Source organism: Coffea arabica, chromosome 6c (assembly GCF_036785885.1).
Source record: "Coffea arabica cultivar ET-39 chromosome 6c, Coffea Arabica ET-39 HiFi, whole genome shotgun sequence".
Taxonomy (NCBI): Eukaryota; Viridiplantae; Streptophyta; class Magnoliopsida; order Gentianales; family Rubiaceae; genus Coffea; species Coffea arabica.
Window position 1 is genome coordinate 52,972,430 of NC_092320.1, and position 65,736 is coordinate 53,038,165.

At 35.4% G+C, this 65,736-nt stretch overlaps 3 protein-coding genes and 1 long non-coding RNA gene across 8 annotated transcripts in view; 1 reads left to right on the forward strand and 3 right to left on the reverse strand.

Moving 5' to 3' along the window:
- Positions 1-26,519: 26,519 nt before the first annotated feature.
- On the reverse strand, positions 26,520-44,297 carry LOC113693812 (cationic amino acid transporter 4, vacuolar-like). 2 transcript variants are annotated; one of them, XR_011816197.1, is made up of 14 exons: positions 43,910-44,297; positions 42,655-42,856; positions 41,897-41,981; positions 40,267-40,401; positions 40,065-40,183; positions 39,891-39,987; positions 38,957-39,129; positions 38,789-38,855; positions 35,382-35,540; positions 34,111-34,378; positions 30,815-30,923; positions 28,438-28,550; positions 26,907-27,016; positions 26,520-26,824 (listed from the first exon to the last, which is right to left on the reverse strand). XR_011816197.1 is itself a non-coding variant. In XM_027212517.2 (14 exons), the coding sequence occupies exons 1-14, from the start codon at positions 44,109-44,111 to the stop codon at positions 26,692-26,694; spliced, it is 1,938 nt and encodes a 645-aa protein (XP_027068318.1). In that variant the 5' UTR covers positions 44,112-44,296; the 3' UTR covers positions 26,520-26,691. The 2 variants fall into 2 exon arrangements, 1 of the variants encoding a protein (XP_027068318.1); XM_027212517.2 differs by having other exon boundaries at positions 26,907-26,982; positions 43,910-44,296.
- A 7,684-nt stretch (positions 44,298-51,981) lies between these two features.
- On the reverse strand, positions 51,982-56,616 carry LOC113693279 (protein RETICULATA-RELATED 3, chloroplastic-like). Its single transcript, XM_072053672.1, has 2 exons — positions 56,590-56,616; positions 51,982-52,740 (listed from the first exon to the last, which is right to left on the reverse strand). The coding sequence occupies exons 1-2, from the start codon at positions 56,614-56,616 to the stop codon at positions 51,982-51,984; spliced, it is 786 nt and encodes a 261-aa protein (XP_071909773.1).
- A 1,385-nt stretch (positions 56,617-58,001) lies between these two features.
- On the forward strand, positions 58,002-60,609 carry LOC140008107 (uncharacterized). Its single transcript, XR_011815513.1, has 3 exons — positions 58,002-58,327; positions 59,325-59,544; positions 60,219-60,609. It is a non-coding gene; the product is annotated as an uncharacterized lncRNA (long non-coding RNA).
- A 1,443-nt stretch (positions 60,610-62,052) lies between these two features.
- The window catches only part of LOC113693963 (probable zinc metalloprotease EGY1, chloroplastic), a 9,967-nt gene continuing 6,283 nt past the window's right edge, over positions 62,053-65,736 (reverse strand). Inside the window, exons 6-11 of one of the 4 annotated variants that reach the window (XR_011816199.1) lie at positions 65,397-65,447; positions 65,252-65,321; positions 63,507-63,575; positions 63,187-63,292; positions 62,519-62,569; positions 62,226-62,399 (exon numbers count right to left, since the gene is read on the reverse strand). Coding sequence is in view for 2 of the 4 variants with exons in the window: in XM_027212771.2 (XP_027068572.2) it covers positions 62,241-62,399; positions 62,519-62,569; positions 63,507-63,575; positions 65,252-65,321; positions 65,397-65,447 (400 nt within the window). In the remaining 2 variants the exon portion in view is untranslated. The other 3 variants (XM_027212771.2, XR_011816198.1, XM_072053874.1) reach the window with 3 other exon arrangements.

The following is a 65,736-nucleotide window of genomic DNA, read 5'->3' on the forward strand; positions in this document are numbered from 1 at the left end:
TTCACAAATCGAACAAATTGGAATACACAGTTTATTGACAGAGTAGAGGAACCCATCAGAAATGAAGAACTTACTCTTGCGAGATACCTTACAAGACTTAAAAATCTCTCCAAAATTAGTGTCAATTTTGTGATACCCCGAAAATTAGGAGGTTGTTTGTAAAGAAAATACTAAAGTGTATTTCTTTGGGTTTGATTTAAAACCTTGTTTTGTTTTAAAAGACTAGAAACCCTAAAAGTCTAATCAAAACCCTAGTTTCACTTGGGACTGCCCGTTTTCTTAAATTTCTCATACTTCAACCGAAACCCTAAATTCAATTTATGGAATTGTAAAACCCTCACATTTTTCTTTAAAATGCCTTTTTATTTGGAAATTATTCATTTATAATAGCTCTACTACTCAATCATCCCACAATAAGTGCAAATGAACCTAAGAAGTAGGGTTTCACTTTTCGTTTTCAAGTTGGAGCAAGTTAGGGTTTTCACGTGTATCCGTAGTGTAATTATCCGATACGGAGCGAGGATCAAATTTGGTAGGTAAGAGTGACTTTTGGATGATGAAATATTATATGATTAGAAGTAGAAATAATAATAAGTTAGTGATTAGGAGCTAAAAACCCTAGTACGTGTGATTTAAGGAAAAACGTTGTTAACCGACGGGTACTGTGCACTACCGATTGAATGCACCACTTGACCACACCTTTCTTACCACATGAGCTCATTAATATTTGAGCAAAATATCTCCTTATTTTCAGCTGGCTTTGACCGAAATTTAGGGCTAAAAATGCAAGGGAAAGAGAGAAAAAATTGTATGGCTTTGGTGGTGACAAGTGTCACCACCCTATGGCTCTTTGATTGATTTTTTTTCTTGCCTTCTTATCACCATGGAGCAGCCTTTCTTCTTCATTTTTCTGCTGGTTGGCCGAGACAAGAGAGGAGAAAGAGAGAGCAAGAAACAACCTTCCTTCATCTTGAGTTTGAGTCATCCAAGTGAGGAAACAAAATTCTAAACCGATTAATTTGTGAGTTGTGACCTTGGGAAGCTAGAGGAACCAAAAATTTCAAGAGGAGGTGAAGTATTACTCTTGCAAGCTTCTTTTGTTCAGGTATAAGGTCTAACCATGGCTTTGGTCCTTTTATTTTTGCTTAAGTTGTTATATAACTCATATTTTGGTTAGATTAGTAGTTATCCAAATTGTTGGGATGAATTTGAGGTGATGAATGTAAGTTAGGGTTTGATGATTTTCTGCCTAAACTTGTTGTATGGATAATATATGTTGTATCTAAGCTTATATAAGAGGGTGTGGTGATGATTGGAACAAGAAATGAAGAAAGTTTCCATTGAAAACCGAAAATTCCAGATTTCTGGAAAATTTTTGCCCTGTTCTGTCCGGTTCCAGTTCGTGGTGTTCGAGGCCAAATTAGGCTTATCATAAAACATGAAAGTTGTAGTAAATGATGTTTTATTGTTGCCTACAAAATTTCAACTCAATCGGAGCAACGTATCCTGTGAAAAGACCAAAATACCCTCACTGCCTTGGGATGCATCCAGTGATCCGTTTTAGACAGATTCATCCAGTTAACCGTGTTTATTCACTATGATCCATTCTGATTTAGCCATTTACCGAAACATGAAAGTTTTAGTAATCTGTCTTAGCTTTTCAACGCCACTAAGAACACTTTAAACGGACTTTGGTAGCCTGAGATATGACCATTTTAAAGCAGTACGGTTTAATAGCCGGTTAGTTGGAAGTTGGTTCTGTGAATTGGGAATTTGACTAGGTTACACTGTATTTTTGACTAAGTGGTCTTCATCAAAATTGCAGCCCTGTGTCTTAGTTTCGAAACGGCATAAATTGTACCCCAATTCGAAACGGATGTGTTCATTCCGCATGAACCCGTCAAATTTGTTTTTGTTAAATTTCATTTCCGCACTTGTTATTAGCTTGATTTTTGTCCTTGTATGGTCTTGAGCCTATTGAATGGCTATTGAAATGAATTTGTGTTGTGGGTAACCTTGGGTTTGATTGAGGAAAAGATTGAAACCCTAAATGGCTGGAAATAGGAAAATACAAAGGGCGTGCTGCCCAAATTTACGCTCGAAAAGTAGAAAACTATACTTATACTTTGTACTAGTAGTTATTCGGATTTTCTTTGGTTCACTTAAACTTTCGAGGGGTTTAACTGTAATATTTTCTCTTGACTATTATTAGGGTTTCTTGGCGATTGAGAGTGTTATCCGGGAGGATGCTTTGGACATTATTTTGCTTAAATAGGTGAGTGTCCTATATACGTTTTGTTTCTATGACTATGTGGATTGTTGTGACTATGTGATTATTTGTGAATATTTGATTAAATGTTAATTGTTTTCTATGATTTCTAAAATGAACTTTTGCTAGGTGAGTGTGTACTTTATCGCACTCGACCTAAATAAATATGAAATTTTTGGTGATTAAATGTTGAAATACTAGTTGTGCATGAATGTAAGTCTTTTGGCTGAACTGGGCCCTTGCCCTTGTTACCGATCGACTCGAGTCAGAAACGGATTCGGTCGGGCGATTTGGTGACCTGGGTGAACATTTGGTATACTCGATTATTACCTTGTTATCGGGTGGAGTCCGGCCAACGTCCGGATGGGGGTGAAAGCATAGCCAACGTCCAGGAGGAGGTGAATGAGAATGAACAAACGAACGTCAAAAACGAGGGATTTTACTTACAAAGATGCATTTTTTTTTTATAATTGGAGGAATAAGGGAATGAATAGGGAACGAACGAACGAATTGCTCCTTGTGAGCCTGTATCCTTTTAATGAATGTATTATCATTGCTTTATATTGGACATTTTTTCTGGATTATTTGTTATTATATGATTAATGTCCTTGTTTAATTATTTGTTTTTATGTATAGAATCTCACTGAACTTTTAACTCACCCCTTTAGTTTTGTTTTCCTTAACAGGGGAAGGCGAGCAAGGACGAGAGCTCTGTATAGTCTAGCTTAGTCTAGTTCTTTGGTTTTGTAATGGTTCTCGCCCTAGTGCTTGGCACGGGCTGGTTGTTTGGTGAATTGAGAACCTTTGTATATTCGACGTTTGTACTTCCTTTTGAGATAGCAATGTATATAAGTTTCGCTTTAAGTTTTCTTAGTTTGCTATATGAATTCTTATGGTTTTATTTCGGATTTGTTTGAGTGAACAATTGAGTCCCGGCGAGAGTTGGGCAGGCGGCCCGCCGAACCCTTTGATTTGCCTTAGGGGGAGGTGGGGCTGTCACAGGTGGTATCAGAGCCTGCTTCGCGTGATCTCTGTGCGGAATGAGTCTGGACTAAGTGATGAATAAGTATGAAGGATTAAGTGCTCGTTCGAGCATAAGGTATGGATTATGAAGTGTTATAGGCCATAAATCTTTTTCATGGTGTCTAAGGACCGTAGATAGGTATGTCGGGTAGAAATTTCGATTGTAGATGATTTACTCTTGGGACTGGCCAACTCAAGATGTGAATTGTTTTATTTCGGATTCTCGTGCCTGAGTGCTCTGGAGTTGAGGCGATGCTAGCTACTAGGTACTTGAGACTTGTATTTTAAAACATGAACATGCTTTCTTTGGCTAGAATGAGTATAAGAGGCTAACGGACATCTAGTGAATAGGAAGTGACATGAGCGATCGGATGGGGGCTATGTTAACCAAGTGTGAAACGGCTTGTCTGTTATCTTCTTGTTTTGTCTTTGTACTGCTACCGTGTGTATTTGGCTTGTGGCATGGTAATATCCATATGTATACTACTTGTTGCATTTGATCTTGTCTACTTGATATGTTTCTTTGTGAACTTGGTGTGGTAAATTTTACCGTTTTAGTCAATTTATTTTGTTACATACTAAATCACTTTTTGAAAAAAAAAAGAATGGAGGGGAGACGTAGTCGTGGACGTGGAACTAGTCGTGGCCGTGGGGCTAGGCAAGATCAAGAACCAAGAAAAGAAAGAGAAACAGTGGCCGGGCAAGAACATGGACCGAGGATTGAGGCCGGAGATCAAATGGCGACGGCAATGCAACAAATGACAAATATCCTAGCACGACTGGTAGATCAACAAGGTCAAATGCTAGTGAATCAACCCCGGAATCTTGAGATAGGAGAGGATAGAGCTCTTGAGAGGTTTCAAAAGTTTCTACCTCCTAAATTTCAAGGGGGGCCTGATCCGGATATAGCTGAACAGTGGTTGGAGGCAATGATTAATATATTCGCGGCTTTGAATTACACGGACCAAAGACAAGTAAATTTTGCTGTATTTCAATTCGAAGGACCAGCTCGCGCGTGGTGGAATGTAATTAAGGCCAAGTGGGAAAGAGAACAGACGGTATGGACATGGGCGAACTTTGTAAGGGAATTTAACAAAAAGTATTTCCCACCTTTGGTCCAAGAAAGGAGAGATGACGAATTTATTGGGTTGCGTCAGGGAACCCTGAGTGTGGCTGAATATGAGACCAAATTTACTAGACTGTCTAAATTCGCTTCCGAATTGGCGGTTACGGAGCGAAGGAGAATAAAACGATTTATACAAGGACTAAATTTGAAAATTCATGAGGCATTAGCAGCGGTTCAAGTTAATACGTTTACAGAGACTCTTAAGAAGGCTCAAAGAATTGAGGATATGAAAACCCAAGTAAAAGCCCTTCAAACGCGAAAAAGAGATACATCCAACAGCATACCTGAGGAATCCGGAGAAAAGATAATGCTCTCTAAAGTACAAAAAGTGAACCATTCACCTCGCCCACCTTGGACATTAAGAGCATTAGATGAAAGGTCTATGAAAGGAAGTCAGATCGGATCAAAGGATATTTCTCGAGAAGGTCAAACCGTAGCTCCTCGATTGGCTTGTGGATACTGTGGAAAGGCAAATCACACTGAGAATAATTGCTGGCGGAAAGGGGGAAAATGTTTGATTTGTGGGGATAGCAATCGTCAATTTAGCAATTGCCCGAAGAAACAGCCACGAGAGGGTAGTACTCAACAAATGGAAGGAACCAAACCGAAACAAACTAATGAAAGAGGAGACCGAACAAAAGTATCAGCACAGGTTTGTGCCGTAGATCAGCAACAAGTTCCGGGGTCCTCTGAGGCAACGGAAGGTAAAAATTTCGAGGATTGTTTAATTTGATTAATGCCAGTTGGAATTTCGAGGTCGAAATTTTTTGAAGAAGGGGAGATTGTGATACCCCGAAAATTAGGAGGTTGTTTGTAAAGAAAATACTAAAGTGTATTTCTTTGGGTTTGATTTAAAACTTTATTTTGTTTTAAAAGACTAGAAACCCTAAAAGTCTAATCAAAACTCTAGTTTCACTTGGGACTGCCCGTTTTCTTAAATTTCTCATATTTCAACCGAAACCCTAAATTCAATTTATGAAATTGTAAAACTCTCACGTTTTTCTTAAAAATATCCTTTTATTTGGAAATTATTCATTTATAATAGCCCTACTACTCAATCATCCCACAATAAGTGCAAATGAACCTAGGAAGTAGGGTTTCACTTTTCGTTTTCAAGTTGGAGCAAGTTAGGGTTTTCACGTGTATCCGTAGTGTAATTATCCGATACGGAGCGAGGATCAAATTTGGTAGGTAAGAGTGACTTTTGGATGATGAAATATTATATGATTAGACGTAGTAATAATAATAAGTTAGTGATTAGGAGGTAAAAACCCTAGTACGTGTGATTTAAGGAAAAACGTTGCGAACCGACGGGTACCGTGCACTACAGATTGAACGCACCACTTGACCACCCCTTTCTTACCACATGAGCTCATTAATATTTGAGCAAAATATCTCCTTATTTCCAGCTGGTTTTGACCGAAATTTAGGGCTAAAAATGCAAGGGAAAGAGAGAGAAAATTGTATGGCTTTGGTGGTGACAAGTGTCACCACCCTATGGCTCTTTGGTTGATTTTTTTTCTTGCCTTCTTATCACCATGGAGCATCCTTTCTTCTTCATTTTTCTGCTGATTGGCCGAGACTAGAGAGGAGAAAGAGAGAGCAAGAAACAACCTTCCTTCATCTTGAGTTTGAGTCATCCAAGTGAGGAAACAAAATTCTAAACCGATTAATTTGTGAGTTGTGACCTTGGGAAGCTAGGGGAACCAAAAATTTCAAGAGGAGGTGAAGTATTACTCTTGCAAGCTTCTTTTGTTCAGGTATAAGGTCTAACCATGGCTTTGGTCCTTTTATTTTTGCTTAAGTTGTTATATAACTCATATTTTGGTTAGATTAGTAGTTATCCAAGTTGTTGGGATGAATTTGAGGTGATGAATGTAAGTTAGGGTTTGATGATTTTCTGCCTAAACTTGTTGTATGGATAATATATGTTGTATCTAAGCTTATATAAGAGGGTGTGGTGATGATTGGAACAAGAAATGAAGAAAGTTTCCATTGAAAACCGAAAATTCCAGATTTCTGGAAAATTTTTGCCCTGTTCTGTCTGGTTCCAGTTCGTGGTGTTCGAGGCCAAATTAGGCTTATCATAAAACATGAAAGTTGTAGCGAATGGTGTTTTATTGTTGCCTACAAAATTTCAGCTCAATCGAAGCAACGTATCCTGTGAAAAGACCAAAATACCCTCACTGCCCTGGGATGCATCCAGTGATCCATTTTAGACAGATTCATCCAGTTAACCGTGTTTATTCACTATGATACATTCTGATTTAGCCATTTACCAAAACATAAAAGTTTTAGTAATCTGTCTTATCTTTTCAACGCCACCAAGAACATTTTAAACGGACTTTGGTAGCCTGAGATATGACCATTTGAAGGTAGTACGGTTTAATAGCCGGTTAGTTGGAAGTTGGTTCTGTGAATTGGGAATTTGACTAGGTTACACTGTATTTTTGACTAAGTGGTCTTCATCAAAATTTCAGCCCTGTGTCTTAGATTTGAAATGGCACAAATTATACCCCAATCCGATAAGCGTAGCCTCGGATGTGTTCATTCCGCATGAACCCGTCAAATCTGCTTTTGTTAAATTTCATTTCCACACTTGTTATTAGCTTGATTTTTGTCCTTGTATGGTCTTGAGCCTATTGAATGGCTATTGAAATGAATTTGTGTTGTGGGTAACCTTGGGTTTGATTGAGGAAAAGATTGAAGCCCTAAATGGCTGGAAATAGGAATATACAAAGGGCATGCTGCCCAAATTTACGCTCGAGGACTAGAAAACTATACTTATACTTTGTACTAGTAGTTATTCGGATTTTCTTTGGTTCACTTAAACTTTCGAGGGGTTTAACTGTAATATTTTCTCTTGACTGTTATTAGGGTTTCTTGGCGATTGAGAGTGTTATCCGGGAGGATACTTTGGACATTATTTTGCTTAAATAGGTGAGTGTTCTATATACGTTTTGGTTCTATGACTATGTGGATTGTTGTGACTATGTGATTATTTGTGAATATTTGATTAAATGTTAATTGTTTTCTATGATTTCTAAAATGAACTTTTGCTAGGTGAGTGTGTACTTTATCACACTCGACCTAAATAAATATGAAATTTTTGGTGATTAAATGTTGAAATACTAGTTGCGCATGAATGTAAGCCTTTTGACTGAACTGGGCCCTTGCCCTTGTTACCGATCGACTCGAGCCAGAAGCGGACTCGGTCGAGCGATTTGGTGACTTGGGTGAACATTTGATATACTCGAGTATTACCTTGTTATCGGGTGGAGTCCGACCAACGTCCGGATGGGGGTGAAAGCCTGGCCAATGTCCAGGAGGAAGTGAGAATGAACAAACGAACGTCAAAAACGAGGGGTTTTACTTACAAAGATGCATTTTTTTTTATAATTGGAGGAATAAGGGAATGAATAGGGAACGAACGAACGAATTGCTCCTTGTGAGCCTGTATCCTTTTAATGAATGTATTATCATTGCTTTATATTGGACATGTTTTCTGGATTATTTGTTATTACATGATTAATGTCCTTGTTTAATTACTTGTTTTTGTGTATAGAATCTCATTGAGCTTTTAGCTCACCCCTTTAATTTTGTTTTCCTTAACAGGGGAAGGCGAGCAAGGACGAGAGCTCTGTATAGTCTAACTTAGTCTAGTTCTTTGGTTTTGTAATGGTTCTCGCCCTAGTGCTTGGCACGGGTTGGTTGTTTGGTGAATTGAGAACCTTTGTATATTCGACGTTTGTACTTCCTTTTGAGATAGCAATGTATATAAGTTTCGCTTTAAGTTTTCGAATTTTGCTATATGAATTCTTGTGATTTTATTTCGGATTTGTTTGAGTGAACGACTGAATCCCGGCGAGAGTTGGGCAGGCGGCCCGCCGAACCCTTTGGTTCGCCTTAGGGGGAGGTGGGGCTGTCACAATTTTGATACAAGTCCTTAATAAATTCAAATCCTAAGATCTTAACATCTAAAGTGGTGATTAGGGTTTACCTGCGCGATAGTGCATCAGCAACAACATTGGTCTTTCCAGACTTGTATTTGGTGACGTATTGGAAGGACTCAACGAAGGCGATCCAACGAACATGCTTCTTGCTCAGTTTGTGTTGCACCTTCAAATATTTCAATAATTCGTGGTTCATATGAATCACAAATTTCTTGGGTCGTAAGTAATACTGTCATGTCTCTATTGCTCGAATCAGGGCATATAATTCCTTATCATATGTCGAATAGTTCAGTGCTGCCCCGCCAAATTTCTTACTAAAGTAGGCAATCGACTTCCCTACTTGCATCAATATAGTACGGACTCTAATACTTGAGGCATCACACTCAATTTCAAAAGTCTTATGAAAATTAGGTAAATCTAAAATAGATGCGTGTCTGAGTTTATACTTAAGGGTACAGAACACATGTTCTTGAGTTTCTCCCCAGACAAATCTCTTGTTCTTCTTGACAATTACAGTCAATGGGGTTACTATAGTGCTAAAATCTTTCACAAATTGTTTGTAGAAACTCACAAGTCCATGGAAGCTTCGAACCTCACCCATAGATGCCGGCGTTGGCTAGTCTTGTATGGCATGAATTTTGCTTTCGTTCACCTATATACCCTGTGCACTAACTACAAAACCTAGAAATACAAGTCTATCAGTGCAGAAGGTGCACTTTTTAAGCTTAGCATACGGCTGCTCTTGGCAAAGTATGTTAAGAATATGTCTCAAATGCACTAAGTGCTCATTTAGGCTATGACTGTATACAAGTATATCATCAAAATAGACGACGACAAATTTTCTTAAGAATGGCCTAAATACATGATTCATCAAACGTACGAATGTACAAGATGCATTAGTTAATCAAAAGGGCATAACTAACCACTCATATAGTCCACACTTAGTCTTAAATGCGATTTTCCATTCATCTCTTTCCTTTATTGTAATTTGATGGTAGCCGCTTTTCAAGCCTATTTTTGTGAAAATAATTGCACCATCTAACATATCATCTAACTTAGGGATAGGGTGAAGATACTTTACCATTATGGAGTTAACTGCTTGACAGTCGGTGCATATTCTCCATAATTTGTCTTTCTTCAGCGCTAGAATCACTGGTATTGCACACGGGTTTAAACCCCTCCTCGCCAAACCTTTGGTTAGCAACTCATTGACTTTGTGTTGTAGCTCTTTGGTCTTTTCAGGATTGCTCTTGTAGGTTGGTGTGCTGGGAATGGTTGCTCCAGGGATGAAGTTGATATGGAGCTCGATCTCTCGGATAGGTGGCAATCCACTTAGTATCTCATCAGAAAATACGTTTCGAACTCCTGCAAAAGAGATACTACCTCTCCCAGCAAAGGTGGGTCTAACTTATTAGCAATCAATAATACCTCTTTACTATAAAGTATGAGTAAACACTACTTTATATTTAAGGCTCTTTTTACTACCTCTGGTTTTACAAGAAAACTCGATTTCTTTCCTAATTTTCCTGTTTTGGCCAATTCTTCCTTGGAAAGTCTAGACTCGTTAACTTCAGCCTTAGCTACTGATTTCTTCCTCTCAGTTTTCTTTTCAAATTTTCTCTATAAGCTAAGTTGGTTTTCATGTACTTGTTGAGGTGTAAGAGGAAACAATGTAACTTTCCTATGCTTGTGTGTGAAGGTATACTTGTTACTAACCTCATCAAAAGAAAATTTTCTATCATACTATCAGGGTCTACCAAGTATAACATGATGCATAGGTACTACATCACATAAGATCTTGTCCTCATATCTATCAATTTTAAAAGAAACAAGTACCTGTTTGAAGACACAAACCTCACTGCTATTGTTGAGGCACTATAGCTTGTAGGGTCGGGGGTGATCCATGATAACTAGTTTCAACTTTTCGACCATCAATGCGCTCGCCACATTGGTACGGCTCCCTCCATCGATTATCAAGCTACACACTTTATCTTTGATTAGACATCGTGTATAGAAGATATTCTCACACTGTGCCTCTTTCTCCTTGAACTGGGTGGTCAATGCTCTTCGAGCAACAAGTCCTAGTCCGACTTGTTTATTGATGGCATACTCTTCCCCCGAATCTTCTTCTACCATTGGTAGCATACCCTCGTACTTAGCTTCGTCATCTGACATAATCTCGCCGCTTGGGAGCATAATCATTGTCCGTTGGTTAGGGCATTGATTAGCTATGTGTCCTCGTCCCTGACACTTGAAGCACCTAGTGTCCCGACTCCTTCCCCGTTGAGATTCCGATGATACTCTAGGGGATGCTTTGGTATCTCCCTTAGGTGCTTCAAGCATTGACCTTGGAGTAAAAGGTTTAGCTGCTTGCTTGGAGTCCAAAAAATCTCTTTATGGTTGGCTAGATCTAGGAGGTAGGGTCGAGTATGTGTAACTCGATCTTTGAGGCTGACCCTTCCTCTTGAGTTTCTACTCGATCTTATAGCCTTGTTTACCATGTCGCCAATCTCTACGTAGGTTTGCAACTCAAGCCTCAGCTATATCTGATTGTAGTCCATTGAGAAACCGAGCCATGGTAGCCTCACGGTCCTCTTGGGCATCTACTCTCAGCATGGTTACCTCCATCTCCTTGTAGTAGTTCTCAACACCACGACTTCCTTGGGATAAGATCTGGAACTTCTAGTACAAGTCTCTGTAGTAATGGCTTGGGACAAATCTTTTCCTCATGATTCCCCTTAACTTGGTCCAAGTATTAATGGCAGGTTCTTCACTTCGCCTTCTACTAGTGCACAACTAGTCCCACCAAACGATCGCGTAATTGGCAAATTCGATTACTGCAAGCTTGGTCTTCTGCTTCTTGGTCACCTCCATGTCCTTGTAGTAGTTCTCAACACCATGACTTTCTTGGAATAAGATCTGGAACTTCTGGTACAAGTCTCTGTACTAATAGCATGGGACAAATCTTTTCCTCATGATTCCCCTTAACTTGGTCAAAGTATTGATGGCAGGTTCTCCACTTCGCCTTCTACTAGTGCACAACTAGTCCCACCAAACGATCGCGTAATTGGTAGATTCGATTACTGCAAGCTTGGTCTTCTGCTTCTCGGTGCAGTTGTGGCACTCAAAAATCATTTCCACCTTGCATTCCCACTCATGGTATGCCTCGGGGTCGGATCTCCTTTGGAATGTTAGAATCTTCATTTTGATCCCTTTAATAAGATCACCTTCTTAGTTCCTCTCTCGTCGTCTTAGCCTCGATCTTTGCTCGGACCTTTGTCATGAGAGCTCTCAGATTCTCCATTCTTGCTGTTGTCTCGATGTCTTTTAGAGTGCGTTTGAGACAACTCCAGCCGGTCCATCCTCTCATGCATAGCCTCCATATCATTGGAGATTTTTCAGTGAAATCTCCAAATAATGCCTCTAACTTAAGAACAACGTCAGTTCTAGGCTCATGTCCCTCCATCGCTTAGGGACCCTGCAAGAAAAAATTAGTATAAAAGAAAGTATTCCCTTTCTTGCTCTCTTACTTGTATGCACTCAACACTCGTATTTACACTCAAATTTCCCTCGAATATTCTCATCAAAGTTCTCTAATAACCCTCGGCTGCTTCCTTGAACTTCGTAGATTCACCTTCAAATGTTCGAATTCAAGCTCTACCTTCAAATCCCTTGGTGTAGCCAACTAACGAGTGTATTTAGTGACACAAAGAAAAGACACGAAACTGAAATTTGGATGAAGAAACTCGACTTTTGGGATGCTAATAAGGCTGGAATTCTACTGGAGTGAGGCTGGAATTATCGACTTATCAACTAGTGAGCACAACCGAACAAACGAATTCAAAAGATGACTCAAAAATCTGGAATTTATAGCACTAAGGAAACAGACTTTGAAGATGTATTTGAGTCTGGAAATTACTGGAATTTAAGAGTAAAACTACTGGAAAAGAATTAAAATTAACATCACACAATCTGGTGTGAATTTGACTCAACAATGATGGAAAATACGGTTATCCGACACTAGTTCTTGACTTGTTCGTGACTAATGTGATCTGGATTTAATTTGGACTTAATAGCTTGGACCAAATCTAGAACTAGCTCCCTTGCCCAACGAAACAAGGATTTCAATGCTGGTTTCAATGAGTTTTCCCAAAAGGAATTGGTTCAAGAGTTTCGGTTATGACTTGGATGAATCCGAATGGGAATTGGATTGGAAAGCTGCAGCTGTTTTTTTTTTCTTGTTGTTTCAGCCAAGTCAAATCCTCCACAAGCACGAACAAGATTCAATTCCTGGGCATATTATGAATAAAAAATCCTGGTTGGACTCACGAAATTTTCCAACAACTAACCCCAAGGCTGTCAGATTTTGAAACTCACAATCCGAATTGGAATTTGAGTTGAACTATGCGGCTGTTTTGTTGTGTTTCTGTTCAGCCATATTAATCACCTTTGGAAACACAACTCAGGTATAATTCTGGGTGTTTTATAGGATGAATTTCGTGGCTGTACAGCAAATTTTATTGATCAAAATATGACCAAACATCAAACAGCCAAGAACTCAATGAACAAGAAGCTTAGCTGCTGGAATTTTTTTTGTAGGTTTGGTGTGTATAGGTTTCGGCCCCAAAACAACCAGAAAATTTCTGAAACTTCACACAAGATTATATAAAGATGTTCCAGCAATCAAGAAATGAGGAAGGCTAGAAGATTAAACCCCAAAAACAGTCCACAGTTTCTTAGTTTATGTAAGATAGATTTGAGAGTTTCAACAAGGCTTCAAGAACTTCGGGAAAAACCACGTTCAAAATTGTTACTTGAACAATCAAGAGCTTCAAGAATTCTGTATTGTCGACTCAAGTTCCAAGAATCAAGCACAGCCAGTCCAATTTTTTTTCCAAATTCCAAGATCACAAACAATAACTAACAGGAACCCTAGAACAAGAACTCAGGCTCTTCGAGGAAGTCACGACCAGAATTTTGTTTTCCAAGAGCTAACGACTGATTTTTTTTATTAACTCAAAAAACCCTGACTTCAATCAAGAAACAATAATAACAAAATATTCTGGAACGAGAAACACAAGAAATCAACAATAACCAATGCGGCCAGCAACCAGAAATTATGAAACTCTAATTCGCGACAAGAAGAAAGAACCTAGCGGCTGGAAATTTTTTGAATTTCGCTGAACTTCTTCCACGACCAATTTGACAAGAATTAGCAGCATGAAGTAACTCTATAATCCAAACAAAACAACAGGAGATAATGACTGGAATTTGCTAGACGGATTACAATCAAACGTCTCGAAGCAAGAGTAGAAGCCAGGGTGAATATGCGATGACTAAGAAAACCCTAGAAGCCGTATTATTCTTTTCTTTTTGACGAAATTTTCTAGACAAATACCAATGAAAACAACACAATCTCACATGAAATTTCTGGACTAAAAACGAGGGAACAAGACAAAACAAATACGGACAGATTATAACAAGAACCAAACTAACGACAAGCAAAAAACCAAGACGCGATACATGAACCCTAGTGGTTCTTGAGAAACACCAACGGATTGACTCTAACCACTATAACGACTAACGAATTGAAGGAAAACAAAGGATATAACTTGGAAAATTCACTAAGTAGCTCTGATGCTAGCTGATACGAATCTCGTTGATGACGAGAATCGTGACGATGAACCCGGATCGATGGTGATGTTTCCAAGCTTGAATTAGACAGATGTTTTCTACTCTAGACCCCTCTAATTCCCATGACCGCGAACCTAATCGATCTACAATCAAATGAACTAGCAAACCCTAGGAATTGTAGAAGGCGCCACAATCAAGGGTGATATTCTTGATTGATAAGCCAAAATTGAATACTAGATAATTCTAGAAGTTCAATAGAAGCTCGTAGACCTAAAGAGAGAATTCTCGTGAAACAAGGTTTTTGAAAATATCGTCGTTTTCATTCATCATGAAAAAAACATGTTTTTATCGTTTGTTTCTTGGCACAAAGCCCTAACAAAACTAATTTTGACCATTTTACCGCTAATTAAAACCGGTTCCAAGTTTAAGGCTAGATTGTTTAATTATTCAGTAAATCTAAACCAAAACAATTAAATTAATGACTAACTAATGGCTAATTTAACGACTCTATAAGTTGGAATTTTTCCCTTCATGGTCCTTCTTCCACCTTGACTCAAAATAGATTAATGAAATTTGAATCTTCGTCTTGAACTTGACCCGATGCTTCAATTGAGTCTTGAATAGCTTGAACCATTGCTTGCAAATGCTCATTGATTTTCTTGGCTCGAGTGCGCGTTAATGGTCCTACTGGCACTACCACGGGATCGACTTGAGTGGCTTGAACAGGAGGGTGCGTAGCTCCATCACATCTAGTTAGTTTCCTATTTTTTGTGAAATTCCTAATTTGAAGGAATTCTTCCTAGATTGAAATGCCAGTCTCTCTGCTATATGTACCTCTCTATTATTCATCTAAAAAATAAGAAATTAAATGATTTCTTTTCTATCTCAAAATTTCACAGTAAGGAATCACATTCAATATGAAAACCATCGCAGCCCTGATCAATGCACAATTTAATCCCAAACAACAATGCCGTTACCTCGCCATGACACTCGTTATGTGACCCAAATAACAAGAAAATGCAAGGACCAAATGACCATTTTTATCACAAAGGACACCACCACCTGCACTATCACCGAGGTTAGCCATAGAAGATCCATCTATATTGAGCTTCAAAATGCCAAAGAAGGCTTCAACCACTGAAGCTTGCTTCAAGAATGCTGCCTATGCAAATTAGATACGTGACTATAAAAGCCATGCCAATGAGAAGGAATGTTATGAAACCGAAACTACAACTGAAATGCATTCTGCAGGCCATCAAAGATCAAAGAACAAAGAACAAAAAAAAAAAAAACCAGGTTGAACACTATAAAAAAAGGCCAAATTTTTGCCTTTCCATAGGTTCTAACAGATAAAGATAGGCAGCAAGTGAAGTACAAAATGAACTTACTCACTCTTCCTAGGAGAGAATCATTAACTTGCAAGAACAACCCGTATTGATTCTCCTGAAGTCAATACTAGCTTGCCTTAGGGAAATACCAAATACATTTGGCTTTACCCCTTCACAAAATATATGGTCAATTGTCTTAAGTAACAATGGCATTGAGAAAGTTCAGCCACATCAAACTTAGCCAATATAGGAGCAATAGAAAGTCTAGATCTTAATAGCCATGACATAAAAAAAGAAAATTTCAAGGGGACAAATTGATGCCAAATACCACTATATCTATATATATATATAAGAACCATAGGGCTATCTTACAATATGAAAAGCAAAAGCAACCGTGAACTTACTTGATTCCTTCTGTATTTGGTTTGAATCTAGTTGTGTATGATTGAGATAAGGTTTATAACCCCTTTCTTTTTTAAAATATTAATAAAGTTTGGGGTGGTGTCTCTCCTCTATATATGAGTTTTCACAAAAAGAAAAAAAACACTAGTTACATTATTTTATTTGGCCGAAATAGAGTTTGATATCAATAGTTAGCATCAGCAATCCTAATCTTAATCCAACAACCCATTATCCTATCTCATTAGTAAGTTGGACCTCATAACTAATCTAAATCCAAATCCAATCTAACCTAATCAATAATGAGATATTTTTTCATAAAATTTGCTTCACTTTTTGTTTTTCCTTGCACATGATAATGTAATAAAGTTCTTATTTTTTCAATAGTAATTGTCATATTTTTTTAAAATCAATTTTACAATAACAAGTGTTTAAACATAACTAAAAGAACTGGAACTGCAACAAAAAGTAATCAAAACTGTAATTGGAATAAAATTAAAACTGAAATCGAACTAGAATCAGAGGTTCAAGAACCATAAATGTAATCTTAATCGTCCTTATAAGGGCAGGTTTATGTTTCATCTTTTAGGAAAGTCAAAACTGTTGGTTTTTAAATTGGATCCGACAATTTTAGAATTGTGGCGATATCTACATTAGGTGGTATATAACGTATATAATATATTATAAATGTGTTATCAACATATAAAATTCTGTTATTTGGGTGATAATCGAAAATTCGGAAATTAAATGTCAAAAATCTGTTCCTAATTGTCTTGCTAAAATTTTAAAATTAGACATAATTCAATTTTACTTATGTCCATTTTACCAATGTTTGATGTCCTATTCTATCTAGATTGGATATGCCAATTTTATTTTTTTTTTGAAAATTTCCGAACTTTGAACATCTCTAACTTACACTTCTAACTATCAAGACACATTATATTACTATGGAAAAAATGTACTTTTCATCCCAATGTTTAGGCTATCGATTAATTTTGTCTCCAAAATTTCATCCAAAACACATTTTAACCTCAAAATTTCCCAATTTTCTATCAAGTAAGAATAATTGGCAGAATCACAGGCAATTTAGAAGAAAATGCATCACGTGAGAAACATGCCCCGTTAGTGGGGAGTTTAGACACCAAAATGGAAAAATCCCTTCTTTCTTCACTTTTCTCTCTTTACTAGCCTTAACAAAATTTGCAGCCACCATTAGCCTCATCAATCCGACAATTAGCTGGAAAGAAGATTGATAACAAAGGACGCCGTGGACAATCCAACTAAAGAAAAATGTCATTGCAAAAGAAAGAATTCAATAATTGGCTAGCCCCAAATTATGATATTTATTATACCTGGCAATTGGGCGAGTTGGGCGGGTTTTGGGCGGGTTAATATTTGGTTTTCACTTAAATGGGTTATACCCAACCCGCCCAACTTTAGATTGAATTGATTTTGGGTTGGGTCATATTGGGTTATCTCAAACCTATGACCCAAATATGACCCAACAAATTAATTAATATATTTTAATACATAAACTTTTTCACATACATTTCAACACATAGAATTTTTTTTTTCACATATATAAACACATTTTCACATACATAAATGTATTTTCAAAACACACAAACACACACTCACTTCTTAAGTTCCTTGGAAACACATCATAAATAGAATAATATTTTATATTGTTTGTATTGTGAATTTTAGATAATAAATTATACATTTAAATAGATTAGCTAAAAAAATTGTTTACTTTGTACTTTTTTTAATACTAGTGATTGATTGAAACTTATTTTTGTCATAACTTATTAACACTTTTACTATTCATATCTGTTTTATTGTAAATTGTAATATTCTATGTATATAAATTATTGAATGCTAGATTATATTATACTTGAAAATGTAAGTAAGAGACATATAATTTGCTGTATAATAATTTTGAAATTATAGAAAATAAGTTAGTGCTTTAGTCCTTGTGTTCTCAAAAATTTTGATTCGACGTTGATTCTGCAAGTTGAGTCCTAACTTTACCCATTGATTCAATTAATTTTGTTGAAATTGCCTCTTCCATTAAGTTTAGTTACTTGTGCACACACTTGTTAGAAAACAGGATTTTGTGTCGGAATTTGTTTAGCTAGTGTAGTAATCTAGGTTCGAAATGGATTCTCCCTCTTCTTGTTCCCTTGTGTCTCCATTGGATCCTTCCCTTTCCCATAGCCACTTTTCCTTTACCACAAAAATTTTTTTTAAAAATACTTAAACAAATGATAGCCAACTATATTGATTCGAAGTTAATATCATGATTTATATACATATAATATATATTAGAAGGTATTTTTTTTAATTGATTTGATACAGTTAGATAATTCATCACCTAATTAATTAGAATCATCTAGGATCATACATGATGCTATGGTCATATTAATATTTTAGAATTACCACAGTTCTAATATAAAGCAGAAAATATTATATACTTGTAAAAAGTACTAGTATTGGTTCCCAAAAAATTATTAAGGAAAATCCCAAACTTTTTAAGAAATAAATGAGAGGAGAATTCATGAACTATTGACATTTTTACCACAAAAAAAAAAGAAAAAAAAAAGAGGAGGAAAACAACATACTTTTAAAAGGCATTATAAATTATTACAGAAGTTGAGCAAGTTTAACTACTATTATAAAAGTAAAATAAGCATGAGTTTTTATTTCAATTTTCTTGTTTATTTTAAATAAAAATTAAAAAAATGATTGAAAAAATATATATATATTAGAATTTTGAATACAAATTAATTAATGAATTATTAACACATGTCCAAATGTAAATAGTTGGGCATATGTGTATTAAATCTTGTATTTATTATTTTGAATTACTTTTAAACAAGTTGGGTATTGAGTACCCAAATAAAAAACCCAACCCGTCCAATGAATAAGTTGGATTGTTCTTACCCAACCCAATAAAACCCATAACCCAATTGACCCAACCCATCCTCTAAAATTAATGGGCGGGTTGGATGGGTTGTTGGGTTTTGGGCTTTTTTGCCACCTCTAATATTTATTCTAAACCCTAAATCAATAGTTATATAAAGTGTTAAAGATGCAACATTTGTCTTTTTTTTGAGTAAGATACTTTAGATGCGGTCTCTTGTGTTTGCATTATACATGCTAGTTTTTATGGTGATATTGATTATCTGGGCATGTGAATGAATAAAAGTTAAAAATATAAAATTTGTCTTGTTTTGATTATTATACTTTAGATGTGGAATATGTGTATGGAGATGATAGTATGGGCTGACAGTTTAGTGCATAAATTGTGAAGATTAAAACTATTTTTTCTACTTATAGATATATATATATGCTTTTCTTTATTTTCTTTAACCGAAAAAAGGCAATGCACTTATTACGTTAAGGTGTCACTATGAAGGTTGATTTCATATATCTCATCCTAATTAAAAAAGTGGAGATTTGTATGTGTTTGGTTATGTTGAAAATATAGATTTAAGTGTTTTTAAGGGTGTTGGTGTATATGCTCATAAGAGATATTCTAATTGAAAAAATAGCAATCTTAGAAGGATAGATAACAGTAGAGAATTGAATGGGTATACTAAAAGCGAGACTGGATCTGCTTGAAGTGTCCTTTCATAAAATTCTAGTTCAACAACTTGGTTATGATCCTTATAAAGTAGATGACACCAAAAAAAGAAGATGAAAATGGTAATGATAACAATGACATGCATGAGCATGAAGAAGAAGGTGCTAATAATGATGGTTAATATAAAGATGATAATGGCTCTAATTTCAGCGTTGAGACACATTTTTCAGCTATTGATTTTTATTATAAAATAGATAATGATGCTATATTTCATGATAATATAGACAAAGATGTTGAATGGTTAGCGATAGACAGTCACAAACAAGAAAGTACGAGAATGGAAGTGAAGGACAATGACATAGTGGTTGAGAAAGATAATACAGAAGTACTTCCCAATTCAGAACCAGATTTTGAGAGTATTCATGAACTTGATGATGAAAATTCTTCTAAAAGGCCTATTGTTTGTAATCCCAAGGATGTAACGATCTAAAATTAGAGCTATAAATGCTCTTTACAAATTTGAAACTTTTAGCCATGCAAAACTATTGTGTGAACTAAGGTGAGCTTTGTAAGTTTGCGAAGCAAGATTAATTGTGGGTAAGAGTTAAATGCAGAAGTGGTGAATGTAAATGGGTTATATATGCTAGAAAGCTACGTGCAGATGGGAGTGTTCAAATTAGAACTTTTTTAGATGCCAGGGTTCAAATTAGATCTTCTGAAGACAACCACATATGTGATTTTACTTATGGTAACTCTCTTGTGCATTCTGGATAGATAGCTAAGAAATATTGCGACGAGTTCAAGTGTAATTCTAAGTTAAATTTGGAGCATTTTAGGACGATAGTGATGAAAGAAAATAGGCATTCCTTAACTAAAAATCAAATGTTCATGTCAAAGAGAAAAGTTACGAACATTGTTCAAAGTAGTCAAACTGACTAGTACAACAAATTGGGGGTTTATATCCATGAAATTCAATGATCCTACCCTAGTAGTACTATTTTAATGAAGACTATTGATGGGTTTAAAGATGCTAAAATAGGAAAATAGAGATTTGAAAGGTTGTACATATGTTTTGTTGGAGTGAAACATGGACTTTTAAATGGATGTAGGCCATTTATTGGAGTTAATGGCGCTTTTGAAAGGACTAATGGAGGGGTATTGTTGATAGTTATTGGAGTTGATGCTAACAATTGCATTTTTTCAGTTACATATACTATAACAAATATTGAAAATAAGGATTCTTAGGCTTTGTTCTTCAGACTACTGAAATAAGATTTGAAAATTGGAAAAGATTATGAGTGGACTATAACGACTAACAAACAAAAAGTTTTAATTAAACTATATGTTATAATATTTTTCCAAATACAACCCACAGGTTCTGTGCTAAACACTTGTACAATAATTTTTCAACTGCTAGTTTAAAATAAGAAGTTTTGAGAAGAGCATTATGGGATGTTGCCAGAGCAACAACACTAGCCCAATTCATCACTACAATGGGACAAATGGCTGAAAGTGATTTGGTTATAGCCAAGTGGTTTGATGACAAGCCACCAAATTAGTGGAATAGAGCTATTTTATCATCCGTTCTAAATGTGCTATGTTGTTGGAAAATATCTATAAGTGCTTTAATAGCAAAATACTGGATGCTAGACAAAAGCCAATAATTGACATAATGGAGTTAATATAGCTCTACATGATGAAAAGAATGCAAAAGAACAGGGATTTGGCCAAAGAAAAATGATAAAATTATCCTTATTGCCCCAAAATTCTTGAGAGATACATAAAAATATGGAGAGAGCACCTGATTGTTTTCCATTCAAGTCAAATGATGATTTGTATGAACTTGGCTGCCCTTATGGTGACCAATATGCAATGAACATCAAGGAGTTATAAACTTGTACTTATAGAATATGACAGCTAATAGGTATTCCCTACTCCCATGCCATTGCTGCACTTTGGATGGCTAACAAAGACCCTCTGAAGTTTGTTTCAAGTCGGTATATAGTGAAGACTTATTTGAAGTTCTATGAAGGATCAGGATGCCCTATGAATGGAGAAACTGATTAGGCGGCTAATAATATAGGTGAAGGTCCACTACTACCCTTATATGGTAAAACAATTGGAACGCATAAAAAGCTGAGGAGGAGAAATGCATATGAGGTTCAACAAGTAAAGGAGAATATCAAGAAGAGATAGTAGAATGAGGCAGATTAAGAAGTGTAAGCACCATCATCAAAGGAGGCATAATGTGATGCCTTTCAAGCGTCTAAAATATGTTCAAGGTGCTAGGGCTGAAGAAACTAATATTAGATCTAGAGGTGGCAAAATGGGCAGGATGAGCGGGATTTGTTTGGATTTGAAATGGAACCGAGTCATATGGGATTGGGTCCAACCTTACTCATATGTGTTTTAAGACTAACTTGAGCGGGATCACTTTAGGATGGATTTAGATTGATCCCGTCCAATACCCAAATCTATTTTCTACATATTCTTTTGCTTTAATTCATTTTTTATTTTTTAAATAACTTTAATATTTTTTATTTATTAAATTTCTTTTAGTCTTATTGTGAATTTATATTTTCATGAATTCATTTTACACTCTAGAATGATTTTCCACCCAATACCCAAATTTATTTTCTATATTTTTTTCCTTTAATTCATTTTTTATTTTTTAAATAACTTTAATATTTTTTATTTATTAAATTTCTTTTAATCTTATTGTGAATTTATATTTTCATGAATTCATTTTACACTCTAGAACGATCAACAATTACTTCAAAAAGACGTAATATTTTGATAAGAATAAATATATATTCTACCTGGACAAAACCAAAAGAAAAGTTGAGAGGGCTTAGAATGAATATTTTAATCTTTTTCTACTTTTTGTAGCCCAAATGACAAAAGAAAAAGGAAAAGTTGAGAGAGCTTAGAGACCACTCCATCAAAGCCCGAGCTCATTGGGTGCTGACTATTGAAGTTTGCTTAAAATTTTTGGATTTTAAAATTTTTTGGGAAGATATTTGGACCCAATGGGTACCCAAATATTTCCCAACATTTTCATTTTAAACCCAACATCAAATTATAATACCCATTCTGTCCAAAGTTCCGTTGGGCACAGGTAGGCATAGGTAGCCCATTGGGACTTGGGACAAATTGCCACCTCTAATTAGATCCAACCAAGTTGATTCTTTCAACCAAAATCCAGTAAATACAAGTTCAATACCAATTGGGGGATCTCAGACTACATGTGTGGGAGAAAATGATATTAACTTGTCAAATATGTAAATGACTGCTTTCCTTTTAAGCCCAGGTAAGAAGGACAATCAGGGGACCAACTGTAGTGTCTTCAAAGAAATGGGTAGAAATACAAGTTTTGATTTAGCATTTATGATTCTATTTTATAATGCACTCTGAAGTTTGCTACATGTTGCTATTTTTTGCAGAAGAGACGATAGGGTAGAAACAAAGTTGCAGTTGCATTAACTGCTAAAGTAACAAGCACTGATATGAGATGTATATGCTCATGTGAACTCACATTCATGGATATATAAGATGCTATGTAGTTTTATTTATTTATTTTTTTTACTATTGTAGTTATTGAACCATTAGTTGAGATGGATTTAACATACTTTGCCCCTAAATCAGGAAGATATATATGAAGTGTTTGGCCTGTCAAGCTCTCAAGTGAATTACAACAACAATCCATTACTTGCAGCTAAAGCAAAAACATAGATGCCTTTCAAGATTAGAGATATTCATAGGCATGTTGCTGTCACTACCAAATCAAAAATGGATGTTGTTAGTTCATCTACATCAAAGGGGAAAGAAAAAATGCCGTGATAACTGACTACTCGCTACAATAATGCCTTTCTTTTTGAACGTTTGGCTTGACATCTAGAATTAAGATGAATATTGTATCTAAAACTAGTTTAGCTAATTGTGACATTTTGTACTTTTGTTTATGGTCCCCAACTCAACAGGAAACTTGTCAAGGACCATTTAGAAGGTTATGAATAAAGCTATGAATTTACGCCAATTGTTCTCATATGTCTCTGTCTTGTCTTGTTTTATTTTCTTTTACAGCTTGTTTTCTATATTAATGCATACAATTGGGATAGGTTTAAAGACACAATCAAGGACCCTTTAATGTAAAATTGGGACAAGATATTTGAGAACAACTATAATGTCAGAATTGAGACCACTTTCTTACAAACAAAACATGTCTAGGTTCTTACAAAAAAACATACACCTCATATATTTTCAATCTTAAATCCTATCTCATATGCAGACTTGATTCAAATGTTTTTTACAAACAAACAGGTCCATTTTTTCTCCATCACAAAATGCAGTTTTAGTTTGACAATCCATCAAGGCCACCTTCAAATTTTCTTCTGCTTATTCAACAAAACATCACTCCAAACTTAGTAGCAACTTTCCTCCTTTTACATTTCCTTTGCCTTTTCTCCTCCAACTCAAAACCAACAAGAGAACAACCAGCATGACAATTATGCTAATAAAAAATTTCTCCCTCTCATTCATTTTTTCAACATTTTCTTTGATCCTATTCACCATTATTTACTAAACAAGATACAAAAACTCTTCCTCTTGGGTAGATTAGCTCATCAACCCAATCAAAATACTTGCACCTATTAGACCCTAACAAAACAATGACATTTTTTAAAATTAGGTAGCTAAAATCATACTTTGACTAGTATATTTCATACCACAAAGATTTCTTACCAGCCATAAAGGACAACCAAGGAACCTTCTTCCCAAATTGTTACCATGCCAACAAGTTGTTAATTTTGTTCTTAATCTACAATTGTAGAAGGGTATTGATAAGTTTTAGAACTTCTACTTGTCATTTTGGAAGCCTAAGTTCTCCATAGCATCCTTTGTTACTGGTCTTCTTGCCAGTAGATTGTCGATTGAGGAGGCAAGGGTGGCTTTAAAATTTTTTAGGGTTAGGCAAAAAGAGAAGAGTGAAGAAAGAAGGGATTTTTCCCCTTTTGATTGCCTGAACTCCTCACTAATGTAGCATGATTCTCACTTGATGCATTTTCATCTAAATTGCTTGTGATTCTATCAATTATCCATAATTTGCCAAAATTGAGGGACTTTGAGGATGAAACATAGTTCACCATATTGTCCAATTCTGAGTTGTACGAATGATACATAACTAGATCAAGCCTTGCCACTATGATACTGATACCTAAAGTGCTGATTTATTGATCGTGGTGGCAACTCATCCAAACTTGGTCGATATTGCCTGAGTTGGCTTTGAGAAATGAAAAATCAGTGAGACTCACCCGAATCTCATTGAATCGACTCGAAAATCATTCACAAGGAAGACTTCAATAGCAGAGACCAAATACACTAATAATCATCGAATCCATTAAATACAAAGGAGGGGGAATTTTTCACCAAAAATTAGCCACTTCCCCTGTCTAATATTTGGTCAAAATTGTGATAATTTTTTAGGAAAAAAAAGAAGTTTTTTTTTTTTTTTTTGTCCAAACATAGGTTTGAGAACGGAAAGGATAGGGAAAGAGGAAAATAGAGATGGGAGAAAAAGAAAGAAGGATGATGGAAGGGATGGACTGATTTGTCTAAAGAAAAAATATATTTGAATGCTTTTGGAGTTTCATTATGGCCTATTTCTGCCCAAGGAGTTAAATATCAGGTGGTGGGCCTAGAATCATCTAATTTTGGTCTAAGGATTTGAGGGCGCCATTTATTTTCTTTTATAATCAGTCTTATTAATCAAGTCTTATTTTCTTTTACCTTCACTTTGATTGCTAAGTTTGAGTTGCAATTTACTCTATTATAATTGTATTGCATCATATCATATTGTAGATAGTTATTGCAATGTTATCTTTGGATTTAATACTTCTCTTTAAACGGTGTAATTAATTGTAAAATCAACTCTTTTGTCGTGCTTTTTATACTAATGGTTAAATTCATTGAGTGGCCCTATAAATATATAGTTACATGACAAATCTAACTTGATTATTGTGCTTGTTATGATGTTTTCTATTTTCAATGATTTTTGTCAAAAATTTTGGAAAACTTTATATGTTAAAATCTGCATATCACTCGATTAGCGATCAATATGTCTAGACCAATGTGAAACAACTGTGTCTGATATCGTGACCGTACATGAGATTAATTGTGTTTTGGGCGAAATATTGGAAACAAATTTAGTTAGCGTCTCGTACATTGGGGATAAAAAGTATTTTTTTTTCTACTATTAGCGAAGCAATCCACATCATACGACCCGAGACAAAATAGCTCACCCATGCCCATACATGTTTCCATTTGGATCTTTCACTTGTTAGAGGTCTTCTGGTGTTTTTGGTATCCATAGATGCTGCTCCAACTTCATTGCGAAAGCAAAAGATCAGCATTAGTGTGAGTGTACACAAATATTCCACTAAATGGGCCTCAAGTAGCTAGTCATAAGATTTCCTAATGCACAACATTTGAATAAATTATAGGCTAACAGCTAAGCAAATATGACACAAGAAGTTCGTTGAATTAAACCTAACCTACTCGACAATTGAATTATTCGGCCCAATGAACCGGTCATCAAATCAAGCTAGATCTCTAATTTGACTAGATGAGAAGTTGATCCAATCAAATCCATTGATCCACTCATTCAATCGGAACTTGTCTAATTTTTCAATTGTCCCTTTCTTTTTTACAACTGTTGGTCCTAGTTTTTGAAACAAAATGTGTGTGTGTGTGAATGTGCGTATACACAACTCTTTTTACAACATTTTCAAAATTGTGTATATAAATTTTTTTAACAAGATTTGAACATCTAAACTGCATAAGTATGCATAAGACTTTACCACTTGTTCAATTTTTATTTGATAACGAAATATTTTATTAAATAAACTTGTTTACTTTTTTTATTATATAATTAATCTTTTTAATTTTCATATTAAAAATTTATCATCATGTGACAATATTTGAGCAGTTAGAAAATTATTTTGTTTCAAAAAATAGAATAACAAAAAATGATGTCATATCCTAAAAAATAAGTGACAACGATTTATTTTATATTTGACTGTATAATTTATTTGTGTAAAGGTATGATAAAATGAAAATCAAGTCTTCTATTATTATTTATATGTTCTTTATATATTTTCTAAGTACAATAATTATTATCCAAAAACACTTTAATGGATAGTTTACATATACTAAAATTACCATTTTATTATATTTACAAATATTATTTTAGCGACTAATCAATCAAACGTGACCCACTGGTAGAACCAGTGACCAATTAATCTGATCGCTCCATGAGTTTAGGTGTGAGGTCAGATTTATTAACTATGTACACAACATGATGCCTACAACACTGGATCTCAACGGGTGTCCTCAGCAGTGACATTGGGCACTGGTACAACAAATTTCAGCAAGCTGTGATTCCGGCCGTAAAACACATATATCAAAACTCCCAGTAGTAGCCACAAACAAACGCGCATCCAGGTTCCAGCTCTGGGCATACAGATGATCGAGCTATTAAAAAAAAGTATAAACATAATGTTGAAAGTAACATCATCAGATGATAGATTCTTACCCGAGGTTAATCAATAAGTAGGTGTTTACGAGGATGCAGGCAACTGGTAGATAAGGAACGAATGGACAGATGAAACCTTGTTCAGTTAAAAGGACAGATCGTATTAACTGCTGCTTTAATAATTAACAAGGAACCAAATAAGAAAAATAAAAAAGAAGACAGTAGTACAAAATAAACGAGAAAATGTAAATGTGCAAAATCAAATGCCAATTTGGATCATGTATGAAAGAGACAGCGAGCTAGCTCGTGACTTCCGTAGACAAAGACAACAGAAAAAAGTATAACCTAGGAACCAACAAAATAAGCAGCATGCAACAAGTATGGTGTAGAACTCAAAATACTAAAATAAAAAATTCCCTATAATATGCAGCACGATTTAGTTGAAAACCTTCATCCTCAAGCCAGTAATGTACTTAAATATGTTCTTTGTGCACATGGTATATCAGTTGTGTTATAGGTCCAAGAGTGAACCAATCACCAAACAAATTGGAATATGAAATTTAGATGAGGATCTGATTTGCCATTCAACCATAGCAGCAATGAAGAACATTTGTTGAGGTAACCAGAAAGACGAATGTACTAGTTACATTGTAATACCAAAAGCCTTTAAAAAAAATGCAGCTTTTAGATATGATAGTTATCATAAACTAAGAAGAAAGACATTAAATCAAGTGATGACTGATGGACTAATTAGATTGGACTAGATATATCTTTTTAAGTTTGCAAACTAGTTTCAGAGAATGACTTGCTTAGTGAATTAATGTGCCTATGTAGATTGTCTTCCAAACACACGGAGATTCCGTCCTTCAAGAATAACTGCCCCGTCAAGCCATTTTCCATTCCTACATCTCATGTTAAAATGACGTCACCGAAGACATTGAGCTCACTCTATGTCCCAATCACAGTTACCGATTGCTTGTCCTAGTTAACATGACTAAGCAATGGGGCAATACAAAACAGTGTTACTTGAGGCAAAGAGCTACACTTAGGGGAAAACTGTGGGGGTGTGTGTGTGTGTGTGTGTGTATGCATGCATGTGTGCGTGAGTGAATGTGTGTGTGTGTGTGTGTGAGAGAGAGAGAGAGAACTTCAGAAGTCAACATCAATGTGTGAGAGATGTAATAGGTTTTTGAGATGAAGGCCTCTGTTTCACCCTAACATAATATAGCGTCTAATAGACCACTATGAAATTGTCTATTAGTATATATCATTAAAAGAGACTGAGAGGAGAATGTATTTGGCTTATTTGGACGATTAAAACCCAGAACTGCCTCCACAGCAGATTACGTCCTACACATGTAAGCAGATGGCAAGAGCCCTTCTCAAATGCTGCTCATTTTCAAGTGATCTGCTAAACCATGAAATTGATTCTTGAACATGTAATTCTAAAACTCAACTAGAATTCTGTAAATGAATTTTATATGTACTGAAAATGTAATGTATTCGACAAACTTCAAACAGTTTCATGACAACAACATAATTTAACTCCGTATCAATTCCAATAGATTTTATATTCATAATATCACCTTACCTCCAGAATGCCCAAAAGTATGCCTTGTATCAGCTTGATCTGTAAATGTCAGCACAAACAAGCTGCCCGAGAGAAGAAACACGCCAACTCCACATAATATAAAACGAGGAACACTAGCAAAATTAACAAGTCAGAATGTGGAATATAGAGGAGATTCATTGTTAAAAAACAATTAACAAAGAGGAAGAGAGATGAAAGCAAGCAACACACACATGTGAGGCAAGAAGATAGATACAATGAAAAAGTTGAATGCTTCTACTCCCATCTAAAAAACAATTACAATACACAATTCATATATGAGAATCCGAAAACCTAGTTGTTAGATTAGGGACACAAAAGGGAAAAATATTTATCAGTATGTTCATGAGTTTCTTGTCCTTCATGAAACAGTACGCTTCATGCCAGCTGCACTCATAATTCACGAAGTACTTCATAGAAAGATTGCAGCCACAAAAGTTTGGCTTTGGCTTTTAATCTAGTTTTTGTTTGAAGACTTCAAGTTTACCAGACATCATTAGTTTCCAATTGCTCTATACCGTACTTCTTAAAAAAGCATCTGGTTATTATGATATTACAGAAAAACATCAATCCATTATATTTGTACTGAAAAACTTGTGTCTACCAATTTTGGATATTCCCTTATCAGAATTGTTGTAATTATATGCAACCCTTAGATTGAGAAATCCAAGAAACTATTTTCCTGCAGTATCATTATGTAAAAGAACATGATGAACACAACAGAGAAGGTAGGATATACATGGCACAAAATATATATAGTAGGCAGAAAATTGCACATCCTCTCTCTCTTGTAGCCTTTTCCTACTCATATTAGGAAACAGATGTCACACTCAAGAGATATTTGGCACTACTACAAAAATAGTTACAACAGTAAGAACTATGCCATTAGATTGTCTACACTTCAAACTATAGCCATCAGATTACATAGACTGACTGCCATTTTAAGATGTCTTGTCAGACAGCTGTTTCTTCATGGTTTTGGATTCCATTTGTGTTCCCTCCTTTTGGCAGGCGGGGCTGCTATTTGTTTTCTTACCTATTGTTTTGTGCTCGTCTTCAAACTGCTAGCTAAGTTTTCAGATCAAAATGGTAAAAGTTCATTTGAAATTACGTTTGTGTAGAAAATGAACCCAAAATGTTACATCTCCTATTTTTCTTAAAGATCTTTTTGTGTGATGAAATGGACCTCTTTTTTTCTTCTGATAACCCCTCGTCCATTTTTCGTGAAATACATTTGAAGTAATTCTTTCTGACATTGCTTTTGTTCTCTATTACAATAATGCTGCAAGTAAAAAGCTACATGAGGATAAAAATATCTTATTTCTTTAACTCTGGAAAGCTAGTTTTTGAGAGTAGCATGCTTCCTAGCTTCACATAATGCTGCTCTTTAAATTTCATGCAGAGTTCAAGTCCTGAATTTTTCTTTCTTCTTTCCTATTCTCCTTATGCTTCTTCTTTTTGGTGAAGATTAGCCCCTTTATCAAACTTAGCTTATGAACTAGCTAGAATAGTCATGCGCATAAAACTAATACTGATGAAACCTGCCTATTATAATGATAAGGACTTTTCCCTCATCCAGCAATTGGAAAAAGAGATGCACATCATATTGCTCAAAGGACCAGGTTGATTTTATCTAAACTTTGGTAATTGAAGGGCCAACCCAAGATCATTATTTTGGAAGACTAAAACATCACAAGCTCTACAGTTGAACCTGATGCTAATTAAGCTGAGGGAGCCTGGGCATGACTTCAAAATTTATACCTTTTGCAAACACAGTACACATATATACTATGTCATAACTAGTTATATCTGCCCATCCTTATTGTGACTGTCGGCGAACTTTTATTGCACTTAGACTAGTTGTTTCAGTGAAAACTCCCGAGGTGGCTACCTCCTATTTTTACAAAGAGAATGAAAACTGATGGCCAAAGCTCATTTTGTTCCCCAAACTTTAGCACTAGAAAGAAACCAACATAATTTTTTCATCCATTCCATGTACCTTTAGCAACATCAGATTAAGCTGCCAATTTATAGAACAAATGTTTAAGATCTTCCAAATGCTATATAGTTGAGATAGCATACTGGCAGTTTAGGAAACAGATTTACGGGCATATATAAGGGAAAACAATCTCAAACATGGTTATTAACATCAATGAGGCCAAGCAATAGTGTGGAAACATTGCCAGGGGAGGCAAAACCACAACTAATTTGCTTTACCATATTTCAAGTCATATCAGAAAGACTTAAAAGGAGAAGAAGAGAAGAAAAAGATGTAAAAGGGGGACCGCCGGAACCTCAAAAGCAGAAGAAGAAATGCCAAAATTTTTAACAGAGATAGAAAGAATGCCGAACAATATACCTGGGAAGGCCTTTAGCTGAAGCAGCAGATGACAGTACAAAAACCCCTATACATATTATGGTGATGCTCCAGGTAACAATTTTCCGTCTTCTTTTTTCCTTTGAGGCACCTGAGCAATTAGCATAGATTAAGTAAACAATAACAAAATAAAATGCAATAGGCATAGCTTTAAGTATCAAATGCAACTAATTCTGTTAAAATCACCCGCAAGATAACTTGTAGAAGCAGAAAATTGACCCAAAATAATGTATAATTTTCCTCTACTGTAAAAGCAATCAGCTTTGAACAGGTGTTACACTTGCCAAACAGGTTTGAAATTGAACAAAAAAGAAATCAATTTAGATACACCAAGACAGACTTAAAAAGACAATGTTTGTCTCTCCTCATATGCATTTCCTTGTTTCTTTTTTTTTTTTTTTAAAAAGTCAAAATCAAGGCAAAAGGAAAACAGAATTGAGTCTATGACATAGCATCAGACCATTTACTAGAAACTAAAATTTTATAGTGTAAATAACTTCTATCTTTACATGAAGATTTTGCTAAAATATCAATATAATAGTCTCAATGATATGCTTCTGTTGCAACATACAGAAGACTCTCAGGCATACAAGACTAGTTTTGTACATCAAAGATTTAATGTGTCTCAGTCTCAATGCTAGGATAAGGTATATGTCAAAGTAATGACTCTTGCATAAAAATTTGATACGAAGAATTTTCATATTAAAAAAGGTAATCTCTAAAGAATATGCCTAGGAGAAAAACATATCATTTTGGAAAAGAAAAACAATTAAGATCATTTCAAAATTTCAGCAGGCTATAAAAAGCAGAGATTACGGAAATGACAAAGAAAAGATTTGGGAAGTTTTGTAAGAGGGGAAAACAAAATTCACAAGCAAATGCTGTCTATAAGGACTTAGAATTTTATAGGAGTTGTTTGAGTATTAAACCCAGTATACAGGAACTGGTGGAAGTGTTTGTGTGCATTTTCTTTTCCACCCTGTCTAAAAGCCACTTGTGGAAGTTTAATGGTTCACCACTAGTGGGAGACTGTCAGGCATGGGTAGAAATTTGACAGACAGGCTAGCCTGGAAGTCCAGTTGCCAGTGACTATAGGAGCAGCTTTAGTGAACCAACCTGGCCACCATGAGTTTAAATAATGCTACCCTAGCTGGTTGAGTTTTTTCATATGCAAACATATATAAGCCTCTTGAAAGGGCGTACCATGAACAGTAGAAATTTCCCAAAAGAATCAGTTCCTTGCTCCCTCTTAGGCAAGTCCTTAGATTTCTTTCTTCTCTTCTCCTTTGTTTCTCTTCTTTTTACCTTCTCAATATTCTTCTTAGTCTCCTAACCAAAACTCTGAACTTATATACCCTAATAGTCTCCAGATCTCAAAGTAATCCGGAGAACTTCACGATATCAATTATTCTCACCAAAACGGATGAGACTTTGCATAGCTTTAGAATTTCTTATGAAAGTAAAAATTTTGGTCCTGAACAAGATCCCACGCAAAAAATGAACCATGTGCAAGCAGAAGCAAGATTTTATTTTTTTTTTAGTTATAAAGCTTCCAAAGGAAGCTCATGTAATTCAGAACCTATGACTAATCCTTGATACTCAGTTTTCATTCCTTCTCTCCAAAATGTTTGCTTTGCACATTCTATTCCACCAAAGTATCTTGAATGCAAGAGACCTGCATATATCTGTTATCCACATAATTACTGGTATGCTGAACAGCGCAGTGAACAGAACTTTCTGAATTAACAGTAATTTTCAAGTCAACATTGGCATCACCATGAACCATAAATTTGGGAATGAACAGGTATGCAAAATGAAAAGCAACTCAAATGAACATAATATCAAAGTGAAACTGCCTTCATGCTAGGATATAATATTTTCTCCTGGATCTTTGCCTTGGTACCACGTTAGAGGATTTGGAAGCAAAAATTAACTATTTCCCATGTGGTTGACCTACTTATAAATAAATGGTAGAACATAATTAATCCTATTCTCAGTGTTAAAGGCTACCTTATTCTCAGTGTTGAGAATAAGGTAGCCATTAGCATCACCAACTTGTTTGACACCACAGAACAAAACATATTAACAAGGAGAAACTTGAATTAAGACTTGTAGGTGAATGGTATACCTTATTGCAATACAATAAATAGCTTGCTAATGCTTTTCCTGATGGCCCTAGAAGAAGGTGCTGTGCTTAAGGCTGTATGAGGAATGGGATGATAGATGTATGCAACCACCAGTCTGGAGCAGTCAATTGCCTTGAAGACATTGCTGTAATTTAACAACTTATATGGAGCATTTTGGTTCAATGTAGATTAGATATTACTCATTCTTTGCATGCCTATCTCAAAAACATACCACCCCTCTCAGTTATGTCTTTCACTCCCTTCTATGTCACCCTATTTTGTCGCTTTAAATCTAGAATACCTTGTAATTTAAGAGGTGTAGCATTGAACCAAAATTTTATTCATTTCTCACTAGAGCTATATCTTCCACGTGGCCTGGAAAAGTCATGACTGCCATTGTACAAAATTTTAAAAAAAAAGGTATTAGAGAAAACCTACAGAATAGTCATTCTTAACCACTTAATCCAAGAATAGATGTTCTTTTCAGTGTGTCATCTCACCCATATGATTGGCAGAACTTCTTATTGTTTAGCATGGTTTATGCTACATTAATCAGCAAGACCAAATACTAAAAACAATACCAGATACACAAAAACTTACAGATGAGATAGCATACAAGACAAGAATTAGAAGACCAAGAAACAGCTGAATTGACCATTTACTCTTCCACAATGTACAAGAATAACAGTCACTATCTATTTTCACCATTCATGACTTAGCTTAAGATACATTTAATGGTCAATAATGCTCCAAAACATATCCAAGTAATTGATACATGGCCAAAGTGGCAGCTGCAAACTTCTAGTTTGGATACGAAAGGCCATGAAGAAAGACTGAATGACATTCTTTCTTTCAACCTCATTGAGTCTTGTCTTATAAAGGATAGCTACAACAATTTTCCACCTAAGAAACATATCGTTCTAGCCACCTACAAGGTCATTTTCTCAACCAGAATCTAATCATGCAGAGATTGGTAAGCAAGGAGTTAAAGAAAGAATAATTAGTATGATAATTAACTATACAATTCATGCAGTGCAGTTGAATAACTGAAGTCCTGGAGAACAAACATCAGCAACTAAATTTGACACTCCATCAAAAAAAATATTTTCCAACTAAAAAACTGGAGTTAAAAATCAAGAAATCTAATGATACCTTGGACATTATGATCCTCAAGCAAAGGATTCTTGTCTGAGTTCTCCCTGTCACAAAGAAAACTTTGGCCAAGAAAACTGCAATCATCAACAGGCCGGACAATAATTTCAGCATCAATCTCTTCAACAATGTGACCAAATTGAAAGGACACTGGATCAACTGATTGCTCAACTGATGTGGGAAGAGACACCCTAGGAGGTGGAATGTATCTGATTACCAAGATTGATATAGCCACAATGGTAAAAGCAAGCAATGTGCCAACACTAACCTGCTCAGAAGATGCATCATCACTTCATTACAGTTACTAGTTATTTTAAAAATTAAAATAAGGGGACAATCAGTTTCCTTATTTTATGTTACACATACAGGGAAAAGGTTTAATTTTTCCCAAAAAGAAAACACAGGAAAGTAGATAAGCTACATTTCCATACACCCAGTGTTGTCTTGCTCGCTGAGTCCCTCTCTCTCTGTCTCTCTCTCTCTACAAGATTTATATGCCTTGTCACAGCAACACTTGGTCCACCGATAAAGCTCCCTGCTACCATTGTCAACCATACTGACTCATTAATCCCTCCACTTTCAAGACCGATCATCAAGTAAATTCTCCCATACCACCATCCCTAAAACCTAAAATAGCAAGCAACCAAGCTAGAAACCACCACCATCAAAACTAATCTCACCTTCCCTTCCAGTTTCACTAAATACACCATAGAACAGGTGAAGTCTTGAAGAACTACAAATTGGGCAAAGAAGTGGGATACTAGCTATAAATTTAAGCCTCTTAACAATTGTATCTACTTATCGTGAAGAGATCTGATATTTAAAAATCCAGATGTGAAAATAAGAAACACTATAGCAGCATTGGCAGGCGGTGGGTCAACTGGTACTATGGTGCTTGATGAGTTTAACATGGAACAAGGCCAAGTAACAAAGCAAACACACACTATGCGTTATACATACATACATACATACATAAAGAGAGAGGGCGAAAATTGTGGCAGCTAGAGATAAGTCAACACAATAATTAAGAATTGTAGCTGATAGGTACATAGTGTACCCAATTAAATCACTCAAAAGTGTGAGCCTACATCTCTAAACATGCAGAAGAAAAGTTACAATTTCAACTATAGTTTCTCCTTTCCAAATGCTTTCTGAAAATGTCAAACCCTTTTTCTTTTCATCTGTTTCCAAAATTTGGAAACATGAAAAGCAAAAAAAATAGTTGTTGCCTCTAGCAGCCTGAGATCTTAGCTTACAATGTCCTAACTTACCATCCCTGCCAACTGTGACACATCCATAAGGAAGGCGAGAATTGCAATAAAGAGACCTGTAACAATTGTGCTCTTGACTGGAACTCGTGTGTGCTTATTGATGTCTGAGAAGAAAGAAGGAAGCAATCCATCCCTTGCCATAGCCATCAATATTCGAGGCTGTGAAAAGAGCAACAAGTTCCAAACAGAAATCAGTCATAAAAGAAGTGCATGTGCACAGAGGACCAATGCATCAAAACAAACGAATAACCACCAAACATCTCAAAAAGATGATGCTGTGAGACACAGAACAGAAAAAGAGGAGCACAAGCAATCACTGACGATATTTGGAAGCACATCAAATTAGAGGAGATAGAAAAGGTTAGTGCAGTGCTTCTCAAGCATCTCATGAGATCTTGTTGACGAGAGCTGCATCGTGCATAAAGTGTTCATAAATGCTAAAGCATGCCAAACAGATTGAGCAAGGTAAAACCCAAAAATAAAGGCACCATGATTACCATCAATTTAAAGGCACATCAAATTGAAGTAGATGGGATAGCAAAAAAATCAAAAATCAAAAATAAAAACCATGCTTATGTAGACTCTGACAACATCCTCATATTCTAGGGTCATTTTAGATAAGATAATGTCCTAAGTGTTTCCCTTTATCCCTACAAATGAGAAGAAGCAGACCATGATGAGTAATTCTACAGAAAAGACAAAATTACAGTGCCCTGAAATAACTCTAGAAATTTGCTGCTGCCCCAACTGCACTGCATTAGAATTTCTCTAGCACCAATACTGCCTGGGTTGGAGGACAACCCTCCTCAAGTTTTAAAACAGTTTTCTACCATTAAAGGATGCTGTGAAAAGCATTCACATGCAATCTTCTTCACAGTTATATATCATGAGAAACAGAATCTTCATAAACTTCCAGATGCTTAACATTTTGCATCTCACAAGCACCCTAAAGCTGATGGCTCAAAAACAGATTGGCAACAACACAAACGAGACTTTGGCAACATTTACTTTTAAACCAGAATCCTTTGCATCATCTATCCAAGCAAAGATCAGTTCTTCGACATAGTGAACTTGACTGAATATGTCCTTCCATTTTGGTTCCTCATATGACCTTGCAAAAAAAAATAGATCGCTTGCTAGTGTCTGAAAATACTTTTTCCCAGTCATTCATCAAAAATCAGATGTTGTGATGCAGACTTCCAAAGCTTCATTAGAGAATCTACTGGATGTAAAATCTTTAGTTCAAAAGCCCAATAGCCATTTGGGAGCTTCACTTTTGCTCAAATTAGGCCATAAGCTATGCATTTTATGTTTTCGTATTTACATTTTTTCAGTGAGGCAATAATTTCTTCCAAAAAAAAAAAAGAAAGAACAAAAGTCGCTAATTGTTCTTGTTCCTCTGCTATGGATCATCGTTTTATTTGTCTCTTGAAGGCTGCTTTTCATTCACTGCTTATGCTCTAGTTATATTTACTCTCTTCTTTGTCTACTGAAATTGGATATGTGTGCCCTAGAGTTTCTAATGGAAACAACTTAAATAGGGCCGTCTTTAAGACCAGTAAATTGAAGGTACTCCTATGTTTCCGTGCAACTTTCACATTCCTAGTAAACATCAATCTATGGATTCAAAGCAATAAAAAGAGAAATCAATGCCAACTGCATTTTACTGTTGCACATACGTATAATATACACAGCCTTCTTTCTGAGTTTCCAATTTCATTACTTATTCCTCATACACTTAGGTAGATGCAGTTGCTTGAACATGACATTTACAAAAGAAAGAAAGAAATTAACCTTTCCGCTACCTGGTTTTACTCATCTGAAATGCTTTTTCAAAATCTGATCCTACAGATCAACCAAAACAATATCTCACAGAGTTGATAGAAGAATGCATTACTAATGTTTACTGAAATCTTTGTTAGACTACGATTACTTATCCAATTCAACAGTCTTGTTTGTGCTTAACAATCTCAAATTTCAACACCTCAAGGGAAACCACATGTCTAGAAGATACTTTAGTTTTTTTTTAAATTAGCTTAGAGCTTCAAGGTCAACAGAAAAAAAAAATTGCACTCCAAAATAAAAATAAAAATTTAAAAAGAAAAAACAAAGAGTGCAAGAAAAAAGGTACTTCATGAACAAGTATAATCAGCAAGCCCAAGTATCAATAGATGGATTAATTCCACAATCAAACAGCAAAATATTGGGGTGAATGGCACGGCAAATTATGATAACTGCAATAAAGAAACATGTACACCTTAAATATTCAAATTGATCAAACAACACATAAACTTGAATTGTTGCAGTAGGAATTGGAGGACATGTTTCACTGGACTTCATATTGTAGTGTTTTATGATCTCACATACTTTGTTATAGCAAGTTAAAGTCAGATGAGACTTTAACAATGAGAATAGTTTTCAGAAGTGCAAGAATATTTAACGGTGAAACACATCTAGTGTAACACTTCCTCTTCATCTTCCCAAATTTCAGTAACATATTTTGACTTAATACGAACAGACACTTGAGTCATTTAACCGTGCAAACTACTTAAGCAATAAGCATATCCTGTTAGTGGCTTCAGACAGATTTTTATTTAAAAAAAATAAAATAAAATAAGTTCAACCACATTGGTAATATCACAAAAAGGTTGTTTGACCCAGGTTAGTAATGGTTAAACTAAATGAAACCAACAATCAACAAAGTTCACTTGGAAACTGAATGCAGTAATATCAAGAGATCTGCTATGCCTCAAGCCTATTTCAGAAGACTAGAATATTATTTCTCACATCCCCTCTTGCTTGAGTAACAATACGATTGGAGTACCAATATGATATTAAGAGTTTTTACCTTTATCATTATCCAAAACTGAGGAAGCTTTTGTTGTCAAGTGAGCATTACTTGCTATTTATGGCACACGCATTCTAATCAGCCAGATTGCTAGTCAAACAACTTGGGGAAAAGGTACCAACATCCTGCAACGATATACGTATTGCCTTTGGTCTCACTAATTGTATCTGAGGCATGAGTGGACATCCCAACATGGTTTTCTATCTTCTACATCAAGTCTTACAAGTATGAAATGATAAAAGAACCTTCATTTATAACAAAATAGAAAAACCAAGAAAACAAATAAGTTAAAAATTGGAATAGATAGGTCATCGTGCTTGTTTAGTTCCCTCTTTTATTTGTAATTGGGTAAAGCAAACAACATGGCAGACCATTATAAGAAGCACAAACTTTTTCAGAGCATATTTAGTAGCTTGATGTGTAGTTGACAGCTAAATGACATGACAATCAATCTTAAAGACAGTAAGGGAGGATTTAGTTGAAGAAATTGTCAAGAATGACAGGGGAAACATCATGCTTCAGGCAGAAAAGTTTTGAGTGCCTCAATGTCATAGCACACCTGTGGAAGTATTGAGCCCATCAAACTTGCACATAAAGCAGTTACGGTTCCAATGGTTATAATATATCTGCATGTAGAACAGAAAATAAGACATACATGAGTGGAATTGAACCACAAGGATTCTCTTCGTTTAAAAGAAACACAAAGAATAATACATATCATGCTTACGCAGCCCATTCCATTCCATAGCTAGCAAAAGCAGATGAAATTGGGGTGTCTGGATCTAAGGCGTAGTAAGGTATCAAACCCACAACAACAGCTGAAACAAGCATATACAACATCGCACAGATGGCCAACGAAATAGCTATACCAAGTGGCAGATCACGCTGAGGACTCTTTACCTGTAATCATGGTTGTGACCAAGTTTTTCCATACTCTGTTAATAATAGGAATTTGTGGATAAAAGCAACCAACAAAATAGATTGGAAAAAGACCTAGATCTGTTGGATTAAGATCATTCATTCCATCCCGAAAAGTATTACACTGCAGATTCAACAAGGTAATGGTACATTCATAATGGATATCCACTTCACTAGTAAAGAGTTTAACTAAATTATGATTTCAAAAGCCTACCCAAATTTTTCTTGCATGCTTTACGTCAGAAAGTATGAAACATTATCAAAAAAAAAAAATGAAAAGCTATATGTCAGATTTTGTCCAAATATGTAAGGTTTCAAACAAAATTTCATACAGATACAGAACTTTAAGATTTTAGATTTCTTTTATTTCATTTCAGAAATAACTATGGCACATTTTATCTTGGAATTTGGTTGTCTGCTGTTTTTAATATCTCTTAGTATTCTTAAGGTTCTCCATCTCTATTTTCGTATCCTCTCACCTTCAACTTCTTTCTTCACTGTTCTCTCTCCTCTACTTCCCACTTCTCATCTAAGAACACCCCCAACAACTCAAGACTAGAAGTAGCGAAATGAACCAAAGAAAGACTGATGAAAACTCATGATAACGTGGTTAGTGAGGAAAAGAAGACCATGTAGTGTCCCCAAAGAGGTTCAACAGCACTCACTCAAGTAGCAATAGGCTCACAGGACTAGGTTCAGTTGAAGGGATTTTAGATATTAATCAATTTTCTATTTTCATGTACCTCCTCTGCTGTGCTAGTGAGACAATCAAAGCCAACAAATGAGAAGAAAAGTTTGGCAGATCCAGCAAGTAAGCCATTGACTCCAAAAGGAAAGTACCTATTACATCAGAATGACACAACTCAGAAGCAGACAGCCTATGAGATCTTACCAAACAATGAGACAAAAACACTAACCCATTTGGAAGTTCATAACCCGGCCATCCACTTTTGTAACCCAGATATCCACCAGCTAAACAAATGAAAAGCATAGCACCAATATTTGTAGTTGTAATAATGCCTTGGAACAAGGAACTCTGCCAATGATTGTAATGAAATAAATGTACACCTCAAGTTTGACCAAAAAAGAAATAATCAGAATAAGAAAAATATATTCCACCTCCTTGATACCAGTGCATAAGAGGCCAGTTACAATGAAAACCAAGATTGCAGCACAAGGATCAACTAGAACACCAAAAATGGTTTGACGGGCTAGTAGTCCAGGCAGTTTGTCCTCACCTCCAAAGAATGACCCCTGGAAATTGTAACTTGTAAATCTCACATTAATTAAGCACTAAATCCCATGAAAATATTAAGGTGTGCATTCCCCACTTTTATAAATCTACTTTTGGTTGTGCCACAACCAGCAAAGCTAGTTTAGCTACAACTGTAGGTAAAAAGTAAAAGGAATTCACTAATGTACATCTGCAAGTGATGTGCAGCAAAAGTGTAAAGCTCAATAGTATTCAAGAAATAACCAGGGAAGAACAGAAACTAGTTCATCAGTAATAGATATCATAATGTAATGTTTCTCTCACTATTGATCCTGGCATTCCTTCTTTTTATGTTGCTTCCAATTTAATTTATTAAACTGGAAGAAGCTATGTCGAACTCTAAATGCACCTGTGCCAAAAGTCTTACACATCACATCTTGTCACATTTGCAAACTGCCATCAGAAACTCTATGCTCTAGACTCTAATGTTAATAATCTGACACTCTTTAACAATTCCAGCTGAAAACGGCATTGTTATGACAACAAATCGCCAGTCTGTCAATCAATTAGCTGAGAGTACAATTGACTACTCCCAAGGTAAAAGTACATGGGGTTCATCATGAAATACTACTAATGTTGTCGGCACACTATCATCTTCATCATTATGTGGCATTTCAGCAGTAAGCTCATTGATAACATCTTTAAAGAACAATAAACAAGGTGCTGTTGAGAAAAATGTTTCCCTGACATAAAGAGTTTACTAGTGTAATCAGTAACAGCAATATCTGTAACTCACAGTTTAGAAGACAAGCAAATTCAAGAACCTATGACTTTGATATACAAGCCTCTGCTGCATTAGGCTAAGCTGACTGATGAGCAACACTAAAGAAGGTCATCAGAGTAAATCAATTACTTTGCCACTCATAATCTGGTGTCTAGCACTATCACATTGTTGTAGTAATCAGGTTGATTTTGCACAAATCGTATTAGTAACATAATTTCCTATTAAAAGTTGCTATACTATTTAATCATCAGGACTCTTAATTACAAACCTATATCAGAAGTAATCAGCTTAATTTCTACTTTTTTCCCTTCTCCTCACAACTTTCATACTGCAGGATACCAGCTACTTCTTTAAGAATATTTCAGCATTAATAGGTTGACCTCCCATGGATGGACTCTCAAATCTGGAGGGAAGGGGGAAAACAGGAATTCTCACTTCAACAGTATCTGATTAATATGTCATTTCCAGAAATATGCTGACTAAAAAATTTTCAATTTAGACTCAGGCGCTATATGACTTCTATCCAATTGTTGACATGTTGCGTACTGCTTCATGACTAGTTGGCATCAGATAGGGAAAAGTTTAGCATCCTCTCCAAGACATGTTGATCAACTTTACTGTTATGGTTATCATGACAAAATGTGACAAATAAATGGTTAAACTAACTTCTTGCTTACGATGGGATAGATGGGAAAGGAAGACAGGCATTGCTCCGAAATTAGATAATATAAATATATAGAGTATCTACTAACCAAATTTGGAGACATGCCACGAGCCACAGCTGCACCACCAAGAGTAAATTCCAGTATAAGTGACCAACCAATCAACCACGCAACGCTGTGCACAACCGAAAGACTTCATATGACTAACTGAGCACATTACACAGACAATACTATAAAGGATCTGTAAACAAAAGCATATTACACCAAACCATTTCAGGTTCAGGAATTCTGAACTTGAATCTTCAACTAGGCAGCAAAGCAGTCTTTCTCCTAGGTTAGTTGGCATGGTTGGAGAAAAAATGGGCAGGAAGTTAAAAGCTTATGTTTTTAAGATCTATTCCAATTTTTCTGCTCAGGTTGTCACCAAATTGACTGGTTTTCTTTCCTAAATGAGTTTAATTTCTTGCTGCTTAAGATGGAATACCATCAACAATAGATGCAGCATTTATCAACCAGGCAGAGAGCCACATTTCTGGATGTATATGAATTTTGATACTAAGCAAGTCACGAGATTGGCTAGATTTAGTTTCCTGCTTTCAACTTCTTATGTTGTTCCACCAAACTTCAAGCGATTTTGCCCATGGCCTAGGAAATGGGAATCAAAGAACCCTATATATCCTCATTTGTACAATATTTCGAGTAAGGCATGCAACAATAAACTAAACTGCTTGTACAAAATAGACTAAGAAGTGGACATGGTTTTCCATAAAAGATATGCAGTGTAAGTACTCTCATTGAATCATCTTAAAAGTAATAAAAAAGAGTTAACACCACTCAAGATTTTATACCCCTCTCCAATACAAATATATGAATAATGATAGGCACTCCCAGCAGACGGGCAACGACATGCAAGCTCTGCATAACAAAATGCAGACAGCGCAGCTGCTGTTCCAGCTAATAGGAAAGAGAATGTTAGAGCAGGTCCTGTGTGCTCTCTGGCAACTGCTCCAACAAGAATATATACTCCAGCTCCAATGGTTGATCCAACTCCTGGGTGAAAGAAACTTGAACATAATAACTAATATGTTTTGTCATGAATTCTAATTAACATTCAACTGAAATGAAGCAATTTCAAACAAACTGCCAGAATTTACAATTGTTCCAACTATTAGCACTCCACAGGGACAAAATTGACTATTTATACCTTACTAGTCTGAAAAATATTAAATCCTCCATGTGCACTACACGGCATTTAAATCCTATTGCCATGTGATGCACTATTACCAAGAACCTATCACCAAATGATACTTGTACACACCATACCTTGTCCACTACTTACTAGAAAAGGTATGGTCCACTAACATCACTTAGTGATCATTGATTGGTTCTAGTACATTGCTTGACATGTCACGTGGTGCACATGAAGCATGCAATACCTTCTCCTTAGCAGTCCCCCCTTTAAGGAAAGGAATCATATTGTGCACTATCTAGAAATGCCACGTGGTACACTCGTACCAAAGATTCATCACTTGCACCAATCATCCATTACATGCTTATCATGGCGATCCACCCCATTACAACTTGTAAATGATTAGTGTTAGTACACCACGTGACATGTCAAATGATTAGTATTAGTACATCACGTGACATGTTACCTAACAATAAGCTCCTCACCATTTCTGATATGGGATAAAATACTTTTTACTATTTGTTATTCTCTTCTTTTAATATTGAGTTTTTTCAATAATTTAACTGTTAAGTTTATCATAACCAATAATAATTTGACCAGTCCGAAAATAAAGAGTGATCGGCTGTACATTTCTTGCTTTTAATTTGACCAGTATAAATTTTCTAACTTGATCAGCAAATGCTTTACAAACACCATAAGTATGTATCCAAAGTTGAGAGTAACGTGTACAAATGCTGCTACACGTGCACAGCAAAAAAGAAAAAAAAAACTCACGTATTTTCATCGTTAAAAAAAATGAAATAAATGAATGTACACAATTTTTGTGCTATTAACTATTATAAAAAAAAAAGAAAAAGAAAATCTTCTGACAATTTTGAAATATATTTATCATGAGAGCCTACGAAATTACGTACCAATAGCGACGAGGTCGAAAACAGAGAGCCGTTTGGCCAACTGAGAACGTTCACGTTTTGAGTCAGCAGAGTCAACTCGCTTCCTCCGAATTAAACATTCGAGTCCCCATGATCGTGACGGCGATGATGATGATGGTGGTGGCCGAGCAGATGATGAGCTATTGGCCACCCCGCCTCCGCTGCCACCGCTCCCGCCGCTCATTTTCTTGTCAAAGATTAAGTAGTATCTGCAATTTGATGGAATTTTATCTTTTTTGTTCTGATAATTTCCAATGCGTTGGATTTTCCCTTTTTAAGTGGCAGCATGCAAACCTGGTCTGACTCTAGATTAGCTGGAGAGCAGGGGCGGATTTAAGGTGGGGGCACTGGAGGCACGCGGCACTGGCTAGTGACCTCTAAATTCCTATAATACTTATATAATTTTAAATGTGTCTTCAAAATTTTTTTAAAAGGGATGTGAAAGAATTACATGATTTTTTAAGTTAGTTCATAAATTAAAATTTTAAAAAGATATGTGGGGCTCAAATTTCATTTGAAATAAGCTAAAAAAAGTCTTTTCATTTTAACTAGCAAGTACCAATCATATCATTCACTTTTTTTGGGCTACACTCCCTAATTTCCCTTTCCTCCTCTGGTCCCCCATTTTTCCCTACAACGGAGAGCCACTACCTTCCACAACCAAACAGCTAGCTACTCTTTCTCTTAATCAATTCATCCAATCATATCATTCATTAATTTAACTAGTTTAGTTTGTTTTTGAAATAAAATTATTATTACATTAATAATTTTGAATTTGTCTTTTTATGTTTTTCATGGAATATATGCATCATTTATACTTGTTGGTGAATTTTTTTTTTCTTAAAAAACTAAAAAAAGAGTAGGTAAAAAATTTTAGTGTTGCTTTTGCCCCCACTAAGAATTTTTTCTAGCTCCGCCCCTGCTGGAGAGGATAAAGATGGGTAGGAATTGTTGGGCGGGTTTATTTAGTTTGTACTCTGTCGTTTTGTATTGGACCACGGGCAGGAACGGCGCAACCGTTCCTAGCGGTTTTATGTATTTTGCACATCGCATAACTTTGTTTGCACACGGCGTAACTTTATTTGCATAACGTGTAACTTTAGAACAAATTTTTGTAGGCCTCACACACATTGTTAAAAACGAGGTACAAGAAATGATTTGAACCGTACAATTTTTTTAGGCCAAATCTTGGCCGTAAACAGCTCAGATGACCGCTCCTGCCTCTCATCCTTTTGCATTGGGTTGTAATTGTAGGTTATATGTGGAGTCCATAAAGTTGCTGCAAAGGGTCTTTAGTTTCTTATATAGTACTTTTGAACTCTTTAGAATTTGAAAAAGCACCCAGGACAAAAGCCTAACTAGAATTAACAGCACACCTAATATATATACAACATTATAAATAATTAAAATAGATTAATTCGGGGGGAAGGAGTATAAGTGAGAGGTCTCGAGTATGGGACCTTCCACTGACACTAAAAAAATGAATTAATTTTATGCCAATTTTTTTTACATGAATCAAATTGACATAAATTTTTCATAGAACTTTATAAGGGTGGTTATAAGTAGTCATAAATGGCAAAATGTGATTAGATTATAAGGGTAAAAATTAATTTTTTTTATAAGGGTGAAGTTGAAAGTTTAAAAACTAGCCAAAAATGGTTTATACCAACTATCACTTCTCTAACTTTATATATAGTATCAATATCTAACAATACTAAGAAGAGTTTTTAAGTGAACGGACCCATTGTATCTCAAAAAACTTTGTGGTAAAATTGTATTTTGTGGTATTTTTTAAATTTAGACATTCTTTGAGGTATTTTTAGAATTTCAAAACTTGTTATTTTTCCTCCCAAACCTCTTTATCTCTGCCACTATCCTCTTCCACCCACACCTCTCCCTCCCTTCCTTCCCCAACTCCTGCCAACCACCCTTGCTTCCCCCACTTCCTCTCCTCCCGTTTTTCTCTCTCTTGCCTCCTCTTCGGCCACATTCCATTTCTCCATCTTCCCCACTTTTCATTCTCTCTTCCCTCTTCTTTCCCACTCTCGCCTTCCCCTCCTGCCACCATCCTTTTTCCTCTCTTCTCCCACCCTTTATCCTCCTCCCCTCCACCCCTCTATTTATTCCAGCCACCCTATTCCTTCCTTCTCGAAATCTAGTTGCACGATTAAATCTAAAAGGAAAAAGGTGGGGCAGCGGTGGGAAACAAAGGGACAAGAGGGAAAAAAGTGAGGGAAAAGAGGAAAAGAATGGTAGCGAGGAGAGGGAGAAAATGGAAGTGGTGGGAAGAAGAAGGGAAAAAAAAAAGAGAAAAGAGGAGAGGAGAGTAAATTGAAAGGGAGATGGTAGCGGCAATGGTGGCATAGGGAGGTGGGTAGTGATGGAGGAAGAGAGGGTAGTAAAATTTTTATTATTTTTATTTATAATTTTTTTTGGTTGATGTATATTTGAGGTGTTTTTAGAGTGAATAACTAATAAAAGAAAAATAGTCTAATCCAAATAGAACCTCAAATTTTTAAGTGTATAAACAATTATATTTATTTGAACTATGCAAATCATTTTGAACACAATGTAACTTTAGACTTCTTTTCCAATCTCAATTCTCACACATGGCATTGACAACAATCTATATTTGAGCTTTATAGTTTTTAAATTTTAAAATTTGAGCAATCATAGTCAAAAACCTTGTATAAGAGTTGCTTTAAACAAATGTTCCTACCTCCTATTTCTCTTGACTTCTTTGTGGATGCTGCATCGACGTGCTTGTTCAAATCAAGACAATAGTTATGGGCTCAATTTGAACAATATCATTGAGTAATGGATTAATAACATTTACTCGGAGAGGCAAAACCAACTGCTCCTTAGGCTGCTGGTCACAACAAAGATATTTTGGTGTCTTTATGGGGTGGGAAGTTAAGGTTTTGACCCTTGACTCCCATCACTTACCACTAATATATGGCTTCTCTAGATTAGAATGGGTGTGTGGTGTACTGTTCCAGTTCGATAGTTATTCAGTCCCCATCAATTCCCTCTAACCCAACTTGGAGAGGCGGATTATTTACATATTTTAAATTGTGTGTGTGTGTATTAAAGTTTTTAAGGAGAAAATACAATTTAATTTCATATAGGCTATTAACTTATTAACATAAGCTTTTGGAACTTGAAAATGATGGCCTATCTCTCCTTCCCCCGTCATCTCTGTAACAGCCCCACTTTCCCCTAAGGCGAACCAAAGGGGTTAGCGGACTGCCTGCCCAACTCTCGCCAGAACTACGGATTAGTTCACGTCGATCTAATACGTTCCGAAATATACCCACGCGCGTAAACAAATCAAAATCACAAATAATAAAAAAAATGAAAATCGAAGCCGATGATGAACAGTACCGGCCACGTCAGAATCCAGATACTAGGCCGAGAGTAGCCAAAATTTTGCTTTTGCCGTTTGAAATACGAGTTGATCCGAAATTCAACCAAATATCAACCAAACATACACACATCGAAAAGTAACATTTTCAAGCCAAAGCGGCATATCAAAAATCATTCATTACGAATATACATGTTTGGTTTGCCAATCAAAAGAAAGTGAACCCTATACACATTAGGGTTTCATTCGAAGAGCTATTCAAAAGATACATTTACATGAGCTCAACTTGCTAGTACAACCCTTCCAAAAGTGATCATTTTCCTGTAAGGAAAACAAATGGAACGGAATGAGTTTAAGCCCAATGAGTTACTACCACATAAGCAACAAAGATCACATAAGTATAATCTTTCATTTCAAATACACAATTAAGAAGTAAAACAAGTCGGTAAAAGGATACGGACGGCTCTCAAGAGCCCATTTCCACGCTTACATTCTTGATCCAATCTCATTGACTCTCCGTCAACGTTTATGAGTACCAACCGTAGACCTCACTTCACTCCATTCCTTCCACCAAACATACCCCAACCGGGCCCGCACTCCAATCAGTCATTTTGGTAATACTTGAGTATACCGGAACCAAGAGTCTCATTACTACAAGATTCCCCAGTACAGTCCCCGTGGCACGTCAATATTCACGACCAAGCCCTCGCCGGCTCGATCCAATTGACTACCTACGGGGTTGAGCTCAGTAATACAGTAAGGCCGTTAGATACTCGTCCAAACGACACCAAATCAGTTTTTCATGAAGTGAATTCAATATCTCATATAGCAAGTGCAGTATATCAGTGAAGCGGTAAACAGTCATTAACGGTATCACAAGGGGTGAGGGCGGTCAAGTACACCCTCACCTCAATCAATTCCAATAGCCAAATAAGCCTTCAAGGCATCAAAATCACATATAGCAAAGCCACATTGTAACATTCAAGTGAGTAGTATACTCACCAATCAATTAAGTGCTATTTCATGCACTTCCGTCAGGAGAATGTCGTGAACCACCGTCACGCCCTAGAACACGTAAGCAAGTACAATGAGACTCGATAACGAGTCATAAAGCAATGCCAATCACAACCCCAATAGGGTTTTACAAACATATACAAGCATTATAGCAAACCAGAAAATCAGGAAATGTAACTCATTTGACCCAACAACAAAACAGTTTTGGCCTCCTAATGCGGTAATGGCACAAAATGCGCTACGCTTATCGGATGAGGGTGTAAAACGCACCATCTCGAAGCTAAAAGACAGGGCTACAATAATGTAGAAGGCCACTCAGTCCAAATCCTAGCACAACTAGGTCAAAAATGCAGAATACCAAACCAAAACCGTAATTGCAGGTTTACAAATCACACTATGCTGTAATTCGTACAACTCAGTCTATACAGGTCCAAATGCATTGATTCCAAAGGCCTATGGTAGCTAAGACATCCCGCTACATTTCATCAGAAGACACCAACATCCAAATCCAAAGCAATTCCAGTCAAAATAGCCAAATACAAGTGCAGTTCTGCCATCCTGATCAACCCAGAACAGCAACAGTAAAATCGACATATCTCACTCTACACTACTCCAAATGACCTGAAATTTTACAGGTACCTCAAACTCATCAATACCTACAACTTTCATGTTTTGAGTAAAAGCCAATTCGGCCTCTAACCCTATGATCCAAAGCCGGACAGAAAAGGGGGTTATGAAACCCTAACTTTTCTCATTTCAATCCAAACCCAAAATTGGTTGTAATTATCACTAATTCACACCTACTAGAGTCATTACCCCTCATTATCAACCATCATAGATGACCACAACATCACATTCATATTAAACCAGAAAATTCCTCAAAAAAATAAAAACTTCACCAAATCACTTCAAACCAAGAAATAAACCACAAATATCATCACTTTAGCCACTACCAAGCATAACTTAAGCTTCATTAAGTGTAAGAGGGAATTCACACACCACTCACCTAGTAACCAAGAGAGGTATAGATGTTGGACACCTTAACTCTTCCAAAAAGCTTCACTAAAGCACTCACTAGCACCAAGTGGAAGGATTTTATGGAGTAGAAACACAATCAAGCAAATATTTTGGGTGATTTGCACTAATTGGTAGCTAAAACTTGAAGAGTTTTCCTTCCTTCTTGAGCTTAGGAGAGCCGGCCACCAAGGAGAAAGAAAATGGTGAATTTTGGTGATTTTTGGAGATATTTACTCAATGTGGTCAAAAGTCAAAAAGCATGAATAGTGTTCACCAAGTCCAACCAATGGCTATGTGACACTTGTCACTTCCATAAATACATTCCTATCTCTTCTTTTCCTCTCACATCAATCACTTCACATCCTCTACTTATCTCTTAACACCCGATAAATTTTACACAGTATCCAAAACTTAACCTTATTGGCCGAATTTTTCCGAACTTTTCGCACTAGTGGGTCCCACGTCCAATATATATTCTTAATTTTTCAAAAACTCTCCAATACTAGAAAAATCATCTAAAAACTATAATTACTCATAAAATTCCTCAGGAAAATTTCCTAAGCCAGGAAATGCAGAAAACATGCTATTAAAGGAAATAAAACCCTCGGAAAAGATTAGGGTTTTTACGGGTTCTCACAATCTCTACCCCCCTAACTCCGTCGCCTCCTTTCGCACCTTCTATTGTAAGTTGTTGTGTTGTTTGACCCAACGACAAGGTTAGAAAATGTTCCTAGTGGAAGCACAAAAAAGAATAAATCTCTTTGGAAAAGCTAGACTGGAACACCAAAATAGTCTTTGTTTTTAGTTTATATAATAGAGGAATAAGTTGAAATCTAAGAAAAGCTAGACTGGAAAAGCTTTTGGTGTTCATCTGTTGAAGAAGAAAGAAGGCAAGGAGTTATTTGTTTAAAGTTCAAATACTACCACTTTATTAATAATAGAATAAGTGTCAATTTGCAAGTTAAAAGATCAACTAATTTTCTAGATGCAGTCGGTGTATACAATATCATGGTTGAATGTATGTCAATTAATCAAAATTGAATTTTAAATTCAAAATTTGTATACGTGATATGCATCCAATCATGATAGTATATATAGTATCAATGTATAGAAGATTAATCTTTAAAAATACATTGAAAATTGGAGGTTGTTGCTACCTTTTTATTTTATTTTACTCTCTGTCAAGTTACCAAATATAGTCATGATATATAAGATTTATTTCACACTCCAATGGAGGGTACGATAAGTAATTTTCATAAAAACTTTTTTAGTGTAAGTGAGAAGTTTCAAATCTAGAATGTCTTACTTACACTCCCTTCCTTCCGTACTACCCAATCCATCCCTCTCTATAAGAACTCTATTCAAGCTAGTGATGGCAAATCATGGCATATAAGATTTATGTTTAATTACAAAAACTCCCCATAAGCTATATCTATTTTTGCACTTTGTCTCTTAACGTTATTTTTATCTGATTTTATTCTCTAAACCGTTAGTTGACTCTAACATTGTGTAATGATAATGTGAAAAAGACATTTATACCCTTAATAGTTAAATGCAGTAATTCTTCTAACTTATTTTACACTTTATCCCCTAACATCATTTTTTTTAAGTGAGTGGTTTTGAATCCAAGATTTCCTATTTATAAGTCCTCCCACCTTACCACCCAATTTAACCTTCCTCCCCTAATTCTTTTTCCAATTTGTCTATTTGTCACTGAAATCGTTAGTCAATCCCAATATTTTATAACACCTAGGATAAATAATGTCTCAAAGATCCAATATCCCTAACATGATAATGAAAAAAATAATATATTTATAGATATAGTCCTAGTTAAATTTCATCCCATAATTATATTTTTTTTAGATTGAGAGATATATCATGCTAATTTCAAATTATAATGAAAAAATTTGTTATTAAAAAATTAATATGTGAAATTATTATAAAAATTCTAAAAAAGATCCAACATTATTAGTTTCTCTTTATGAATGTGCATATGGTTGCACTTTTCTTTTAACAGCTAGATATTTTCTTTATAGGGGTAATTTCATAAGCCTCCCTCCCCTGAGGTTTCTAATAATCTCACTTAGCACTCTAAAAGTTTTAATAATATCACTTACCTCCCCTATTTTCAAATTTTTGTAACATTCTCAACCTAATTCAAATTATATGATTTAAATACTCATTTTAGAAAAGAGAAATAATTTCTTTCCAGTAATGCCCTTTCATTGCCTTAATTTTTTTAAGGGAAATTTGCCAAATTGGTCCATAACATTTACCAAAAATACTTTTTTAATCCCTAACATATAAAATCAGCCAAAATTGTCCCTCACATTTAAATTGTGATCCAATTTGGTCCTAATGCTCGTTTTTGCTCATTTCTCCGACTAAAAATAGCACGCCTCTCTCACGTGGTCATATTTTTAGGGCAAAACCGGAAAATACATTTCATTACCGTTTGAAAGTAAAGGGATAGGGGACCACCACCCCCTTTTCACCTTTCCCCCTCAAATTACAGTTTCAAGAACTAAATTGCATCCCCTAATTAACAAGCATAACTTGGAAATGTTAGTGACGATGATGACGACGACATGTGTTTTGCAGCTAAAAAAAATTCACTTAGAAAGAAGCAGACACATTATTATTAGTATTTGTACTAATACTAGTATTGTTTTGCTCCTGTTCCTGTTCCGTCATTAACCAACTTGACTTTGTCAGCAGACAAAACATCTCCAGCTGTAGCACCACCTTCCCGGACACCCACCTCCTCCTTGACTAGTTGTTGTTGTTCCAGCTCAGCAGCAGCGGAAGACGGAGGAGGAGCAGCAGCAGCCTGTGATCCTGTTAACTTGGCCAGTACGACAAAAGACATCCCTCCAAGGACATTGTTTAAGCACCTCCAAACGACGATGGAGCTTTTGAAGAGAAAAGAGGGAAGGCCCTTGGCAAGCAGAAACTTGATGCCGTTGAGGGCTTGGTATCTGAAGTTGCTGCTAACGCCCATGTGGACGCCCCAGGTGAGAGCGTTCAAAGGCATCGGAGGAGGCTTGTTGGGGGTCTGGAAATTGGGATCCTTCTTCTTCCTTATCTTGATCAGGGCATTGGAGATGGCAGTTCCCACGAGTTCGGCGGCGAAGCCCACGGCTGCAAAGAGGGCGCCTTTGTACACAAAAGTCCCCATCCGACTGAACATGCCGTAAGCCCCTAGCTCGAACATGTGGCTGGGAGGACAGGCGGCGAAGATGGAGGGGAGGCGGCCAGAAGAAGGAGCGCCCCTAGCCCCCGCAGTGGGTGCCAGGAGATACATGAGCAGGAAATTGAGAATGGAGCCGACGACGAGGGTGGAGAAAACGAAATCCAGTTCATTAAGGCCGAAATTAGGATGAGATGCCATGTCCCCAAGTACGCAAGCCGTCACACTCTACAGCTTTGTCGTCATCATCATCATCGCTAAGGGATGCAATTTAGGGTTTCTTGAAACTGTAATTTGAGGGGGAAAGGTGAAAAGAGGGTGGTGGTCCCCTATCCTTTTACTTTCAACCGGTAATGAAATGTGTTTTCAGGTTTTGCCCCTAAAAATATGACCACGTGAGAGAGGCATGCTATTTGTAGCCAGAGAAATGAGCAAAAACAAGCATTATGACCAAATTGGATCACAATTTAAATGTGAGAGACAATTTTGGCTGATTTTATATGTTAGGGACTAAAAAAGTGTTTTTGGTAAATGTTAGGGACTAATTTGGCAAATTTCTCATTTTTTAATTGTAAGTATAATAGTTATCTGTTAAAAATATGGACAAAAAGCATGAAGATGTTCTTCTTTTAAAGAAACAACATATAATAATTGCAACCATAAACAATATGCTTTTTTAAAGTACAAACAAGTAATAATATTTTATTTAACATGTTTTCAAATTACAAAGTAATTTTTTGTTCAAGGTTTGTCTATTTGGTACTCTAAGGTCACATAGTAAGAAATAAACAAGATATTATTGTTATTATTTTTTTGAAAAAAATGTAGATTTCTTTTACAAAATTTTTGCTATTTAGGAGGCTAGTTATAATTTAAAAACTTCAGTATTTGTCCAAACTTTAATTATCCATATGTTTATCACATGCCCTTAGATTATCAAATGAGAAAAATCTTTCTTTTTATGTAAACAATTTTGATTGAATTTAATAAATTTTATGAACTGTTTAGAATCTTTAGTTTTTATTTATTTGAATAGATGAATTTAAAATTTAGAAAAAGTAAAACATTTTAAATTACTTTTAGAATTTATTTGAGATGTTTAGAAGATGAAAAAAGTTATTTTCCATATCTTCACAATATTTCAAATAGTTTTTACATACTTTGTTAATTATTTATGATTTGTCAGCTTAAATATTGTCTTCCAATTATTGATAAGATTTGTTAAAGTATTTCTCAACTCTAAACTTATAATTTTTTTTACTAAAAAATATATCCATCAGGTTTTCAAAAATGAAAGGATTATAATTTATTTGTCATTACAAATTTGGAATGAATTAAAAGGGTAACTTTGGAATGAAATAACTTTCTCTTTCCTAAACATAGTATTTTAATGATATAATTTGAACTTGATTGCAATGTTACAAAAATTCAAAAATAAGGGGGGTAAGTCATTTTTAAAACTTTAAAAAACGTTATGGGAGATTTCTAAAATTATCCCTTTGGGATTCTAAGTTTCAAGGGTGATTTTTTAAATATAGCATGATTAGATGCTATTAACAATTGGTTAGTTCTTTAAATTTTTTTGAAAATTTTTTTGTTGCATCATAAGCATATTTCTCAATCATCCATTTATTTTTTTTTCAACCACCTTTTCATTTCACAAACATCAAATTGCAAAAAGTATTGCAATATTATTTTTTTAAAAAGTCCAAATAATATTCAATCCAAACATACCCAATCTAGAGACCTTTAATAGTACTTTTATAGTTTTTTAACTAATAATTTTTGTTTTTCTCCATACCATGTAAAATTAGTGGGGTATTTCCTCCATCTAAAAACCTATAATTATAGAGATACGATTATTATGTTACGGATACTGATATTTTAATGTATTATATGTCTTGAGTGATTTTAGGGATAAATAGACAAATTAAGAGAAAAATTATATTAGAGGATAAAGTGCAAAACATGCTATACATTAAAGGGATTTATTGGAGTTAAACTTTAGGGGTATAAATGCCTTTTTGACATTTTCGTTATATAAAATTAGAGTTGACTAATAGTTTAGGGGATAAAGTGAGAAAAAAATAACATTGAGGTGTAAAGTGCAAAACTGGTTAAAACTTAAGGAGAGTTTTTGACATGGTTTGGATTGAGGGAATGAGAGGGAAAGGAAAGAGGGGGAATCAGAGGGATTTAGTTTTTGTTGTTTGGTTTGATTTTTGAAGAGGGGAAGGATAGAGAGGAAGAGGGAGGGAGAGGGTCTAGTTGTTTTGTTGAATCATGGTTTTCGCCCAAAATTGGATGGAAACCGAGGAAAATGAACTAAATTTATTGAAATAATTTATTTTTTTAAAGGATCAATTTTTTCCGATCTTTTCTAGTAAATTAACATTTGATCTTTTCCTTTCCTTTCTTCTCCTTTTTCAATCCAAACAAAAATTTAGTATTTTCTTTTTTTTCCTTCCATACTTAATTCAAAAAAGATGGATGGAAACCACTTTCTTCCACACTCTTTTTCTTTCTTTTCCATTGGTGTCCTTTCCTTTCCTTTCCTTTCCTTCAATCCAAAAGGTGCCTTTGTCATTAACCCTAAGATTTATTTCATACTCTAATGGAGGGCACAATATGTGACTTTTAAGAGAACTCTACTCTGGCCGTTCTCTACTCTGGCCAATAGGGACAATATGTAATTCTAATATGCAATTTTAAGAGAACTCAATTCAGGACACAATCCATCTACTACTAGGTTGACCCAACTTCTTCTTTTATGTATCAAAAGAAAAAAAAAATGAAATCATCCTCACTATTGAAAAAACATATAGTTAACTAGTCAAAGGAAACCATTGGATCTTGGTCGAATAGCTAGCAAGAGTCTCTTTAAAACTTTCCTGTATACTAGATCGGGGGTTCAGACCTCGCCTAATGCATCACAAGGAAGCACTACCCTATATACATCCCTTTGGACCCTCCTCCTCTATAATATAGGAGTAGTGTAGGAGTACGATAGATTGTTACTGTTGCTTCATAAAAAAAGAATATAAATCACAGTGTCTCTCTAGAACTATTTTCGCCTCATTTTTCCTAGAACTCCTTATTTTCTCCTCATTCTTTTTAGAACTCCTTCAATCAAAAATCTTTTCTAACTTACCCGTGGGAGAGAGACCGGACAAATCTAGTCTTTTCCCATGGAAGGGAACCCTCTCTCTAGTTCTTTAGTTTTTCTTGTAGGAATAAATTCTCTTCTAAAGTTTCCTAGTGAGAGATTCTTTTCTCTTAGAATCTCTTAATGAGAGTTTTTCTCTCCTAGATTGTTTTTATAAGAGTTTTATTCTCTCCTAAAGTTCTTTGTGAGAGTTTTGTTTTAGTTTTATATTTTTCTATGAATTTGAGATTTTGTAGATCTAGTTTCTAAAATCTGTAAATTCTTTTTTTATTATTATCAGATCTAAACTTCTCTTTGGACTTGAACCAACTTTTAATCTGATCTAATTATTAAAAGACATGCACAGATCTCTGAAGTTGCAATGATTCAACTAGATGGAAGATGTGTTGGAGCCTATCTTTATTTGTATTGATTTTTCAAATCTGTTATACGTATTGATTTTAGATCTATATTTATCTGTGTCTTGTTTGATTTGATGTATTTCTGCCATCAATGCAAATTTATTAAATGAAAGATCTTTTCTATAAAAAAAAAGAAAAAATCCAAATATTTTTCTATAATTATTTACTCATTCTCGTTAGAGCTTTTTAAAAGGTAACCTAAACTTATCCTCCATGTACTATACTATTATTGGAATCCATGATTCTTTTTTTTTATTTTTCTAATGGGTGTCTCTTATTAGTACACCTAAATTATACTTAATGAATACACACACTCATATTTATTATAATCCTATATTTAGGCCCCCATTTGTGATTGCGGTATGTTTAAAAAAAATGCTTTTAAACATTAAATGTACTTTTGAAATATTTGGTAACTAATTTTTCATAACTTAAGGAGCACAACTTTTGATAATTCAAAAGTACTTTTGTTAAAAGTACTTGTATCAGGAGTGTTTCTTTATAAGTTACCGCATTCCCAAATGAGGTTTTAAACATTTTTCCAAAATAGTTTCACTTCCAACAAATTTAACACCCAATGTCCCTCTTATCACACTTAACATACTATGTGAATGCACACACACACATTATTCTACCCCTACATTTAGATATTTTTTCAATTTAATTTCAGTTTTACTAAAAAAGTTAACACCAAAGATCTCTATTGACGAGTGTTAACCGAACCCTTCTTGTTTTCATAGGATGACACATTTTTTGTGGTGAATTCTATTCTCAATTCACTACTTCCCTCATAATTCAACATTAAAAGAAAATAAAACTTAGAAAGGGTTGCCTCTAATTCCCATATTGATATATTATTCCAAGCAGCAGCACAAATTATAAAGACAAATCGTTATACATATCCAAGAAATTTTAACTTTTCCTTACATGTCTTAATTCAATAATTACAAATTAAAGTCACTCTTACAAGAAATTACTGTGCATTTTCTAATGGAAATATCCATTCCATGTGCAAATGTACCCTCGGAAAATTTAGTACTTAAATCAAAATATAGCATTCACTTGCCATTGTCCTGTGTCACAGTCTAATTCTTGATTTACATTGTAATATCTTCGAAGCTTTAAATGCTTAACTTGCAAAATAAGGATGAAGTAGTTAATTGATTTTTCTTTTAAAGACAATATATTTCGATTGATGAATTGATTTAACTTTTTCTTAACTTAATGTGCTTGATTTTCATTTTCTAATGATCTATTCAAAGTCGCATACCTTAGGAGAAAGGCCATATTTACTATTTTTAATTTTTAAAGGTTTTCTCACGTTTTGGTGATACTAAGAAAAATTTTAAAACAATTGCTAGTTTGGTGGGAGGTGCACAAGTACAGAGCCTATTGTCATAAATAGATTAATGTACCCATGAGAATGGTGAAATTCTCAAAATATTGCTAATATACCAAAACATCACAAATTTGGTGTTGTGTGGGAATTTATTCCCAAATTAGGGCCGTCGCAATTGAGAAATGCAGTGTACAACAAAATTAAATTTATTTTAGGTTTTTTTTTCTTATATCAGAACAAAGCAAGTATTTGGTTAACAATTTTTTTAAAAAAGTATTTTCAGTCACCGCTACCATTAGCAGTGACTGGAAGTGTCAGATATGGATGTGGCGAAACCTTGACGACTGTTGATCAACTGTCGATCAACGGTTGGTTTTTTAATTTGCAGGTGAATTTTTTTTGAATGTTTTCAATAGCTGGATGCGACATCTGGATTTGCTAGATGTGGCAAAGTGGGATGACCGTTAATCAATAATGATTGTCCAATACTCTACCGACAAAATATATTTTATTTAATATGATCAATTTTAGCTGTTGATTTTAAGCAGATCAACGGTTTGATACAAAATGATGTGAACCTATCATTACAAACGAAGAAATTTTCTACTATAAATAGGTTGTTAAATTCATCCATTTCTCTCGTACCAACACCATTTCTCTCTATCGCCCATCCTCATTTGTGGATTGTCCATCCCATATCCTAAGAATTGTCCTGAATTCTTCTTCCCCATTTGTGGATTGTGGCCGCCAGTGTCTTCCGAAAGCAGTGTTTCCAACTCGCTTGTGTCTTTTAAGTTGAAAACAACGGGTTTCAAAAGGATTGTCGACTGAGCAATCGTTGTCTTCCCTCTCAGCATAAGTGAAAGTCCAGAGTAAGAAGTTGAACTTCCGTCACATTTGGCAAAACAGGTACAACTTAAAACTTTAATTGCAACGGATTTGATGTTTTAATGTTGTGCATAACTGACAGTTAAGTCGAAGTTGATTAATTAATAGTATTTAGTAATTTTTTTAGGGTTCAAGCCCGATACCCGACACATTAAGAGTGAGAGGTTGAAACTTGTACTCATATTGGAGATTTTGTATGAGTCTCTTCCAAATGATGCATCGAAAGAATTAGCCCATCAGCATATTCGGTGCTACATATTGATCTTATTTGGAGGACAATTTTTTACCGATACATGCGACAATGTTGTCAGTTGCCATAGGTTAGATTACATCTGAGACATAGAGGGTATAAGCCAGTACAATTGGAACAATGCCACACTTGCATGTTTATATTTCCGTTCCTGCAAAGCATCACATGTATCCACGAGCTACACTGCAGGCCCATATATACTTTTACAGGTGAGAATGCATAGCTTTTGAATTTCGGAATGTCCTAATTTCACTGTAATACCTAAATAATATGACTTGGACAATTTATCCTTTCGTAACAATTATGGGCATGGGAGACAATGCCCACAATTCACCCCATAATACTGGTTCCTGCTGTATAGGGAAATGAATTTCCTAGACGGGGTTGATGGGCCACAACCTTATGACAAAATATGTGACATCGCATGTTGTGTCATCCTTTTGCGATTAACTTATCAAGATGGATATTGAGGAGGCATTCCATTAATAAATATTGTTATTGTAGAGTCAATTTGATTTCCTTTCGTGACTAACTCCACTTCCTAATTGGCATAGTTTATATGGGAGCTTTATTCTGATGACCTTGTTGAACATCTTTCCACCTATTGCTTTGCCGATTGACATATCTAGCGGTCAGTTGTTCTGTTGATATATTAGGAGGTTGTCGAATTTCACTTTCCACAGTGAGTACTATGGTAGTATGGGATGCATCTACCCATACCCCACGATGTTGACACTGACTAAATATTACATTCTCTATTCCGGTCAGGTCGCGTCGGGAAGGAATCAGCCAGTACCATAGTCGTCGGATTGAATACTAAGAGCATTGTGTTGGTGCATATGTTCGAGGCCATCGTCGCGATCTGCTCAGGTCTATGGAGGAGTACATGACATGGTACTATAATCGTATAATCCGCTTCATTACGCCTATTTCGCAGTAACCCCAACGTGATGGACATTGAGAAAATAGGGGACAGTGCGCTGACTTGGTAAATTATTACATATTTTTTATTTTCTTCTAACTATATGGTATATATAAATTAAATTACTGTAATATACAAATTTTTCTTTCAATAGGTTGATACCGTATCTCGAATCGACTCAATCTACAATAGGTACTTCAATCCACCTAATCCTACTTAGTGTACACATCCTGGTCTAACATCGATATGAAATGAGGCTTTTGAAACATTACAATACTTGAATCAGGGAATACAGATGCCCATTGGATCCTTTGACTATTAGGATGTTGGTACATTTACCTCTTATACGACCCTTTTCGAGATGCTTGTCGAACATCTATCTAGACAAGTGCGTGATAGGAACCAGGGAGGTAAGCATCGTAGGAAGGGCATCTCATTACAGGATGATGATGTGCCTGTTATACAGGCTACTCAGACTTCAATAAATGCCTGACACAACTTTACCATTGTCACTCAAATTTTTCATCCTGGAGTTTTCTTTACACCTCCGTGTTCTAGCCTTCAGAGGTTATTTTCTTGTGACAACTACTCCTATACTCGCATTCGACTATACGGTAGGTGTTAGATCGTTCTCTGTTTTGTTACTCCTGTCATTTGGGATTAATAATGAGTTTGATGATGACCTTGCTTGTACTTACAACTTCTTAGGATTCTCATTGGACTTTTCACCTATTTTTTAGATAGACGCAGACACCGTTCCCCGTGAAACTCCATCCACTACATCTACAGATTATTTCTATCCCAGATGCAATCAGACTCCCATGGTAGACTCCATTGATGATGAGGATGAACAAATGCCTAAGGGAGTGCAAGCACTATTTAGAAGGTTCGAATGGCTACAACTACAGCAAGATCTACCGCACTAGAGAATGTGTTGGAAATACGGTTGCTCTGCCACTCCACGCGATAAGAGCAAGAAGCGCATTGACGGGTGATTCAGATTTCAAGATATGTTTTGTTATCAAACCTCGTGCTTTAAACTATGATAATACTTTTTATTTAGTTATATTAGACATTTAGGGTTAGATGCTACATTATTTATCGTACCTTAAATTATTCGTAAAATGAAAAAAATTCAAAATAGGATATGACTTCGGCATATTTCAATTTAAATTAATTATTATATTTTAAAATGGAACCTAAATCTCACTTGTAGCCATTTATCGAAGATTGATCACCGGTTATGATGGAAAAATATAGCAAATTTTTAACATAACTTTTGTTTTAAAGCATAGCATGGTCCCAGATAAATTAGGGTTTAGCATTTAGGGTTGATAAATTAGGGTTTAGGGATTGCTAATAACAAACATTAAAAATTTTTATTTTAAATTTTAAAAAGGATTCAGCATTCTAAAAATTTGTTTTCCTTCGCCACATGCTATATGACATGAGGTGAACCTTTTTTGCCCAAAAAAAAAAAATTTTCCATTTGGTCCTTTTTATGGCGACCAAAACAATGGAAAATAAATGAATATTTAAGTTTAGCACAAATCCTAAAGTAATGCCACTTTTGAGACATTTTTTGAAATCAGTAATATCTCAAGAAATTCACCCATGAGGACATACGATTTTGCTGAGATCATGGGTCTGTTTGATAGCTTTTCCTGATACTGAAAATAATTCATTAACAGAAATACCTTATTACTTAACATATTAAGCATTGCTTAATTTGTATACAAAATTTTAGGTGAAAATTTTTCACTAAATCTTTTGAATTGACTATACATGTTATACCTCACGCACACGCATAACACACTCTCATACTAATCTCGCACACAATACACATTTATTTTCTTTATATTCGCCACATACACAAACACACATGCATGCACACACGCTCTCACACACAAATACTCATATTTAAACACCATCTTTAAATCATTTCATTATTTTCTCTCCCTCACCCACACATGCGCATTTCTCTTTTTCTCCAAATACACAAATAGAGACAGTTTTTTAAAAAAAAAAAATAAAAGCACAACATTTGTGTGATATTTCAGCCCATTATTATAATTCAGTTAGTTATCAAACACATATTACTTAAACAGTTCATCAACTTAATACTTTTAGCACTTAATTTTCTGAATTCAAAATTCATATTTCAAACATTAGTTTTATCAAACAAATCTTTTATATTCAAGAGTTCAAACCAAATTACCAAGAATCTTTCAAAGCGAAGAACCTAGTGCCATTTTCCCATAATTTTCTGCAATGGAGTAGTTAAACATTGGCCCATGGCCTATTTAAGATGATTATAAAGTGCCCTAAATGAAGCAATTTGAAATCATCAGTTCCCCTCGGGGAGAAAATTGATTATATTCGCCCTCCTATCTAATCAATGAAAAACGTATCAAAAGATGATTTCTTACAAAAAATTAGGTGGTGGAAGGAGGGCAACACGCAGTAGGACAAAAGAGAACCCTTGATTTTAAGACAACAAAATCCTTGGATATGAGCTATTTTCCTTTCTCAAGCAATTACATGGTTTAAAACCGAAAGTAGGAAAACAAGAGGAAAAATGAAAGGGATCTTCACTTTCAAGATTGATATGCCTTAGAATCGTTCTGTACACAAGTATATATACAATACAATTCCAGAACCTAATACATGAGGAAAAAACTGTGATAGAATGACTTGTCCGAGCCATCATATCAATAAGGTTCCTCAAATGTTAAACTCAAAATTGCTTTTACCACTTTCCATCAAAATGTGGTTACGAGACCTATGCCCAGCTCCTCTGCAAGCTCATCCCATACTGGAAGAAGCGTCAAGACTACTAGGAAAATTGCTACTGACAGAATCGCTCTTCTCCAATTTCCAACCTCTGTGACATCATTCAAGCATGGTTTCTCTGGAGTTCTCTGCAAATGCCAGAGTTGCTCATTAGACTGAAGTTTATGCACATGGTCCTTCATTCTTGAAATGAATTTCAGCTTACAACAGACTGCTTATTAATATACTTTTTCCAGGCTTCACATACCTGACAGATCAGCACATATAACCCCCAAGGAAGTGATAAAGGACCACCAAGCTGAAAGTAGATTCAGAAACAGGTATCAAGAAAATATAGTCATTCTACAGAGCCACTGAAAAGGAGAAAGTTAAGGCTCTATCTGAATATCGCTGTTCCAGGACAACCCTTAAAAGAACAAGAAGAACAAGTGAACAAGTGAAGCTGTTCCACCATTAATGGGCAGCAGACACTATGAGGTGAGCTACACAGTGAACACTGAAGAGCTGAGTTTTCAATACCCTGCGCATATTCCCAGTAATGTTTGCAAATGCAAACAGAGCTTAAGAGCTTTCTGGAAACAAGAAGAAAGCGGAGGAAGAGAAAGAACAATAGAAAATTAGAGCATCTAACCCCTTAGTAAGCACAATGGAAATAAGAGAACTTCATATTACATTTTGTTGATTTCTTCTAATGTAAATTGTATCAAAAGGTACTTAAGATTCATGCAGTTCTAAAAACTAATTTTGCTTTTTCTAGGAGGAAAGTATTCACTTGGCAATTTTAGATTCAAGACAATACCAAGTTCATTTCGAAGAAGTATAGGATGATATTTGAAGGTATACAATGAAATAAAAGCTAAAGAAGTGATATAGAATCCTTTTGTGAAAGAATAATACTGTATTAATAATGCTCACCACATCCACAGTCATTATGTGGGGCTCTTTTTTTTTTTTCCCTCCATCAAGATGCTTGTGGAATGAAGTTCTGAGAGCCCAGTGGGCTTATGCACTAAACAGATACCTTCACATGACAATTTGAAACAAAGAAGAAAGGAAAGGCCAAGCAGGAACATAAAGGTTACAAAATTTTCTCAATAATTGTCTGAAATTTTGATGAAACATAATGAACCAGTGGAAACTTGGTCTTTTCATCTATTCATAAACAAAGCGCCATGAGCACTTAATCAGATTCTAAAGTCTATTGATCAAATATGGAAATTAAAGAGATGACATACCACTCCGAGTCCCAGCAAAGTGTATGTGGCTAAACCAAAAGCAACCAGTGCGTTTTTCCCAAAAGCACCCTGTCAGACACAAAGCCAAAGGTCAATCACATTCAACCATTTTTTATCTAAATGCACATAACACCAGTAGGTATAAAAGATTGATTGACCAACACAACAAAATTGTTAAACTCTCAATAGCTCCTGTTATAATGTCTAGTTGATCAGGGAAATCTAGGAGGTACAAGGATAATGGATATATGTTTACACCATCGTGTTCCACTTTCCACTGCAGGAAATTAAAAGTTGCAGAGATGTGAAACCCATTTGATTTCTAAGAAGCAGGCAAGTGGACCTTCTTGAATGTTATTGAAGGGACAATGGTCCAAACTTCGTTGAATCAGCTCAGCATCCAGCTAGCCAATGAAACTTAACATTAAATCTAACATGCAACCAACTTTGAGAATGCATGAATCTATCTTAATTCACTCTGTCCATTTTGTTAGTCATGATTTCTACGTTGTATGTTCAATGTTATGTTTCATAATTTAGAAAGACCAATATCCTTATATACCTTCCATACAATTCCAAGAAAAAGAGCATTATTGTCATGTTCTAACATTATAATCTCAGCAAACTAATTCAAAATCTAAAACCCCAAAAGCAACAAACAGTATCTGACTTCAGATTGAGAGGGAAAATCATGTTGCTAACAAATATCAACTGTCATAAACTGGGTGCAAAGTTGACCACAACAAATAAAAGGGGAAAAAAGGTGAACCATTTTTCAATTTTATCAACTCCTAGTGAAGATCAGGGCCTCAAGTCTATCCAGAGAACATGAAGACGCAATACAGCACAAATCACGTAATATAGTAGCCTTAGCAGCCGAAGCTCTAATGCATTCTATAATCTTTTCTTAAAGGTTAAGCTGCTGTGGAAGCATAATCAGTTCCCATACTTGAGCTAGATGACCTAAAACACATATCTTTTTTCAAGAAACAGCATCTTTGATGTCAGAAATACAAGAATTCCACCAATGCTCTATAAACATTGACTAAAAAGCCCGCAAAGATGGAATACCTAGTGAAAAATTGCAATACGTTTTCTACAGAGATAAGAATCCAGTAGCTTCAGGCAGAGTGAAACAAAACCTGTGCTTCAAATACACTTCGCTTTCTGTCTCCTACTGTTTTGGACATTTCAACTGTCAAGGTTTGGTTTAAGATTAACCATCCTGAGCCTTTAAAAATTTATGATATTTAACTCACTCATTGTGGTTTAATATTAGTTTCAGGATCAATTGTAATTGACATAACAATTTACATTAAGATTTAGGAGGTAATCACTGAAAAATTTTGTCGAGATCTTCAGAGAAAAGAAGAAAACTAGCATCGGCTAAAGTTGCATGTCAACTCTGTTTATGTGAAGACTTTCAACGAAAACAACTGAAAATTTTACTTGTCAACCAAAAGTGCAGTTAGGTAGCATAATTATCAGGTCATCCTTGGACAATTTGAAAATCCCAGGTAAGATTCTTTACAGTGATCTCAGAATCAGATTTCATACAGCATGAAAATGTAAATTTCAAAGTATTTCTCCACCACTGAAAATAAAGTTTTGCCTTTAGCTAATGTATCACAGCTGATGCTGATCAAAACATAATCAAAGAAAAGGGAAAATGGACCTTATAGACTTATTCTACCACCAAAAGAAAAATGAAGTTGGAAAATAAAAGAAAAGAGAAAAGTGAGAACCTGCACAGCTCTTCCACCATCAAGACATCCAACTGGCAACATGTTAAAAGCTGATGTAGTTAATCCACACCTGCAAAACCCCTTGACAGTAAGTCATGCATGGAAGCAACATAGTAAAGCACAAGGACCCATAACAGTACATTACCAGCCAGCAATCACAAGAGGATGGATTGAAACTGTTGCCGCATGCATTGCTCTGCAAAAGAGTAGGTAGAAAGTGTTAACTCATACATTTAGATGACTTCGTCAAAGGCTGATGTATGAGGCACTGTCTCCCAGAATATCAACAAGCATGGCAAAACCAAGAATCTCTAGAAGAGCAGAGATCTCAGTCAAACGAACAACAGATGCTATTTCCTTGAGAATTACTGTTAATGTTCTCCTATTAAAAGAGAAAATTGTCTCAAGTACTGAACAGGCAAAATAATACAATCAAGTGAATCTGCAACATGTAAGCCAAAAGGTAATGTGACCTCTAGAAGTGG

What these genes read in the sequence shown, in the direction of transcription:
- LOC113693279 (XM_072053672.1), bottom strand. Translation starts at nt 56,616, where the DNA reads ATGTTTAAAACCTCATTTGGGAATGCG. An exon ending in AAACCTCATTTGGGAATGCG is followed by an intron (nt 52,741 to 56,589) that starts GTAACTTATAAA and finishes ACAAAGCTGTAG; the next exon opens with AGTGTGACGGCTTGCGTACT.
- LOC113693812 (XM_027212517.2), bottom strand. Translation starts at nt 44,111, where the DNA reads ATGAGCGGCGGGAGCGGTGGCAGCGGAGGCGGGGTGGCCAATAGCTCA. An exon ending in TTTCGACCTCGTCGCTATTG is followed by an intron (nt 42,857 to 43,909) that starts GTACGTAATTTC and finishes TCTTTCACCCAG; the next exon opens with GAGTTGGATCAACCATTGGA. An exon ending in TATGGAATGGAATGGGCTGC is followed by an intron (nt 38,856 to 38,956) that starts GTAAGCATGATA and finishes TTCTACATGCAG; the next exon opens with ATATATTATAACCATTGGAA.